Consider the following 62,135-nt stretch of genomic DNA (forward strand, 5'->3'; position numbering starts at 1 on the left):
GTTTCTATCTGCCAAAAATGTATATAATTCTGTGAGCCCCTCTTGCAGAAGGCGGCTATTCCTTACATGCATTTGTTTGTATGTTTTGGATATAGTTTTATCAGATTTTGCAGCTAAGGCCATAAATAAAAGCGGATGTTTTTGCAAGCCTCCTCTTGAGTCTCACTCTTTAGCATCTCAGTGGCTCGGGGGAAAACTGCGGGAACCTTATATGTGCAAATAAAGGAAAGGGGAATTTCAGTTCCAAATATTACTGGCAGGAGGTGTCCAAGCTTGGCAAATTTAAGACCTGTGGACTTCAACTCCCAAAATTCCCCCAGCCAGCCATGTTTTTCTAAAGGGTTAGGGGTGCAAGGGTCTTGTAACTTGACAGCTTTAAGACTTGCGTGCTTCAAATGCCAGAGTTCCTGAGCCAACATTTTGATTGCTAAGCAAGAGCATTGTTAAGTGAGTTTCACCACATTTTACAAGTTGGCCATGCCTACCCAGTCACATGGCCGACAAGCCACTCCCACAAAGCAGGCCACACCTACAGAAGAGGTTCTAAAAAATTTTGAAACCCACCACTGGCCTGTCCCCTGGGCAGCTCCTCTCCCTGGTCACGGCCCAGAGAAGCGTCCATGCACGAAGTGCTGCCTTTTTGGCACTTGGTGACAAAAACATTTGCCATCACTGGACTAGACTGTTTTAAAAACTTTTAAAAATCTTTCCTTAACCAGCAATTCACCACTGGCACAACAGCCTAAAGCGAAAACCATTTTTGTTCCATTTAAGCCGAAGATGTGATCAGCCATCTGCTGGCAGGTTTAATTCCAATTCCATTTAAAGTTTCCATCAAAGAGGTTGAGAAGCATTGATTAAAAAGCTGGAAACTTTTCAGTATATAATCTCACTGCCTCTAAGCATTTATCCATTCAGCTTTGTACCCTCTCCATCAATTGGATTGAGACAAAAGACTTACTGCCTGACTAATAGTTCGGAGGGCTGGAATAAGGTGAAGCAATTCTTTGTCTTGAGGATCGCCCAGCCACTTAGGGACCACAATCACATTGGACATCTACGAGGAGACAAGGATATTCATTTGAGGCTAAGCGTCAATCAGAAGCACTTGAACATTGCAATGTTTGGGCAGACAGATGAGTGGTCCTTGGTGCTCTCTACTTGGGCCATGAAACATCTGCAAGAAAGCAATCAAACTCAATTAACATCATCAGCACTAGAAGGGGTTTGTAGAGTGGAGAAAGAGAAGGGGAGGAGGGGAAGGGGAGGAGGAGGAGGAGGAAGAGAGGAGGAAGAGGAGGAAGAGGAGGAAGAAGAAGAAGAAGAAGAAGAAGAGGAGGAGGAGAAGGATGAGGAGGAAGAAGAAGAAGAAGAAGAGAGGAGGAGGAGAAGAAGAAGAGGGGGATGGAAAAGAGGAGGGGTGAGGAGGAGGAGAAGAAGAGGAGGGGAAGAGGAGGAGGAGAGAGAAGAAGAGGAGGAGGAGGAAGAGGAAGAAAAAGAAGAAGAGGAGGGGGAGGAGGAGGAAGAGGAAGAAAAAGAAGAAGAAGAGGAGGAGGAGGAGAGGAGGAGGAGGAAGAGGAGGAGGAAGAGGAGGAAGAAGAAGAGGAGGAGGAGGAAGAGGAAGAGGAAGGAAAAGAAGAAGAAGAGGAGGAGGAGGAGAGGAGGAGGAAGAGGAGAAGGAGGAAGAGGAAGAAGAGGAGGAGGAGGAAGAGGTAGAAGTAGAATAGGAGGAGGAGGAGAGGGAAAGAGGAGGGGTGAGGAGGAGGGGAAGAGGAGGAGGAGGAGAGAAGAAGAAGAAGAAGAGGAGGAGGAGGAGGAGGAGAGGGGGAAGAGGAGGGGTGAGGAGGAGGGGAAGAGGAGGAGGAGAGAAGAAGAAGAAGTAGAATAGGAGGAGGAGGAGGAGGAGAGGGGGAGAATACGAGGGGGAGGGGGAAGAGGAGGGGTGCGTAGGAGGAGAAGAGGAGGAGGAGAGGAGGAGGGGTAAGATGAGAGGTGAGGAGGAGGGGAAGAGGAGGAGGGGAAGAGGAGGAGGAGAGAGAAGAAGAAGAAGAGGAGGAGGAGGAGGAGAGGAGGAGGAGGAGAAGAAGAGGGGGAGGGGGAGGGGGAAGAGGAGGGGTGAGGAGGAGGAGAAGAGGAGGAGGGGGAGGAGGAGGAGCTCTTTGATCTTAGTAGTTTTCTTGTGGATGTTTCAAGACCCAGCTAGTAGCATCTTCAGTATTAGAAGGTAGTGGGGTTTGCAGGGAGGGGGAGAAGAACTTGGTTGTTTTCTTGCAGACATTTCATTATCCATCAGCTCTTCATTCTATTAAAGAACAAGGAAAATCTGACTATATTCTGTGATCTAAATAAATTTTCCCCCAAATTTCCTTTTCTTGCCATTCCCCTTAGAAAATGAATGTGATTTTCACTAGTGCAATTGTCCCTGCTGACTGGTGCAATCTTTTGCCATTTTAAGGAGGAAAAACACAACATCTACAACATAAATGATACAGGTTCAGCTTTAAAAAAGAAACAAGACCTCACACCCTCAACTAAAAAAAATAAGAAAAGAAATGCAGAACTCCCTTTGTGCCCAGGATCACCAAATCCACACTTTCTACATTTTCATTCCTCTAAACCAGCATTTTTCAACTTTGGCAGTTTTGAGAGAACAGAATGACAAGAGTTGGAAGGGATCTTGAAGGTCTTCTAGTCCAACCCCCTGCTTAGGCAGGAAACCCTAACACCACTTCAGACAAATGGTTATCCAATATCTGATGGGTGATTTTGACTCCCAGAATTCCCAGCCTGCACTGGCATCGAAGTTGTACCCATCTTAAAGTTGCCATGGTTGAAAAACACTGCTCTAAATTATTGACAACTAGTCCTGACTTTTGAAATGTTGTCAACCACCAATTTGTAAGCACCTTATGGAGTCCAAGGGATCCATGTTCACCTTTAATCAGGACATATCAATCAATCAATCAATCAATCAATCAATCAGAGACTGGTTGATGGAGAAAACGTCTACCAGAAACCCTGCAGGGAACAATTCCAGGTCAAAATACTTTGTCCCAAGCTAGAGAAATCCATGGGATGGCTTGCTATGGAACAATATCCTCTCTTTTCCATGTTGGAGTACCACAGCTTGATCATTACCTGGTAGGGAAATGCTTGCACGCAAGTTGCAACAGCGACAGTCCTGTCTAGATCTCTTTCTACTACTGAGAGGTCCTTTACATAGGAACCATGCTTACAGAGACAGTCCTCTTGATATAGCTGGTGCCTTGGAAAAAAACAAGAAAGAAAGATAAATTCATTGGTGGCTCACCTTTCAATGAACAAGGTCATACATTCAACTTTGCAGCTACTCAGATTGTTGGCTAGGTAGGGACAAAAATAGCCAGGGAAATGATTAAAGTCTGGGAAACCTTGTCAGTCAACAATTGTTCTGATGTACCACCAGCTTATCAGATACTTAGGAGCTGAGGATAGGCAGCACCAGGGAACAGCAACCAATAACTTAATAGCCGGCCATCCACACCCCAATTAACAACTAAAAACCACAAGCCAGGCACACATAAATACTACATATGGAACAGCCCAATGCACATGTTGTGGAGAGAGAGGGTGGCGGGTAGAAGTTTCCTGAGGATGGGCTCCAGCACAAGTCCAAAAGCTCAGAAGAAGACTAAACCTCTGGTCACAGTTTGACTGACCCAGATTGGACCCCACAGTGTCTATTTGCCTTTATTTGTAAGGGAGATAAAGCTGAAGAGCATCCAAGAAAGTCCACCTTCTTCAGGTCTTATCTTGCCCCATAATTTGTTCCAAAGCGTTCATCACCTGATTAGCTTCCTCTGTGGTCCGAGGACCTTCAACATTTGATCAGCATAATCTTGCTTGGCGGTGGTGAACACAAAGATCTGAAAGGAAATAGCGAGAAGGATTTCAGACGGTTGTGGAGTATCCTGAGTAATTCTTTGACATCAGGTTGTTTTGATGATTGATTAGAAGTAGATGCTATGTGTCTTTCCTCAAGCTTTTTTCATCGCCTTTAAGGGTTAGCTGAAGAATTGGAGCCAAAATACTTTGGCAAGTGATCTAGAGAGGATTCCTAACTACTCTTTTGCCTTTATCAGAGATCTATAAAACAATTTTAAAGATTGTTTTATGCTAGGCTCTGATTTGGGGTGGGCAACAAAGTGCTTGTTGGAGCATTGCATCCTGGACCCATGAAATGTCATGTTGACTCTCATAATATTCAATTGACTGCCCAGCTTTCATCTGTCTGCTTCAAGGCGGGAGGAGAACTAACTGCATCCTGTAGGATGGGCAGATGTTGCTAACAGAATAGAATAGAATAAATAGAATAGGAATAGGAATAGGAGAGAAGAGAATAAGAATAGAAATTAGAATAGAATAGAATAGAATAGAATAGAATAGAATAGAATAGAATAGAATAGAAGAATAGAATAGAGGATAGGGTAGGATAGAATAGATGAAATAAGGATAGGATAGGATAGGATAGAAGAGAATATTAGAACAGAAAAGAGGATAGGATAGGAATTCAGTATAGAATAGAATAGGAATGGAGGATAGGATAAGAATACAGAATGGAATGGAATGGAATAGAATAGAATAGAACAGAATATAATTCTTTACTGGCCAAATGTAGTTGGACACACAAGGAATTTGTCTTTAGTGCATAAGCTCTCAGTGTACATAAACAAAATGCATTCATCAAGAATCATAAGATATAACAGTGATAGTCATAGGTTACTCATAAGCTATCAAATTGTATTGGAAACAAAAAATATAAATTGCAAAGATACAAGCAACATGGTTACAGTCATTAAGTGGGAAGAGATAGGTACTAGGAAGGATGAGAAGAATAATAGTAATACAGTCTTAGTAAATAATTTGACAGTGTTGTGGGAATTAGTTGTTTAGCAGAGTGATGGCATGCGGGGAAAAACTGTCCTTGTGTCTAGTTGTTCTGGTGTGCAGTGCCCTATAGGAAGACCTAATGTATGCCCTGTCCCTGGACAGTGTTTCCTTCATGAATCCTTAGCCACCTTCTACAGAAGTCCGGCATCATATTCAATTTGGCACAGATCAGATTTAATTGTGGTAGAGCGCTTACCTCATAGATTTTGGCCAGTTCTTCTAGAAATTCAGGGAGGTGTGGTCTCAGCTTTATCGACACCTCAAAGACACAAGAGTTAGGAAACTGAAATGAGAGGACAGTTAACTCTATGTCCCCCAACACAACCTAGAAAAACTCATCATGAGTTCAAAGGATTTCTAATTGCTGATGATTGAACTGAGCTTATGAAAATAGGATGGTTGACTACTTCCAAATTAAACATTCTAAATAAAGCAGTCATTTTATTGTCCCCAAAATGCCCAAGAATGTTGAGGCCTTAGAGATTTTGCTTTGGAGCACACTAACTCCTCTATCTTTTTTTAAATTAGAAGTTTATTTTTTTAAGATAAGCGTCAGAGTGAGCATAGTGTGACTATGTGAGACAACACAGGAGCAAATACAGCAAACAGAGGTTTGGATTTAAATAGCGGTTTTATCTACAAAGAATATATACATACACGTACTCGTCAGAAATCAAACAAACAGCAATCAGCAATTACAGCACAGAAGCACACACGGGGGGGGGGGAGAGAGAGAGATGTCGCAACAGGGCCTCTTCTTATTACAGGCTCTTAAAGTGATATCAGCCCAAACATCTTGTTGACTCATTCCCAGCTTTACATCGTTGTAGCAGCTGGTCAGCTGTTAAATCATTATCCTGACAATAAGCTCTCAAAAAAGGAATACATCTGTGTTGGTATAAGCCCTAAAATTAGGTCTAGAAGTCACAATCTCCGGGTTTCTAGTCCAGCACCTTGAAAACTACACCAGATAAGTGCTGGGAATTGACTACTAAAGACAGAAAGATAAATCCACATTGCTTTGAATAATATCAGATGGCAACTATGCACCTTTTCAGAAAGGTTCTCCAGCTGAGCCCTCATGTACTGTTAAAAACAGATCTCCCTCTCCATAGATACTAACCTGATAAAACCTATCCTGGAAAGGTATGGTGAATGTTGAGGCATCATTCCATGCAGCCGTCAAGGAAGACAATGCCAGGGTTCCTTCCTGCAGAAAATACCAGTGAAACAAGGCTGAAGATTCGAACTCGAACTGGGGTTTTGCATAAGAGTCTCACGTAAGCGAGATCTTCGGCGCAGGAGATCTTGGGGTTCGAGAACACCTCAAAAAGCAGGAGAACATCTTTGACTTGTGACAGCAAACTTCATGCCCGACAAACTGCTAGGTGTCAGGGTTCAGATGGATGCTCTAATTAAATCATGAGCCTAGAGCCAAGCTTCAAAAGAAATCTAGTTATTTATTAGGAGCAATATGTCGGCACAAGTGAAGCCAGCTCTGACTCCACGTAATTTATGGCCCAATCATGACCCTGTCCCCTCCCTCCCCAGGGTGTGTCATAAATCGCATTCTCCAACAGAGCACTTCCACAGGCTGTAGAGATCACCCCCCTCCGGCTGTTGCAGATAACCTGGGATACAGCCTTGAGAAAGGTATGCATGGAATGTGCTTCTGGTTGTGGCTGCTGTGCTGTTCCTTAATGTTCCCCCTCTCTTGCCTATGGCAACTCGAGAGCAGGCCAGGAGTGGGTTGCGAGTTGACACTAGGTCATTTCTTGCTAGCTACAAAACATCTCTTCACTCTCCAAAGGAAGGGGAAAAACTGACCTGCCAAATGTACTTGGAACTGAGGAGAAGAGCTATAAACCTGGAGTGAAATCAAGACATTCTACGTTATTTCCCACGGAATGCATGCAAAGCGAGATTTGTGGAGATCATCCTATTATGTAACCTTCAAAATAAAGGATTCTGGCTGTATTTTATTTAAAGCAAGTTGTCTCAAATCCTGCCTCTCAAAATACCTCATCTCAAGTCAGTTTTTAGGCTAGATTACATCCAACAAGAAAACCCTAAAATGAAAGTTGAAGGGAAGTAGGTAGGGGACTGGAGACTAAAACATATGAAGAACGGTTGCAGGAACTGGGTATGTCTAGTTTAATGAAAAGAAGGACTAGGGGAGACATGATAGCAGTCTTCTAAGATCTCAAGGGTTGCCACAGAGAAGAGGGAGTCATACTATTCTCCAAGGCACCTGAGGGTAGAACAAGAAGCAATGTGTGGAAACTAATCAAGGAGAGAAGCAACTTAGAACTGAGGAGAAATTTCCTGACCGTCAGAACAATTAATCATGGAACAGCTTTCCTTCAGAGGTTGTTAATTCCCCAACACTGGAAGTCTTTAAGAAGATGTTGGATAGCCCTTTGTCTGAAACGGTATAGGGTTTCCCGCCTAGGCAGGGGGTTGGACTAGAAGACCTCCAAGGTCCCTTCCAACTTTATTCTATGAACTATCTATCTATCTATCTATCTATCTATCTATCTATCTATCTATCTATCTATCTATCTATCTATCTATCTATCTATCATCTATTTACGGTATCCATCCATCCATCCATCCATCCACCCACCCACCCACCCACCCTATCTATCTATCTATCTATCTATCTATCTATCTATCTATCTATCTATCTATCTATCTATCTATCTATCATCGTCTGTCTGTCTGTCTGTCTGTCTGTCTGTCTATCTATCTATCTATCTATCTAGCTATCGATCTATCAATCTATCTATCATCTATCTATCTATCTAAATTAATCAATCAGTGGAACAACTTGCCTCCAGAAGTTGTGAATGCTCCAACACTGGAAGTCTTTAAGAAGATGTTGGATAGCCCTTTGTCTGAAACGGTATGGGGTTTCCTGCCTAGGCAGGGGGTTGGACTAGAAGACCTCCAAGGTCCCTTCCAACTCTGCTATTGTATAAGATTCCCCTCAACTATTGGAGAAATGACGGATGCTCCAGCTGGTTTAAAGAGCTTTACCACTTCCAAGACGAGCGTATTCTTTGGAGTCCGACGGATCTTTCTTGGTACTCTTCTCTGGCATTTCTGACTGACTCTTGGCTGGGTAAACCTGGGTCAATGAAGAGAGAGAACTTTTGTCCTCAACCAGAGTCTGTCGTTTTCTCTCAAGCTTCTCAGGTTGAGGTTCACCACCAGGGGTGGCATTCAAAAATTATAGCAACCGGTTCTCTGCCCAGTTGCTGGGTGGGCGTGGCCTAGTCGGCCTCCTGCACCACGGCAGAAGGGGGGCATTTTTGCCCTCCCCAGGCTCCTGAGACTCTCCTTGAGCCCTCTGGAAGCCAAAAACAGGCCTGTTTGAGAACTTCCAAAACTTCCAGGAGGCCGACTTTTCGCCCTCCCAGAGCCTCCGCATAGGCCCTGCATTTACCCGGCATCCAAAACATGCTGCGTGGAGACTCCTAGGAGGGGAGGGGCAAGATCGGTGGGGCCAGCCAATCCTTGCAACTCCTGGTTTTGGCGAACCAGTTTAAAAATTAGCACCCGGTTCGCCCAAAAGTGGCTGAATCCTGCCCCTGTTCACCACCATTGTTTATAACAAGCTGTAGTTAAAATACAGTGGTCAGTCCCAATGAGTAAGTGACCAGCATTTCACAAAGAGCATTCTCCGTCTCTTCTCTGGAAATGGAAGGAACTCCCATTAGGAGGTTATGCATCAGTAGTGGGATTCAGCCAGTTCGTACCTATCCAGGAGAACCGGTTCTTAACTTTCTAAGAGGTTCAGAGAACCGGTTGTTGGAAGAAATCTTCTGGTTTTTTCCCCGCTTTACAGGGCTAATCCTGTAAGGAAGGCAGGAAGGAAACATTCTGGTGTTGTTTCTAGCTTAATCTTTATTGCCCTCCTTACAGAAACTGCCTCTCCGGTTAACCCTTGTGGCATTGGAACAGCTAAGGCAAAGTGCCCATCGACCTGAGTAATGTTGAATTGGCCACGCCCACACAGGAACATGACCACTAAGCCCCACCTACCCACCTGGTCATTAGGACAGAGAACCGGTTGTTAAATTATTTGAATCCCACCACTGTTATGCATGCAAAAAAGCATCACCCCCTAGGTGACATCTCCCTACATCCTCCGTTATTTCAACCTCCAGAGATGAGAACAAGGGAGGTGGAGGAGGCTGATGATGTCACTTACATGTTCAGCACTCCAGTTGATGCTCCTGGCAAGGGATCGCCTAAATACATGGCCCCTACTTGAGGCTTCTCTGTTGTTAATTTTGGAGTTTCTGCAAGGAAGAGAGACTGCGGTAAGCTTTTGAATTAGATCGATACATACAGGTTCTAATCCCAGTAAGGTTATGGCTAGCTGATGAGAGCTAAATAGCTTGAAATAGATCTATACTAGTCTCCCTTTATTTATTTATCAGCACAAATATTCCTTGCTCCTGGAAGCACCAAGCCTGAAGATGACGAATGAGACTTCGTCGAAACGTCGCCAAGACATCTCCAATTTTACGCGGGAGAAAACCCGAATAACTAGAGACCTATATATATATATATATATATATATATATATATATATATATATATATGTGTGTGTGTGTGTGTGTGTGTGTGTGTGTGTGTGTGTGTGTGTGTATGTATGTGTATATATATGTATGTATGTATGTATGTATGTATGTATGTATGTATACTATATACTTATACACCTGTTTTAAATGGGTTTCTTGAAGCGGGATTGAATGACAGAAAAACTGTCCCTACGGGCTCAGGAGAGGTGGAGGCTGCTTAAGGATGAACCGTCCATTACGACAGCACAGGTGGCCAGATTCTGCACAGTAGCGTTCGTGGCAAACACAGAAAAAAAACGGGAGCCACAAAACCTGGGTGGGCGTGGCCAACTCAACATCGCTCCCACCCAGTCACATGACATACACCCCAGCCACACCTATCCAGGTTTTGTGACTCCTGGTGTTTTCTATGGGAAATGTCTCATCTCTCTCTCTCTCTCTCTCTCTCTCTCTCTCTCTCTCTCTCTCTCTCGCCCCCTTCTCTTTCTTTCCTTCCCTCCATCATTTTCTCATTTCTCTCTCTCTTTCTCCTTTTCTCTCTCTCTCTCACCTGGGCCAGGATCATGGCAGCAGCAACGGCAATGCTGACTCCTCCTCCTGCTGCCGCCACTGTGTGGCGGACAGTGCGGAAAAAACGCTAGGGGCACTTCAGCCTCTTGGCTCTGTAGAGAGGCTCGAACCTTCTCGGTCACGTGACTGGGTCAGGCCAGTGTCTCATGGCGGAGAGTAGGCCGTGGGAACCGGGTTGGCAGGGAGCTGCAGGAGAGGGGTCAAAGAGCCACATGCGGCTCTGGAGCCGCAAGTTCTTACCACCCGTGCTAGCAACTTCCTATCCAGGGAATAATTTCAATTATAAGCCCTCCCTTGTGGTTCTGAGTGCTCTGGTTTATTGCATTGGGTTTGCTTTCCAGAACTTACCTGTGATTCCCGAGCAGGAGAAATAGCTTTCAAAGGGCACACAGCCTGCGGTGATATTTTGGGGTTCCCAAGAAGAAGAAGGAAACATCTCAAGAAGTTGTTTCAATGAATCCTGAAAGGAGGACGACAGACACGGGCTGGAGACCTTACTTGCCTTAAGCAAGCCCTAGAGAGGAAGTGGGGTGCATGGCTGTTCTTCTCCAGCTGCTTACTAGTAACCCCAGTTAATTCCAGCTGGGGAAGTCATTCTCCACCCAATGCTAATGGTTTACCTGTCTGAGATCTCACAGGCATTAAAAACACAGTGTCAGGCTTAAGTTTGCATGCCCACTTCTTTATATCCAAGACCTCCTGGTGCAAAACAACATTTTCACCTGGCAAATCCAGAGAATTTGGAAACCATTAAGCCTGGAACATGGGGATATGGTGGCTCAGTGGTTTCCCTCGCACATATGTGCTAGTCGTTCCCGACTCTAGAGGGCCGTGCTCATCTTTGCTTCAAAGCCGAAGAGCCAGCGCTGTCCGAGGATGGTCATGTGGCCGGCATGACTCAACGTTGAAGGCGCACAGAACGCTGTTACCTTCCCACCAAAGGTGGTTCCTATTTTTCTACTTGCATTTTTTTACCTGCTTTCGAACTGCTAGGTTGGCAGAAGCTGGGACAAGTCACGGGAGCTCACTCCCTTACGGGGCACCAGGGATTCGAACTGCTGAACTGCCAACCTTTCTGATCGACAAACTCAGCATCTTAGCCACTGCGTCCCAGTTATTACTTTATTAATAATCTAATATTAATTACTATTCATATTAAATTAATAAAGTAGTTATTATTAAATACTATTAATTACTTTAATAGCTGGTATTAATTTTGTTCTTGAGAGGGATCAAGAGAAAGCACATTCTAGATTCATTACATGTAGATTATTCAGACAAGCACAATGAAAGCCAACCCTGGCTTGTTCGTTTTTTCCTCTTTCTGTCCAATGTTAGTCTTCAGAGGAGACCAGTGTGGTAGCTGTTACTCCGCACTTAAGATTGCTTGTTGACAAAAACAGAAGAACACTGCAATTTTGAGGACAAATTCATTTCAAACTTTCTCAAAAAGATATTTCGACTCACTTTTTCAGTGCAGCCCAGACAAACCCAGGTTAGAGTGTGGAGGTAAGAAGATGAAGTAAATTATACAGGAAGAACCTTTTCCCTTTAAAGGGACCAGCAGTGCTTTGAAGAAGCCCTGATAAATTTGTTTTTAATGTCTCATTCAATGTACAGAAATTGCAATGTGTGGCTGTGAAAGTTGGACCATAAGGAAGGCTGAGTGCCAAAGAATGGAGGCCTTTGAGCTCTGGTGCTGGAGAAGACTCCTGTGAGTCCCTTGGGCTGCAAGGCCATTCAACCGGTCAGTCCTAGAGGACATCAACCCTGACTGCTCTTTAGAAGGCCAGATCCTGAAAAGGAAACTCAACATACTTTGGCCACCTAATGAGAAGGAAGGACTCCCTGGAGAAGAGCCTCATGCTGGGAACGATGGAGGGCAGAAGAAGAAGGGGACGACAGAGGAGGTGACTGGATGGAGTCACCAAAGCAGTCAGCATGAGCTTAATTGTACTGCAGAGGACAGGAAGACCAGGAGGAATGTTGTCCATGGGTCAGACATGACTTTGCAACTAACAAGATCATATTAGGAGGCCGTTTTGGGGGTATTTTTGCTTCAAATGTGGTAAATACATTTTTTTGCTAAAGAATATTCTAAGTAGGGATTTCTTCCTTGTTTCATTTCTATATTCTTCACCCTGTACGTGCCGGAGTTTGCTAGGGAAGGACATTGTGAATTTTCCCTTACTTAGGATTGCAAACAATCCAGTAGCACTTAGACTTATATACCGCTTCACAGTGCTTTACAGCTCTTTCTAAAGCAGCTTACAGAGTCAGCCTCTTGCCCCCAATCATCTGGGTCTTCATTTTACTCACCTCGGAAGAATGGAAGGCTGAGGTCAACCTTGAGCCTGGTGAGATTCGAAGTGCCAAATTGCAGGCAGCCAGCAGGCAGAAGTAGCCTGCAGTACTGCCCTCTCACCACTGCGCCACCGTGGTACCAGTGAGTCATAACAAATTTCGCAAAGGCAAAGCAGTTTCCCCTCTTTGTCCTGTTGGGACTTTTGTGTCTTTAATAGATGGATTCCTGCTATTTGATCTACGGAGGTTTTACCATCCCTCACCACCGGGGGAAGACGGGAACATTCTCTATTTTGAAATGTTTGTTATCCCTTTATTTCTATACAGAACTCAAGGCATGGGACATACCTAACATACTTTTCCCCTCCTATTTATCTCACAGTGCTGTGTGGGGACTTGGGTGGAGAGGAAACGGCCCAGTCGCCCAACTGTTTTTCATGCCTACATCTCAGTCTCCTAGTTTTTAGGCCAGCATTCCGCCAAACTGGCTCTCAAACTTTCTCACCCATACCCGAGGTTTTTGCTAGAAACCAAAAAATGATCCATTCTAGGGCGAACTGTTGTGGATGGCCGCCTCTTACGCAGGTTATCAAGCCAATATTTAAGATCATCCCAAATGTTTTAGGGGTGTGGTTGTAGAAAATCTGTTGCAGAAAAATGACTTCCCTTATTTCAACCAAAGACGAGTGGAAATTCTGTTAATGGTTAACAATCCAACATTTGCTGCCCAGCTTCTAATTTAGAGTTGAATTTGGAGTTTTTGAGAAAACAATGTCCATGGAAGCAAAAGGGCAAGAAACAGCTGACCAGAAGACTCAAGAAATCCCCTAAAATGGTAAATAGATACGCATGCTAATAATTTCAGAGGGATAATGGTTGAGCAGACAAAAAAAAAAAACACCATTCACTTTTAATAAATAACTTTTAATCTATAGAATTAGATGACAGGTTCTTTCAGCTTTATAAAATGAAACATTTTCATTAGAAATGTGACCAAACCTTCATAAATGAAAAAGATTATTTGCTTGCAGTGATTCCTGGAACTTGGGGTTTCGTTTTTGAGATGACCACATTGGTTTAGGTTTAAAAAAAAGAAGAAAGAAAGAAAATAGCAGAAATTGTAGGTTTTGGTTTTGGTCTGTCCAGGCAGGAGGCGGCCAAGACCCGAAGACAGTAATTCAGCATTGGGTACAAAAGTGTTTCTTACTCCAAGCCAGTATTATCAGCTTATCCAGACAAAGGGCAAGATCTTAAAAATATTCCTCTTGGCATCTGCAAGTTGTTCACCCTTCCAATTTATGACTCCCACCCTGCCTCAAATTTACTTCTAGACCATCTAGGGGCTTGCAAACCAGTGTTTGGAAACTACACACTTCCACGATGATGGAAAACAGCTCCTCAAAGGCCAACATTTGAAATCTAAATTGCTGGAATCTGGTGGAACAGATGAACGGACTGTCTTGTGGAGATTTCAATCTTGGCAGTATACTTCCTGTGATTTTCACACTTTTGGCTGCTGTGCAACAAACCAGGCGCGCTACTGAAGCTAAAACTTTATATAGAATCAGTAGGGTAAACAGCAAGAGTTAGGGCTGGCTCCACCATAATAGCAGCTGTAAAATGGCAAGGTTTTAGCTGTGTGCCACATGGCTGGCTAAATGCCACTTCAGCTGGCATACTTCCTTTGTATTCAAGTGGTACGGAGCACTAGGAGATGATATGGAGGCCAGTATTTTTGTACGCAAAGCAGATACTGTCCTATCCTTTTGACATAAGGTAAAGATTCCCCTTGCACATGTGCTAGTCGTTCCTGACTCTAGGGGGCAGTGCTCATCTCTGTTTCAAAGCTGAAGAGCCAGCGCTGTCCGAAGACGTCTCCGAGGTCATGTGGCCGGCATGACTCAATGCCGAAGGCGCACAGAACGCTGTTCCTTTCCCACCAAAGGTGGTCCCTTTGACCTCTGGTGCTGGAGAAGACTCCTGCGAGTCCCTTGGACTGCAAGGCCATCCAACCGGTCAGACCTAGAGGAAATCAACCCTGACTGCTCTTTAGAAGGCCAGATCCTGAAGAGGAAACTCAAATGCTTTGGCCACCTAATGAGAAGGAAGAAGGACTCCCTGGAGAAGAGCCTCACGCTGGGAGGGGACGACAGAGAAGGAGGTGGCTGGATGGAGTCACCGAAGCAGTCGGTGTGAGCTTAAATAGACTCCGGAGGATGGTAGAGGACAGGAAGGCCTGGAGGAACGTTGTCCATGGGGTCGCTATGGGTTGGACATGACTGTTGTTGTCCCAAGTTCAGAGCTGCAGCTGCAGTTCAACTGGTGGCGATCCGAGACTGGTTTCTGAATTGTGAACAAGAGCGTTGAAAGAGTTCGGCGTCACGCTGATCATGCTGTCATTTTGGGGAGTTTCACCCCTCAAGAAATCATCTTCCTCTTCACCTTTGCCCTGCGCAAAAACACACAACAAATGAAAAAGGAAATGGCAATACGCTGGCTTAAAACAGTATCTGCCAACTTTGGCCATTTGAAGATATAGCACAGCCTTTATTGTCATTGTACAAAATGAATACAACGAATACAAGATGTGTGTTTAGCTTCGCAGAATTCCCCAGAAAGAGAGCGCTGGCTGAGGAATTCTGGGCTTTGAAGTCCACACGTCTCCAAGTGGCCAGAAGTTGAACACGCTGCTTTAAAGAAAGAAAACCATAAGCCCTTTCCAATTCGTTTTTCATCACTGCTCTTTCCCTGGATTTGTGGGATGGTTGCTGAACGACCTCCTCAGGAGGACCAAGGACGCTGAAGATCCTGGAGTTCACAACATCTGGGAGCTGCAGGTTCCCCACTGCTGATCTAAGCTGATCTCCTTCAACAAAAAGCCACCCCCACCCCCCCAATGTGAGGGAATCAGCCAACTTCCCAGCCCAAGGGAGATGCAAACTTCCTTCGCAAGGAAACAGGCTGATGGAGCTTGAATGGAACTGCTCACCTCATTGATGGGTTCTGGCGTCTCCTTGAGGTCCTCAGCACTCTGCTCTTCCCAAAACTGATACAAAGGATTGACTGTGTTCTTTGATCTGCGGAAGAGGGGATAAGAGGAAGGGCAGGAGAGGGAAAGACAAATATGAGATGTTGCTTAACAGGAATTCTAGAGAGTTGAAAGTACTATTGCCCATCCATCCATCCAATCCATCCATCCATCATCCATCCATCATCCATCCATCATCTATCCATCCATCATCTATCCATCCATCCATCCATCCATCCATCCATCCATCCATCCAATCCATCCATCATCCATCCAATCCATCATCCATCCATCCCATCCATCATCCATCCATCCATCCATCCATCCATTCCATCCATCCATCCATCCATCCATCCATCCATCCATCCATCCATCCATCCATCCATCCTGAACAATGGTTAGAATGCAGTATTGCAGGCTAACTCTGCTGACTGCCAGGAGTTTGATCTTGACCGGCTCAAGTTTGACTCAGCCTTCCATTCTTCTGAGGTGGGTAAAATGAAAACCCAGATTGTTGGGGACAATATGCTGACTCTGTAAACCGCTTAGAGAGGGCCGTAAAAGCACTGTAAAGCAGTATATAAGTGCTAATGCCATATTATCCAATGTGGCAGGAGATAAAATACAGGGACGAAATAAAAAAACCGGAGTTGAAAAGAACAGAAAAAAAAAATCACATTTCAGGTGAGGGTTAAAAAGGTGAGGGTACCTTTTGAGAATGTAAGGATCGAACGGGAAAAAACTGTCAAGGGGGTTTGTGACCATCTCCACCGACTCCCCCCCACAGCTGCTTCGGACAACTGGCAATATTTGCCTCCGGTTCCTCTCAATGATGGTGTCACAGAAAGCCACTTGGTACTTCCTGGAAGGGGAAGAGGAAGAGGAAAGGAGAAAAAGAGAAGTTATTTTGAAAGGTATTTTCACAAACGGCCATCCATCTGATTCATCTACCGTATTTTTTGGACTACAAGACGCACCAGAATATAAGACGCACCAAGATTTTGAAGAGGTAAAATTTAAAAGAAAAAAAAAAAAGATTTTGCCCTCCCCGGCCCCCAGGAACAACCTCTGCACACCCCGTTTTTTGTGAAAAATGGGGTAAACAGAGAGTTTGAGAGGCCTGCAAAGTGCTTCTATTGGGGGGGGGTGTTTGGGGAGGCAAAAATGGGCCCGTTTTGTGACAAGGAGTCTGTTTCTGGTTTCTGCTAAGGCTGGGTCAGAACAACTACTATTTTCCCTTTCCTTAGCTTTCCTCCTTTTGCTGAGGAGGCAAAGACAAATCCTGAAAAGTTTGGGAAAAGATCCCCAGGGTGTCAGTGAAATTAAGAGTAGAGTTTCTGCCAAGTTTTTCTTCTCAAACAAGTATCTACTCCTTCCACCAGGTTCAGAGAAGTAAAATATGAGGTTTCTATCTTTGACTGGCTAGACTAGAAAGGTGGAGATGGAGTAGGGCCAAGATCTGGATCTTCAACAGGCTAATAAACATTTCTAGATGCATCAAATCCTTTCTCCCTGTTTGAGCGACAGCAAGAGCTACAGATGAGATGGCTTTACATTTTTGCATTCAAGAAATGCCTTAGACCAAGGATGTCCAATCCTGGCAACTTTTAAGATTTCTGGACTTCAATTCCCAGAATCCTCATGGCTGGCTGAGGAATTCTGGGAGTTGGAGTCCACAGATCTTAAAGTTGCCAAGGCTGGACATCCTTGCCTGAGACTGATTTCAAACGTATAAGAAAGAAGGAAAAATGCACCCCCCCACTATCGCCCCATTTCTATATGCATTCAATAAAATGGACAGAGTCCTTCTACAACACGCTCCAAATTTTAGAGATATTGTTGACACAAATAAATACATGGTTAGAACAAATGGTGGGAGACCAAATCTTGTTTAAACTGGAAATTTTTCTCCTAGGTATAATTCCAGAGGGGTATAAGAAAGATACACTTTATTTAATTATTCATGTACTAACTGCGGCACACATAACTTATGCACAATATTGGGGAAAAAATACACACCACCAGAGCTAGATATAATCAGAAAAGTGTTGGCTTGTGCAGAAGCAGATAGGCTCACTCTTGAACTTAAAAATAAAGGGGAATCAGAATATTTTGAAGTCTGGAACAGATTTTATGACTGGTATAAGACAAGGTGACAAGACTGGAACAAACCGTATATACTGTGATTGGACAGAAGGATTGATAATCTATCAAGTAGGCGAATTGTCAATAGTTGTGATTAGTTGTGTATAATATTAATGTATAGTCACTCCGAGTTCGCGGTACTGCATTGTTTTAAATGTAAAAATAATAAAAATATATTGGAAAAAACACCCCAAATAAATACACTTAATGAATAAACAAACTTTGCAAGAGAGAAAACGATTGTACCTGGTGAGGGCAGCAAAGAGACTCACAATGGTTGGCAGGCACACCTTTAGGGGGTTTAACTGGCACAGAATGATGCGCTCAAAGTTTAATCTTTGTAAGTAGGCCAAACCTTGAAAACAGAAGACCACAGGAATATACTACGCTCAGTCTTGGCTACATTTCACAAAATTCAATTCTAACAGAAACACATTTAAATTGCTCTGATGTTGTGGAGGCTTCCAAAAGACACTATTCTCCGGGAAACTTGGCTTAGCACAGGGGTGTCAAACTGAAGGCCTGTGGGCTAGATCCGGCCCACAAGGTGCTTAGATCTGGCCCGCGGGCCAGCCTCAGAGACAGCGAAGGGCCAACCCACAATGCCTCTGCCAGTGGAAACGGAGCTCAGGGAGGCAGGGTGAGCTCCGCTTTCACTGGCAGAGGGTTGCAGGAGGTTGTCGCGGCTGAAAACGGAGCCTCGGTGACTGATGTCGAGCTGGCCCTGGGGGAGTGAAGGGAGTGAGGTCAAGCACAACCCTGATGCGGCCCTCAATGAAATAAGAGTTTGACACCCCTGACTTAGTAGATTCTTAGTAGATCAATGAGAAAAATGCATAAAGGTAGTTCTCAATTTACAACCCTCATTTTTAGTGATTTTTTTTGAAGTTACAAAATCACTGGAAAAAGTTTGAAAACAGCACTGGAAAAAGTAGGCAGTTTGTGGGAATGTAATGATTCTAGGCTGATTCCTCTCTTGACTCCACCCCACAGGTCCAGCCTGTCCTTTGCCTCCTGCATCCAAGGCTAGAAACGGACACGTTCCGCCCACCTCTTCTTCTGCTTGTCTGGGGAACATCGTCTGCTCACCTTTCTTGAGATTTCCATCCAGGATCTGCTTGTGGCGAAAGATGACTATGTAGAATACAGCCTGGCAGGCGGCGTAGAACGGACCGTGGAGCGCAACGTCGCAAAATGCTCGGGACCCCGTGCCCTGATTGTCGATGTAGGTGTGCAGCCAGCTGACCAGGAGATCTAAGCAGGTTTTCACCGTCCTGAAAATGATTTTTAAATCACAAAAACAAAACCTGGCTAAGTAACCAGAAGTGGGCTGACATCTTTGGGATGGAGCCCTACTAGGCAGGTTAATCCATCCAAGAATCACTCTTGTGACTTACTGGATTCTTCGGAGCATAAGACGCACCTCCCCCCCCCCCCCCGGCCCTAAAAATGGATGAAAATTTAGGTGCGTCTTATAGACTGAATATGGGCGTTTTGGGGCTCCCAAACATTCCACATGTCGCATTTTTGCCCTCCCCAGCCCCCAGAAGCACTCTGCAGTGCTCCCCATGGCCTGTTTTTTCCCCAAAAACGGGTCTGTTTTTGGGCTCCCAAGCCCTCCGCGTGTCACATTTTCGCCCTCCCAGGATCCCAAAAGCATTCTGCAGCCCAAAATCGGGCATGGTTTTGGCAAAAATGGGCCCGTTTAGGGTGAAACAGGCTGTGCAAAGCAGTGCAGAGTGTTTTTGGAGGCCTGAGAGGGCGAAAACGCGAAGGTCAAAAACTGTTTTTTTCTTGTTTTTCTCCTGTAAATTTAGGTGTGTCTTGTAGTCCAAAAAATATGAGTACTTACACAATGGGGATAAACTTGGCCCGTGCCAAAAAGCTGCCAATGTAGTTCCCGGTGGTTTGCCGGATTACAGCAGGAACGTTGGGATTCTGTAGCTTTTTCCAGAGATGCTCCACAAAAGCCTCTGCAATTACCTGGAGGACATACAGAGCTATTAAGGCTGGGGCAGTGGCCACAAGTATCAGTCGGTCAGTCAGGGGAAAAGATTAACTATAAATAATTGGGAGTCGGAATCCCAGGTTTATTTTATTTATTTGTTAAATTTATTTGGCCCCTGTCTCGCTGTGGGAATTCTCCAGGTGGCTTACAACAATAAAAAGGAATCAAAATGAAAAGGTGTTCAGAAGTAAATTAATAGAACAATAAACCATTTCAAAGGAACAGATCGGGGATTAAATACATCTATAGTTCCCAATGTACTTCTTCTTTTTTTTTTCCACTTCCAAACATTTTTAAAATTAGGTTATAGAGTATTATAAAATGCAAAATACAAAAGTAAATAAAAGAGCAGTGAGAGGGAAGGGGGAGAGAGAAGTGGGGAAAGGTAGGGAAAAAAGTATTGACTTCCGACTAACTTCCGGATACCATGTTTTCCCAAAAATAAGAAAGGGTCTTATTTTCTTTTAACCCCCTGAAAGAAGCGCTTGCCCTTATTTTCGGGGAGGTCTTATTATTATTATTATTTTTGAGAATTTTTTTTATTGTTTTAGTTAAACAAAAAGAAAAAAAAAAGAAAAAAAAATCATCTTTCATTACATCTTGCTGAAAGCGTATCGATTGGTTACAAATACATTCCGTGCGTTTCTTTCACTGTCTTTACATATACTTCATTCAAAACATGTTGTACATTTTAATTCAAGAAATAAAAGTTATATATTTTACTATCCCTGTACCATAATTCTCATTTGGTTACCATTGTTTAAACATGTTTTTATCTAGAATCATTTATATTAGAAGACACAACCACCTACTGGCGTTCATTTGCAATTTCAATAGATCTCCAATACCATTACACCTTTATGACATGTTCTAAAATTAATTCGGTTAAGTAAGATATCTAAGCATTCCCCCCCCCCCCGCCCAGTAACACACCTGTATGTATCATTAAATATTGTCCATTAACATTTCATTGTTATTATTGTAGTTAACTAAAGGTTATTATTTTTGAGGTGCAGGAGGTGACTAAAGGTTATTTTTGAGGTGCAGGAGGTGGCAAGTGTGGTCACCTCATGACTGCCGCTGTGTTGCAATATTTTCGGGGGAGGGCTTATTTTAGTGCATGCGCTCAAATGCCCGATTGGGCTTATTATTATTCAAGGAGATCTTATTTTCAGGGAAACAGGGTAGTTCCTAATGTACTTCTTGTCCAATTAAACCAAAATCAACTGTATTCTCTCAGGGATTTTGGGTGAGGGCAATAGCAGAAGGTAACTTGGTAAGTTTTAGCCAGTTTAACATTTCCTTGGAGATGGAGATAGGAAGATCTAGTTAAGGTGCGGGAGGAGACATAAGAAGGAAGGGAATTAAAGTTGACTACTTACCAATCTGAAACTAGAGAGGTAGAACATGATGAACTGCACATGACATGATCCGTGGGTGGTTAAAATCAGCTTATCAAAGATAGCCACAAGGTCTCGGTATAAGTCTTTGGTGTTGCCAACATCAATTTTCCCTAGGAATAAAAAACATTCATGTTGCGAGAATTAAATTCTAAGAAAAATGAGGAGCTTTTAAAAAAGGCTGTGGCTTCGTGCAGCTCCCGGAGGCTGAATGTTCTATCATTAATACATCTATTAGGCACATCCTCTGAAAATCATGAACGGGGAAAGATTGACTGTCCTTAATTAGAAGAACTTGAATGGGATTAAGAGGAGCAAAAACCGTGGAGTTAAAGGATGACATGTTTTCCATTTACATGCCCAAATTATGAATTATGGCAATAACACTACAAACATCATCCAGGAATTCCTTTCAAGTGGGCGCCTACATTAAGCCCAAATGCTCAGCTCAGCACTGCCAAATAACCCTGGGAAACTGCCCCAGGTTTATTACCATTAACGTAGCATACATCTTTAATGTAGGAAAACATCACGATCATCAAGATGTCGAGGCGTTCTGCAATGGGATGAGCCATGAGTTCACTCTTCTCCATATTCTCCCCATCTTCATCCTGTTAAAAAAATCAAAACCCGGCTAAATATAGGTAGTCCTCAAACTTAACAGCAGTTCACTCACTTTCTGAGAGTGGGAATAATCAACCAACGGAACAGAAGTTGCCTTCAGAAGTTGTGGGAGGTTTCATCTCTGGAAGCTTTCAAGAAGAGGCTGGACTGCCATCTGTCAGAAACGGTGTAGGGTCTCCTGCTTGGGCGGGGGGGGGGGAGAGGGGGTTGGACTAGATGACCTTCAAGGTCTCTTCCAACTCCTATGTTCTGCTATTCTATTCTGTTCTACTCTGTTCTGTTCTATTCTATTCTTCATTCCATTATTCTATTCTATTCTATTCTAACCTTATTCCGTTCCATTCTATTTTCTACTCTAATATTCTATTCTACTCTAATTATTCTATTCTATATTTTATTCTTATTCTATGTTATGTTCTATGTTCTATCTGAAGAGGCCCAGTGCTATTGTATCTTCTTTTAAATAGCAAAAAATCACGTATACTTCCAGAAAGCTACATCAATTTTAGGTTCCACCACAAAACTGCGGACGACAAAATCGCGGTCGACGAAAGCGCGCATTTGACGTCATCACAGCACGACGAAAACATCGCGCTGTGATCGAAAAATGTAAAAATAAAGCGAAAACCTTACCCTAACCCCCCCAAACCTAACGCTAAACCTAACGCTAAACCTAACCCTTAACCTAACCCTAAATCTAACCCTAAACCTAACCCTTAATCTAACGCTAAACATAACCCTAACGCTCTAAACCTAACCCTAACCCTTAACCTAACCCTAACCCTAACCCTTACCTTTATGTGAATCGGCTTGCTTTAATTTTATTTTTATTTCAATTTTTAATTTTTTTCGTCGCGCTGTGATGACGTCAAATGCGCGCTTTCGTCGATCGCGCTTTTGTGGACCGCGGTTTTGACGGGTCACGCAAGTTTAACAGCAAGTATAGTTTGAAATGCAACACCACAAACAGTGTATATCGTCTGTACTGTTTGCTACAAGGAGACAAATTGCTGGGAGGCAGATTCCCCATCACCATCTTGTTTTCCTCCCCAAAACCTAGGTGCGTCTTATACTTCGCAGCATCTTATATTCCAAAAATATGGTAGTTACAATTTGAGTAAGAGAACTTCAAAGCAACAATGGGAATCAACAATGAGATTAAAAACTGGCTACATTTCCTGATAAGAAACTATTCTTAAAGAGCTAAAAAAGCTCTTTGGCCTGTAAGATTTAGAATAATCTTAATACCGTTTAATGAGCAAATTTACCATATTGAAGAGTCCCTTCTCACCGTTTCCCTCTTCTTCTTCTTCGGCAGCTTCAATATCTTTTCTTGGGGCGCTTACCTGTTGAATTAAAATGGGATGGGCTTGAGTATTTCTGAAGTTATAGTTAAGGTATAGAAGTGTATAACAAGTGAGAGGTCCTTGGTACCCTCTGAACTTTGTTGTTTTCTTGCAGACTTTTCATTACCCAAATTAGGTAACATCATCAGTGCTAGAGAAGAGTGTTCCAGGAATCAAGAGCAAACCTCACTCCTTGCAACACTGATTATGTTACCTAGTTTGGTTCATCAGACGTCTGCAAGAAAACAAACAAGCTCAGAGAACACCAAGGACTCCTCATTTCAACCCAGAGTGACAAATATTCTCCTTTATCAATGTATATAGCAAGTATATTCCTTATCTCATTGCCCAACAGCTCAGTAAATACAAACATAGCAGCATCATTTACTGAAGGAATATGAAGTTTGCAAAGTTAAACCAGTTTTCACAAGGGGAACTATGGAGACCCTTTATAAAAACCCCAATTTGCAACATTTTGTACTTACATCAATTTTTAGCAGCTTCTCAACAACCAGCTCCAAAATGTCATGCCTCAACGCTGGGATATATACGCTTATTCGCAGCAAATTATGGAGATAACATTGCTGAAATGGAAGAATTTCCCATGAAAACACTGTCAAGGAATTTTAGAAATCACATCTAGAAAACTAAGAGAAACAAATCTTAGGACCTTGGGTTTTTATATCCTAGTTTAGAATCATCACATATTTAAATACAGCATTCCTTAAAATCCAGTTTTTATCATACTGCTCAAACACAATATATCATCAGAGGTATTTTATCTGAGAAAGCAACTGGGATTCATTTAACGTTTCTTAAGTTGCAATTTGTTAATTTCACACATGCTAAGCCATAAGTTATGCTGTGGCCAAACCAAACACATTGGGCTTAGCAAAGATAAGCAAAACTAATAATTAAATATCCAAAGGAGAAGACGGCGTCAGGAGGAAGGGATGGACCACCAGTCTGTTTCTGAGCCATCGAGATTTTCCACCAACAGATTTTTTTGCCTTTTAATTAAACGAGCAGCAGAGACCAAAAGCACGAAAGAATCTTCATTTCCAGAAAATCGGGTACTTACTAAGGTTCTTTCTGACTTGTTAATAAAGGGAAATTTTTCAGCCAGCACTGGCATGAGAAATTGCGGTGTCCTACAACACAGAAAATATAAGCCATAGATAAGCAAAACCATCCTTTTATTTAGTTTGTTGTGTGGACTACAAACAAGGTTTAAAGAGCGTAGAAGAGCAAAACACAGATGCAGCAATCTTGGGAAAGTGCTTCCAGAAGTGATCACACCGCAATCAATTCATAGTCTAGAAACAGATAGTTTCTAGACTATGAGATCAGATAGATAAGACTGTTCCTGTCTGTCCTATGCATGTTTGAGGATTCTGATTGTGTTTACCGGTTTCTCCTTCTCTATGGAACGTCATTTTCCCCCAATGTATGATTTGCTTTTCAAAAAAAAACAACACCCTGGAAACGTGGTTTTGTCAGTGGGCTTAGGGATCACGAATGCAGGAGGGGCCAGTTAAGTGGTTGATCTGATTGTGTTGCTGCTGCCATGGATGGGGTTGTGAGTTTTTATTGTTGCGAATGTTTAATTAGCTGCCCAGAGTCCCCTGTGTGAGAATTGGGTGAGCGTATAAATTTGCTTAATAATAAATAAGAAAAAAAATAAAACGTTTGCTTTGAAGATGCAGCACAGAGTGGCAATATCCGGGTGACCAGGACTTAACGCTGGAGAGGGTGAGGCCACATCATGGATATGTAGAGGATTGCGTTTGTGGTGAGAAGTCAGGGGTTTGTTCTTTTAATAATAATAATAATATGTTTATAGGGAGGGATATTCATGTGATACATGAAGAGCCTCATGCTGGGAAAGATTGAGGGCAAAAGAAGAAGGAGGGGATGATAGAGAAGGAGGTGGCTGGATGGAGTGATTGAAGCAGTCAGCGTGAGATTAAATGGACTCCGAAGGATGATAGAGGACAGGAAGACCTGGAGGAACATTTTCCATGGGGTTGCTATAGGTCAGACATGACTTCATAGCTTCCATTTCCCCGAAAATAAGACCTCCCCGGATAATAAGCCCAATCGAGCTTTTGAGCGCATGTGCTAAAACAATCCTTCCCCCCAAAATAAGCCCTCCCTGAAAATATTGCGACACAGCAACCGTGAAATGACCATGCTTGCTGCATCCTGCACCTCAAAAATAATAAGACCTCTCCAAAAATAAGGCCAAGTGCTTATTTTGGGGGTGGGGTGTGTGAGAAAATAAGACCCTGTCTTATTTTCGAGGAAACACGGTAACAAGAACAAAATTCACGTGTTTCCTACCTTAGCACATGGCCGGGCATTGCTGATACTTTCTAGAATCCTGTCTGGATGGGGCAATGTAATGTCAAGTGTGAAAGACTAGGCCCAACTGTGAAGCTTCAATTAAACTGATTTCATTGTTGAAAAGCCTATGTGCAGGAATCCTCTCAACTAACACGTTGACACCTTGTTAGAATTAGATGAATTAAACAGCACTCAAGCCGTGACACGTCAAAACCGCGCCCGATTAAACCGCGTTGCTGACGTCATCAACAGGGTGACAACAGCCAGCGCGGAGAAAGAAGGGCGCTTTAAATAGCGCTTTGAAAGCAAGCCAATTCAACTTAAGGTAAGGGTTAGGTTTAGGATTAGGTTTAGGGGGGTTAGGTTTAGGGGTTAATTTTAGGTTTGGGGTTTACAGCGTGGTTCTGTCTCCGCGCTATTGTCGCCCTGTTGACGTCAGTGATGCGGTTTAGTCGGGCGCGGTTTTGTGGTGGAACCCACTCAAGCAGCGTTGGATTAAGTTCTTGTGACTATGTAGGATTTCTAGGCTGATTCCCCTTTTCACTCCACCCCCAGGTTCTACCACTCCTATCTGCGGGCAACCAAAAAGCAGCTTTTGTTACACACTGTCTTCCCCCGGCCCAGAAAGATATTTAACTTACAAAGGGACATATTTCACAATGGTCTGCAATGCTCTGTGGCAGGTGGTGAAGCTCTCGACAACATCTGCAGAGAGAAAAGCAACCTATTAACCCAGAAAGTTCATGGACACAACTAGATTTCTACTTCAGCCGTGGTCAAGACCTTCTGTTCTGGCCTAGGCTTCCCAAGAGCATGAAGCAAACTCCTTGTCCTGACAAAATCCGCTTTTATTAACTGACTGTCAATTCTGCTCATTCACCTCCAGCAGTCTTTCAAGGGAGGATTTACAGTCCCAGACCTCATCTGGCTTGGAGAGCTGCCAGGCCGAGATCTGCACAACTTGGCAAGGAGTCTCGGAGAATCACGAACCAATGAAGCGAACGAATGGTCTCCTGCAAACTCCACTCCCCTTTCGCTCCTCCTTTATTTCCTCTAGGAGGGGGCCGCTCATTGTCCACCTGTGGCCTTACTCCCAAGTCAACCCCTGTTCTTTGGCTGTTTCCTTCGTCTGGCAGTTGCCCATGTGCACACTGGGAACAGGCTCCAGCTGCTCGTCTGCCTCACTGATGTCTGACTCTAAAGGCAGCCGATAGCAAAAACAGAAGTACTCACTTTCATCGTCATCTGAATCGGAGATGTCCACATCATTCTCCCGGATGGTTATTCGGGCTGGGTAGAAACAGAGGGGCTTATAGTTATCTTGTTGATCATAAACAACAACAAAAAAAGCCTTGCAGAGCATTTTACAATGAATGAATGAATGAATAAATGAATCAATCAGAAACACAGCTTTTCTTAACAGCTTTACAGTCGTCTTCCACAGAGCCTTGGAGGCTTTGAACCCAAGCTCCATTTCCTTGCCTTGAATTCCTATTATTAATTCCAAAATAAACAAATGAGAAACCACAACTGCTATTATTACTCTGGGCAAAAAGGCAATTTTATATCTTAATCAAAAAATGAATTAGTACGTTTTTTGGCAAGACAAATTATTACTATTATTATCATTATTATTGGCTAGCTCTGATGATGTCAGAGAGCAGCAAGGACCCTTCAAGACAGATTTTATTATTATTATTTGTAATACTGAAGAATTATTTTTCCCTCCTCCAAAGTAGATTCATTCTATTTGAGGTGATGTATACAGAGAATCTTTCTGTTTCCTGTTTCTTCTTTTTTAAGTGGAGTAGTTGTGTTCTTAGGGGTGATGGTTGATTTTTTTTTGGGGGGGGGGCCTATTAAAATATTTTCTATTTCTTAAAAGAAAGGGAGGAGAGAATGAAAGTAAGACGGGGGGAAAGAAGAAAAAGGTAAGGAGAGGATGGAAGAGAGAGGAAGAGAAGGAGAGAGGGTAGGAAGGGGAAGAGGAAGAGTAGGAGAAAGGTAAGGGAAGAAGGAAGGGGAAGGAGAGGAGGAAGGGAGAGAAAGAGAAGGAGAGAGGGTAGGAAGGGGAAGAGGAAGAGTAGGAGAAAGGTAAGGGAAGAAGGAAGGGGAAGGAGAGGAGGAAGGGAGAGAAAGAGAAGGAGAGAGGGTAGGAAGGGGAAGAGGAAGAGTAGGAGAAAGGTAAGGGAAGAAGGAAGGGGAAGGAGAGGAGGAAGGAAGAAAGTAGAGAAGGGAGGGAGGGAGAAATAAAAGGAAAATAAGGTGGAAGGGATGGTAAATAAAGCAACCCAAACTGTATAATATAACCTATTAAATGAAATAATAAATGTATAAGAACGACAAATGTAAAGAAGAAAAATAATTATGTGAATGCATGCTTAAAATGGTATGTAAGAGAACAAAAAATATTTAAAAAAAATTCTGGGAAAAAATATTTTCTATTTCTTTCAGTAAAACTGGGGAAAAAAAATACTTACGGGGTACAAAATGCGAAACGATCATTTGCAGGCATGGCCTGAGATAGATTGTCTGAGCAGACACTAAATTACTCAGGAAAGCGAGATATTCCTCCACCACAGACTGGCTTCTTCTCAACCATGGCACTTTCTGCGTTTTTAGAGACAACAGGATCAGAAGTTGAAGCATCTGTTGTGCCTCCCCCTTCCCCCCCCAAAATCCAAAGGAAAAAGCGCACCCAGTGCAACCAGAGAATTCTTACCAATAGGATGGTAATTAGTTGTTCAAACTCCTTGGTCAAAAATGTAACAGAAGACCGGAATTCAGAGAGCCAGTTAATAATCTGGTCATCCTAAAAATAGAAGCCATCATATGTTAATTACTGAATCATATTGGCTTTTAGGTTTTAGCTGGGCGGGGGGGGGGGGGAGGTTAGTTTGTTTTTAAGATAAAGACCAATAGCCTGCCACATTTTGCTCACACATTGCTTGTCATAACTTAAGTGTGTCAGCTAGATAGATCAGTTTTAATTTTAAAACAGCAGAAGAGTTAAAGTTTTGTGGGGTCCTTGGTATTCTCTGAGCTTCGTTGTTTTGATTACCCAACTGTTGTGGCCCAGCAGGAGCCGTAGGAGCTGCAAACAGACTCCGACAGCGAGGGGCCTTATGAGTTGGCTCTGGAAGAGGTGGAGGACCCTGGATAGGGTTCCGACTCCGAGCAGGGCGCAGAGAGGCTGGTTGGCCACCAAGAGGCGCCTGAGGCATGGAGCAGCGGTGAGAGCCGAAGGGAGTGTGCTCATGACGTCAGGCCTTGGAGCAGTGTTGAGGAGACAAGGGAGGTGGTCCTGGATGCCCGGCAACGCCGGGCAGATCCAGGGAAAAAGCAGCTACGCAGTTACAAAAGATAATTGGACCCAGCTGGTTGTAATTAGGCTCCTCTCAAGATTGTATTTAAGGAGGGACTCGGGGAGGAGTCTGCTTTGCAGGATTCAACTTCATTCTTAACGCTGGAGAAGCTGTTATCTGTCTCTGTCGAAGTCTGAGTTGCTGCCAAGGTTCTTATGTGTTTGTTTATGCTTGGGCTTTCAGCCACCAAGATTTCCTGCTAATAAAGTGCTGTAGAATTCCAGTTAAGCCTTGTCTCGGCATTTGTTACTGGACGGAGGAAGGGGTCAGAACATCCAACTAGGTAATATCATCAGTGCTAGGAGGGAGGGAGGTTTGCTCTGTCTCCCTTCTAGCACGGAGGTTCTAATAAAATGTCTACAAGAAAACAACCAAGCTCAGAGAGCATCAAGGACCTCGCAGTTCAAGTTATTTATTCCATTCTTTCTTAAATCTAAGGAGGCATTCCAGAGTATTTGAACATTATAGATATCTTACTTTTATGTCTGGATCCAACAGCTGATGTTTCAGCAGATCAAACTCAGTGGTCTTGCCCTGAAAGAGAAAACTTGCAACCTGCATAAAGAACTCCACGAGGAGTGGTGCGGTGGCCTAGAAGCGGAGCTCTTGCCTCACAATCAGAAGGCTGTGAGTTCGATCCTAGGGAGAGGCAGATATTTCTCTCTCTGGGCACAATTAGAATATATAAAACTCCACATTGGCAACAGGAAGGGCATCCCGCCATTAAAACACTCTGCTAGTTGCCATCAAGTTGCCCAGACTCCACCCCTCAAGGGATTATGGTGCCGTTAAATGATGATGATTCTAAAGAATTCCACAAAACCTTTTCCCCAGATATAGTAATAATTCCCTCATCAGTGGAGAAAAACAAAGATGAAACAATTCCTCGAGGATGAATTACTAATGTTAAAAAGAGAAAAATGTTATGAACACATTCCATACATTTGATGGTTTTTTTTCCTTGCAAACTCCACCCTACAGCATTTACCTGTTGGTATTTCAGTAGGATCTCTGCCAAGGTACCGCCGAATCTGACCGTCTTCCTTGGCGGCGATCTCAGAAATTCATCCTCAGCCAACATGTCTGAAAATCCTAAAAAAAATTAAAAATAAATCGCAATGTAAGATTGGCATCTGACCATGAAAGTGAAAATCATTTGATTTTGATGAATCCACCAGGATAACCAACCAGTGTTATTTATTCTGGGGAGGATGGGAGTTGTAGTAGAACCAGGGCCTCGAGTTCTGGCAGGACAACCTACCCCCCTGCAGCCCAAATGCAGCCAGGTGCTGGGGAGGATGGGAGTTGTAGTAGAACCAGGGCCTCGAGTTCTGGAAGGACAACCTACCCTCCTGCAGCCCAAATGCAGCCTGGTGCTGGGGATGATGGGAGTTGTAGTAGAACCAGGGCCTCGAGTTCTGGCAGGACAACCTACCCTCCTGCAGCCCAAATGCAGCCTGGTGCTGGGGAGGATGGGAGTTGTAGTAGAACCAGGGCCTCGAGTTCTGGCAGGACAACTTACCCTCCTGCAGCCCAAATGCAGGCTGGTGCTGGGGAGGATGGGAGTTGTAGTAGAACCAGGGCCTCGAGTTCTGGCAGGACAACCTACCCTCCTGCAGCCCAAATGCAGGCTGGTGCTGGGGAGGATGGGAGTTGTAGTAGAACCAGGGCCTCGAGTTCTGGCAGGACAACTTACCCTCCTGCAGCCCAAATGCAGGCTGGTGCTGGGGAGGATGGGAGTTGTAGTAGAACCAGGGCCTCGAGTTCTGGCAGGACAACCTACCCTCCTGCAGCCCAAATGCAGCCTGGTGCTGGGGAGGATGGGAGTTGTAGTAGAACCAGGGCCTCGAGTTCTGGCAGGACAACTTACCCTCCTGCAGCCCAAATGCAGGCTGGTGCTGGGGAGGATGGGAGTTGTAGTAGAACCAGGGCCTCGAGTTCTGGCAGGACAACCTACCCTCCTGCAGCCCAAATGCAGCCTGGTGCTGGGGAGGATGGGAGTTGTAGTAGAACCAGGGCCTCGAGTTCTGGCAGGACAACTTACCCTCCTGCAGCCCAAATGCAGGCTGGTGCTGGGGAGGATGGGAGTTGTAGTAGAACCAGGGCCTCGAGTTCTGGCAGGACAACCTACCCTCCTGCAGCCCAAATGCAGCCTGGTGCTGGGGAGGATGGGAGTTGTAGTAGAACCAGGGCCTCGAGTTCTGGCAGGACAACCTACCCTCCTGCAGCCCAAATGCAGGCTGGTGCTGGGGAGGATGGGAGTTGTAGTAGAACCAGGGCCTCGAGTTCTGGCAGGACAACCTACCCTCCTGCAGCCCAAATGCAGCCTGGTGCTGGGGAGGATGGGAGTTGTAGTAGAACCAGGGCCTCGAGTTCTGGCAGGACAACTTACCCTCCTGCAGCCCAAATGCAGGCTGGTGCTGGGGAGGATGGGAGTTGTAGTAGAACCAGGGCCTCGAGTTCTGGCAGGACAACCTACCCTCCTGCAGCCCAAATGCAGCCTGGTGCTGGGGAGGATGGGAGTTGTAGTAGAACCAGGGCCTCGAGTTCTGGCAGGACAACCTACCCTCCTGCAGCCCAAATGCAGCCTGGTGCTGGGGAGGATGGGAGTTGTAGTAGAACCAGGGCCTCGAGTTCTGGCAGGACAACCTACCCTCCTGCAGCCCAAATGCAGGCTGGTGCTGGGGAGGATGGGAGTTGTAGTAGAACCAGGGCCTCGAGTTCTGGCAGGACAACTTACCCTCCTGCAGCCCAAATGCAGGCTGGTGCTGGGGAGGATGGGAGTTGTAGTAGAACCAGGGCCTCGAGTTCTGGCAGGACAACCTACCCTCCTGCAGCCCAAATGCAGCCTGGTGCTGGGGAGGATGGGAGTTGTAGTAGAACCAGGGCCTCGAGTTCTGGCAGGACAACCTACCCTCCTGCAGCCCAAATGCAGCCTGGTGCTGGGGAGGATGGGAGTTGTAGTAGAACCAGGGCCTCGAGTTCTGGCAGGACAACCTACCCTCCTGCAGCCCAAATGCAGCCTGGTGCTGGGGAGGATGGGAGTTGTAGTAGAACCAGGGCCTCGAGTTCTGGCAGGACAACTTACCCTCCTGCAGCCCAAATGCAGGCTGGTGCTGGGGAGGATGGGAGTTGTAGTAGAACCAGGGCCTCGAGTTCTGGCAGGACAACCTACCCTCCTGCAGCCCAAATGCAGCCTGGTGCTGGGGAGGATGGGAGTTGTAGTAGAACCAGGGCCTCGAGTTCTGGCAGGACAACTTACCCTCCTGCAGCCCAAATGCAGGCTGGTGCTGGGGAGGATGGGAGTTGTAGTAGAACCAGGGCCTCGAGTTCTGGCAGGACAACCTACCCTCCTGCAGCCCAAATGCAGCCTGGTGCTGGGGAGGATGGGAGTTGTAGTAGAACCAGGGCCTCGAGTTCTGGCAGGACAACTTACCCTCCTGCAGCCCAAATGCAGGCTGGTGCTGGGGAGGATGGGAGTTGTAGTAGAACCAGGGCCTCGAGTTCTGGCAGGACAACCTACCCTCCTGCAGCCCAAATGCAGCCTGGTGCTGGGGAGGATGGGAGTTGTAGTAGAACCAGGGCCTCGAGTTCTGGCAGGACAACTTACCCTCCTGCAGCCCAAATGCAGGCTGGTGCTGGGGAGGATGGGAGTTGTAGTAGAACCAGGGCCTCGAGTTCTGGCAGGACAACCTACCCTCCTGCAGCCCAAATGCAGCCTGGTGCTGGGGAGGATGGGAGTTGTAGTAGAACCAGGGCCTCGAGTTCTGGCAGGACAACCTACCCTCCTGCAGCCCAAATGCAGGCTGGTGCTGGGGAGGATGGGAGTTGTAGTAGAACCAGGGCCTCGAGTTCTGGCAGGACAACCTACCCTCCTGCAGCCCAAATGCAGCCTGGTGCTGGGGAGGATGGGAGTTGTAGTAGAACCAGGGCCTCGAGTTCTGGCAGGACAACTTACCCTCCTGCAGCCCAAATGCAGGCTGGTGCTGGGGAGGATGGGAGTTGTAGTAGAACCAGGGCCTCGAGTTCTGGCAGGACAACCTACCCTCCTGCAGCCCAAATGCAGCCTGGTGCTGGGGAGGATGGGAGTTGTAGTAGAACCAGGGCCTCGAGTTCTGGCAGGACAACTTACCCTCCTGCAGCCCAAATGCAGGCTGGTGCTGGGGAGGATGGGAGTTGTAGTAGAACCAGGGCCTCGAGTTCTGGCAGGACAACCTACCCTCCTGCAGCCCAAATGCAGCCTGGTGCTGGGGAGGATGGGAGTTGTAGTAGAACCAGGGCCTCGAGTTCTGGCAGGACAACCTACCCTCCTGCAGCCCAAATGCAGCCTGGTGCTGGGGAGGATGGGAGTTGTAGTAGAACCAGGGCCTCGAGTTCTGGCAGGACAACCTACCCTCCTGCAGCCCAAATGCAGGCTGGTGCTGGGGAGGATGGGAGTTGTAGTAGAACCAGGGCCTCGAGTTCTGGCAGGACAACCTACCCTCCTGCAGCCCAAATGCAGGCTGGTGCTGGGGAGGATGGGAGTTGTAGTAGAACCAGGGCCTCGAGTTCTGGCAGGACAACCTACCCTCCTGCAGCCCAAATGCAGGCTGGTGCTGGGGAGGATGGGAGTTGTAGTAGAACCAGGGCCTCGAGTTCTGGCAGGACAACCTACCCTCCTGCAGCCCAAATGCAGCCTGGTGCTGGGGAGGATGGGAGTTGTAGTAGAACCAGGGCCTCGAGTTCTGGCAGGACAACTTACCCTCCTGCAGCCCAAATGCAGGCTGGTGCTGGGGAGGATGGGAGTTGTAGTAGAACCAGGGCCTCGAGTTCTGGCAGGACAACCTACCCTCCTGCAGCCCAAATGCAGCCTGGTGCTGGGGAGGATGGGAGTTGTAGTAGAACCAGGGCCTCGAGTTCTGGCAGGACAACCTACCCTCCTGCAGCCCAAATGCAGCCTGGTGCTGGGGAGGATGGGAGTTGTAGTAGAACCAGGGCCTCGAGTTCTGGCAGGACAACCTACCCTCCTGCAGCCCAAATGCAGCCTGGTGCTGGGGAGGATGGGAGTTGTAGTAGAACCAGGGCCTCGAGTTCTGGCAGGACAACCTACCCTCCTGCAGCCCAAATGCAGCCTGGTGCTGGGGAGGATGGGAGTTGTAGTAGAACCAGGGCCTCGAGTTCTGGCAGGACAACTTACCCTCCTGCAGCCCAAATGCAGGCTGGTGCTGGGGAGGATGGGAGTTGTAGTAGAACCAGGGCCTCGAGTTCTGGCAGGACAACCTACCCTCCTGCAGCCCAAATGCAGCCTGGTGCTGGGGAGGATGGGAGTTGTAGTAGAACCAGGGCCTCGAGTTCTGGCAGGACAACCTACCCTCCTGCAGCCCAAATGCAGCCTGGTGCTGGGGAGGATGGGAGTTGTAGTAGAACCAGGGCCTCGAGTTCTGGCAGGACAACTTACCCTCCTGCAGCCCAAATGCAGGCTGGTGCTGGGGAGGATGGGAGTTGTAGTAGAACCAGGGCCTCGAGTTCTGGCAGGACAACCTACCCTCCTGCAGCCCAAATGCAGCCTGGTGCTGGGGAGGATGGGAGTTGTAGTAGAACCAGGGCCTCGAGTTCTGGCAGGACAACCTACCCTCCTGCAGCCCAAATGCAGCCTGGTGCTGGGGAGGATGGGAGTTGTAGTAGAACCAGGGCCTCGAGTTCTGGCAGGACAACCTACCCTCCTGCAGCCCAAATGCAGGCTGGTGTTGGGGAGGATGGGAGTTGTAGTAGAACCAGGGCCTCGAGTTCTGGCAGGACAACCTACCCTCCTGCAGCCCAAATGCAGGCTGGTGCTGGGGAGGATGGGAGTTGTAGTAGAACCAGGGCCTCGAGTTCTGGCAGGACAACTTACCCTCCTGCAGCCCAAATGCAGGCTGGTGCTGGGGAGGATGGGAGTTGTAGTAGAACCAGGGCCTCGAGTTCTGGCAGGACAACTTACCCTCCTGCAGCCCAAATGCAGCCTGGTGCTGGGGAGGATGGGAGTTGTAGTAGAACCAGGGCCTCGAGTTCTGGCAGGACAACTTACCCTCCTGCAGCCCAAATGCAGCCTGGTGCTGGGGAGGATGGGAGTTGTAGTAGAACCAGGGCCTCGAGTTCTGGCAAGACCAGCTACCCTTCCAGCTTCGGCCTTGGATGGCCAACAAAACCCCATCGCGCAGAGCCAGATAGAAGACACGACTCCTCGTGTCTGGCCTACCTCACAGGGCTGTTGTGAAGTAGTAGGCGACACAAAAGGAGGGGGGAGCGAAAGACCCCCACCCATCCCCGAGTCCTCCCCCTCCTCCCCCGCCTTGTGGCCCGCACCTTCTCTCCCCGCTCGGCAGCCTCCGCCGGGCTCAGCCGCTCTCCGTCCTCCCCTCGCGAAACCTCCGCCAGCGCCGCCGCCTCTTGCCCCTCATACTACCCGGAGAGTAAGAGAATCTCCTGCGCACGCAGTCGCCACTACTTCCGCCCGACACCGGAAGCGAAAGGGCGCTTCCGCCCGGCTCCCGAAGGAGAAAAGAGGCAGCCGCCTCTTCCGGCTCGCGATCGAACACCGCGGGTTGGCTGGAATCTCCCGAGGCGCCTGCGCAGAAAAGAAAAGGGGCGGGGCTGCCCGGAGGGGTTTTATTGTAGGATGGGAATAAAACGAGCGTGAGAATATTCATAAAACGTTCTTATATAGGAAAATGTCAATAAAATTAAAAAGAATTCTTAATGTTTCCGCTATCAATTTTTTTCTTTTAGAAATAAATGCAATAGATTGCAAATAGTTAAAAGATAGAATACAACAGAATATAGAATAGAATAATTTATTGGCCAAGTGTTATTGGACACACAAGGAATTTGTCTTTGGTGCAGATGCTCTAAGTGTACTTAAAAGAAAGTTTTCCATGATGTTGCATTTTTTAAAAACTTTCTTCTGGTTACTTTTAGACCACTTAAAAAAAAAGGAAAGAGATATTTACAAATCAATGCAATATATGGCAAATAGTCAAACGTTTCCCCTGCAAAATTAAAAAAACAATGAGAACTGGAAAGACAGTTGTGTGACCCTGTAAGAAGATTAAAATCCTCCGGCTGGATGGTTCATAGTTGCCAATTTTAAGTTTCCAAGGGGGATCCACCTTCAACCCCCTTCAATTTGGATCAAACCCCCTTCAATTTGGATCCAATATCTCAGGGTGACTCAAACCTAAACGTAAAGGTTCCCCTCGCACATATGTGCTAGTCGTTCCTGACTCTAGGAGTGGTGCTCATCTTGGTTTCAAAGCCGAACAGCCAGTCCAAACATGTCTCTGTGGTCATGTGGCTGGCATGACTAAACGCCAAAGGCTGTTACCTTCCCCCAAAAGCTGGTCCCTAATTTTCTACTTGCATTTTTACATGCTTTTGAACTGCTAGGTTGGCAGAAGCTGGGACAAGTCATGGGAGCTCACTCCATTACGCAGCTCTAGGGACTTGAACCGCCGATCTTTCTGATCGACATCTTAGCCACTGAGCCATCACATCCCTATATACTCGTGACTCTGTTTACTTTAACCTTAATAAAAGTTAAGTTCAGAAGCCCGCATGCTGGTTCCACCTGTTATGTAAGAGACACGTCAACCTTGTCCAGACCCCATAAATTAACTTCCAGTTCAGTAACTGAGCACAAGTCCTTTTATGATGCTGTTTGACTGTCTCTGGGAGACATAACCGGTGTTTAACAGGATGTAAAAAACTGTTTCAGAGTGGGTAATCATTTTAGTTTTGGTCATTTTGTGGTAACAGTGTTTTTGAAGATTCTGGTTTCTCATGATCCTGGGGACGAGCGCTTCCACCCGTTTCAGAGCGGGTAAGCGTATCTAGGCCATTTTGTGGTAACAGTGATTTTGAAGATCCTGGTTTCCCACGATCTTGGGAAGAAGTGATGTCAATTGTTTCAGAGCGGGTAATAATGTTTAGGACTCTCTGTGGAATCAGTGATTTTGAATATTTTTGTTTCCCACGATCTTGGGAAGGAGTGCTTTCAACTGTTTCAGAGCGGCGGATCAGTTTTAGGACTTTTCTTGATAAGAGTGACTTGGAAGACACTTGTATTCCACGATCTTGGGTAGGAGGGCTTTCAGGCAAGCCTGGAAAAGAAAACAAATTCCACCGGTTACTTCTACTACCCTCCTTGCAAAGTTGCCTTTCGTAAACTAGTTTTGAAAGGAACGAAGTTGGAAAGGCTTGGACGAGGATCCCAAGATTGAACACAGGAGGGATCTGCCACAAACTGCTCCCTCTTCGACATTAATGAAATGTTATCATAAACCATTGTCATTTTTGATTAATAGCTCAAGGCAGCAAACATACCGAATGTTCCTTCCTCCTGCTATTTTCTCTCTAACAACCACCCTGTGAGGTGGGTTGGGCTGAGAGAGAGGGAAAGCCACCAGCTGGTTTTAGCGGAACTAGAGCTCACTGTCTCCTGGTGATTGGTCCAAAGTCTCTAGCTCGCTTTAGTGGAACTAGAACTCCCTGTCTCCTGGTGATTGCCCCAAAGTCACACCAGCTGGCATTCATGGCTTAAGGTGAAACTAGAACTCACAATCTCCTGGTGATTGGCCAGTCACCCAGCTGGCTTTAGTGGAACTAGAACTCCCTGTCTCCTGGTGATTGGCCCAAAATCACACCAGCTGGCATTCATGGCTTAAGGTGAAACTAGAACTCACTGTCTCCTGATGATTGGTCCAAAGTCTCCAGCTGGCTTTAGTGGAACTAGAACTCCCTGCCTCCTGGTGATTGGTCCAAAGTCACTCTAGCTGGCTTTAGTGGAACTAGAACTCCCTGCCTCCTGGTGATTGGCCCAAAGTCACTCCAGCTGGCTTTAGTGGAACCAGAACTCCATGCCTCCTGGTGATTGGCTCAAAGTCATCCAGCTAGCTTTAGTGGAACTAGAACTCACTGACTTCTGGTGATTGGCCCAAAGTCACACCAGCTGGCATTCATGGCTTAAGGTGATACTATAACTCCCTGTCTCCTGATGATTGGTCCAAAGTCTCCAGCTGGCTTTAGTGGAACTAGAACTCCCTGTCTCCTGGTGATTGGCCCAAAGTCACCCAGCTGGCATTCATGGCTTAAGGTGAAACTAGAACTCACAATCTCCTGGTGATTGGCCAGTCACCCAGCTGGCTTTAGTGGAACTAGAACTCCCTGTCTCCTGGTGATTGGCCCAAAATCACACCAGCTGGCATTCATGGCTTAAGGTGAAACTAGAACTCACTGTCTCCTGATGATTGGTCCAAAGTCTCCAGCTGGCTTTAGTGGAACTAGAACTCCCTGTCTCCTGGTGATTGGTCCAAAGTCACCCAGCTGGCTTTAGTGGAACTAGAACTCCCTGCCTCCTGGTGATTGGTCCAAAGTCACTCTAGCTGGCTTTAGTGGAACTAGAACTCCCTGCCTCCTGGTGATTGGCCCAAAGTCACTCCAGCTGGCTTTAGTGGAACCAGAACTCCATGCCTCCTGGTGATTGGCTCAAAGTCATCCAGCTAGCTTTAGTGGAACTAGAACTCACTGACTTCTGGTGATTGGCCCAAAGTCACACCAGCTGGCATTCATGGCTTAAGGTGATACTATAACTCCCTGTCTCCTGATGATTGGTCCAAAGTCTCCAGCTGGCTTTAGTGGAACTAGAACTCCCTGTCTCCTGGTGATTGGCCCAAAGTCACCCAGCTGGCATTCATGGCTTAAGGTGAAACTAGAACTCACAATCTCCTGGTGATTGGCCAGTCACCCAGCTGGCTTTAGTGGAACTAGAACTCCCTGTCTCCTGGTGATTGGCCCAAAATCACACCAGCTGGCATTCATGGCTTAAGGTGAAACTAGAACTCACTGTCTCCTGATGATTGGTCCAAAGTCTCCAGCTGGCTTTAGTGGAACTAGAACTCCCTGTCTCCTGGTGATTGGTCCAAAGTCACCCAGCTGGCTTTAGTGGAACTAGAACTCCCTGCCTCCTGGTGATTGGTCCAAAGTCACTCTAGCTGGCTTTAGTGGAACTAGAACTCCCTGCCTCCTGGTGATTGGCCCAAAGTCACTCCAGCTGGCTTTAGTGGAACCAGAACTCCATGCCTCCTGGTGATTGGCTCAAAGTCATCCAGCTAGCTTTAGTGGAACTAGAACTCACTGACTTCTGGTGATTGGCCCAAAGTCACACCAGCTGGCATTCATGGCTTAAGGTGATACTATAACTCCCTGTCTCCTGATGATTGGTCCAAAGTCTCCAGCTGGCTTTAGTGGAACTAGAACTCCCTGTCTCCTGGTGATTGGCCCAAAGTCACCCAGCTGGTACTCATGGCTTAAGGTGAAACTAGAACTCATAGTCTCCTGGTGATTGGCCAGTCCGTCAGTTGGCTTCAGTGGAACTGGAGCTCCCTGTCTCCTGGTGATTGGTCCAAAGTCTCCAGCTGGCTTTAGTAGAACTAGAACTCCCTGCCTCCTGGCTTCCAGCCTGGAGTCTTATAACCTACTCCACTACACTGGCTCATCTGCCTCGAAGACCTGCTTTGATTTGATGGCCGGGGGTGGGGGGAAAGCCAGCCAGCCAAGCCAGGCAGTCCCTTATGACCTACCCTGCACGACTGTTGCGCTGGAGGAGGAGTCGACGGGCGGGGAAGTGGAACTGGCTCCAGCCGTGTCGGATATGTCGTCCCGGAGCTGCTTCTCCGTCTCGTTGGGGCGGTTGACGCTGCTGGCGGCGAAGTGGGCGCGGGGGCGTCCGCCTTGGGACGGGACGGAGGCGGCGGAGGAGGAGAGCGAGAAGTGGGCGCTGAAGGCGCGGGCCAGGAGAGCCAAGCGCCGGGCGCGCCAGCTCTCCAGGCTCCAGGCGTCGCCGCTCCGCCAGCCCAGCCCCACGTCGTCCCGCAGCTCCTCCCGCGGCACCTCCTGGTTGCCCACGTGCCAGAAGACCCACCAGGGCAGGCTGAAGAAGACGCCCACGCCGCCCAGGTAGATCAGCAGGTCCGACACCTCCGTCTCCAGCAAGCTGCCCATCAGCAGCCCCGCCAAGCCCAGCGCGTCGAAGAGCAGCGCCAGCCCCAGGGCGCCCCGGCAGCGGCTCCACTTGCGCCGCTCAGACTCCGGCGCCATCCCCGCTCGCTCTGCGGGCGCCGGGAGGGAGACCCCCCCCCCCCCAAACACACACACACCCCTATGCGGGGGGGGCTGGCGTCACGACCCCTCTGAACGTCCCAAAGGTGCTTCCCCCACCCCGGACTTTTCCCACCCTCCCTTTGAAGACATTTGGCTTAGAATAGAAATAGGAATGGAATAAGAATAGAATGGAAATGGAATAAAAATAGAATGGAATTAGAATAAAAAAAGAATGGAAAATAGAATAAGAATAGAATAGAAAATAGAATAGAATAGGAATGGAATAAAAATAGAATGGAAAATAGAATAGAAACAGGGATGGAATAAAAATAGAATGGAAAATAGAATAGGAATGGAACAAAATAGAATAGAAATAGAATAGAAATAGGAATGGAATAAGAATAGAATGGAAATGGAATAAAAATAGAATGGAATTAGAATAAAAAAAATGGAAAATAGAATAAGAATAGAATAGAAAATAGAATAGGAATGGAATAAAAATAGAATGGAATTAGAATAAAAAAAGAATGGAAAATAGAATAAGAATAGAATAGAAAATAGAATAGAATAGGAATGGAATAAAAATAGAATGGAAAATAGAATAGAATAGAAACAGGGATGGAATAAAAATAGAATGGAAAATAGAATTGAAATAGGGATGGAATAAAAAAAAATAAGAATAGAAAATAGAATAGGAATGGAATAAGAATAGAATAGAAAATAGAATAGAAAACAGAATAGGAATGGAACAAAATAGAATAGAAATAGGAATGGAATAAAAAAAGAATGGAAAATAGAATAAGAATAGAATAGAAAATAGAATAGAATAGCAATAAAAATAGAATGGAAAATAGAATAGAATAGAAACAGGGATGGAATAAAAATAGAATGGAAAATAGAATTGAAATAGGGATGGAATAAAAATAGAATAAGAATAGAAAATAGAATAAGAATAGAATAGAAAATAGAATAGAAAACAGAATAGGAATGGAACAAAATAGAATAGAAATAGAATAGAATAGAAATAGGAATGGAATAAAATAGAATGGAAAATAGAATAGAAATAAGGACGGAATAAAAATAGAATAGAAATGGAATAAAAATAGAATGGAATTAGAATAAAAAAAGAATGGAAAATAGAATAAGAATAGAATAGAAAATAGAATAGAATAGGAATGGAATAAAATAGAATGGAAAATAGAATAGAATAGAAACAGGGATGGAATAAAAATAGAATGGAAAATAGAATAGGAATGGAACAAAATAGAATAGAAATAGGAATGGAATAAGAATAGAATGGAAATGGAATAAAAATAGAATGGAATTAGAATAAAAAAATGGAAAATAGAATAAGAATAGAATAGAAAATAGAATAGGAATGGAATAAAAATAGAATGGAATTAGAATAAAAAAAGAATGGAAAATAGAATAAGAATAGAATAGAAAATAGAATAGAATAGGAATGGAATAAAAATAGAATGGAAAATAGAATAGAATAGAAACAGGGATGGAATAAAAATAGAATGGAAAATAGAATTGAAATAGGGATGGAATAAAAAAAAATAAGAATAGAAAATAGAATAGGAATGGAATAAGAATAGAATAGAAAATAGAATAGAAAACAGAATAGGAATGGAACAAAATAGAATAGAAATAGGAATGGAATAAAAAAAGAATGGAAAATAGAATAAGAATAGAATAGAATAGAAAATAGAATAGAATAGCAATAAAAATAGAATGGAAAATAGAATAGAATAGAAACAGGGATGGAATAAAAATAGAATGGAAAATAGAATTGAAATAGGGATGGAATAAAAATAGAATAAGAATAGAAAATAGAATAAGAATAGAATAGAAAATAGAATAGAAAACAGAATAGGAATGGAACAAAATAGAATAGAAATAGGAATGGAATAAAATAGAATGGAAAATAGAATAGAAATAAGGACGGAATAAAAATAGAATAGAAATGGAATAAAAATAGAATGGAATTAGAATAAAAAAAGAATGGAAAATAGAATAAGAATAGAATAGAAAATAGAATAGAATAGGAATGGAATAAAAATAGAATGGAAAATAGAATAGAATAGAAACAGGGATGGAATAAAAATAGAATGGAAAATAGAATAGGAATGGAACAAAATAGAATAGAAATAGGAATGGAATAAGAATAGAATGGAAATGGAATAAAAATAGAATGGAATTAGAATAAAAAAATGGAAAATAGAATAAGAATAGAATAGAAAATAGAATAGGAATGGAATAAAAATAGAATGGAATTAGAATAAAAAAAGAATGGAAAATAGAATAAGAATAGAATAGAAAATAGAATAGAATAGGAATGGAATAAAAATAGAATGGAAAATAGAATAGAATAGAAACAGGGATGGAATAAAAATAGAATGGAAAATAGAATAGGAATGGAACAAAATAGAATAGAAATAGAATAGAATAGAAATGGAATAAAAATAGAATAGAAATGGAATAAAAATAGAATGGAATTAGAATAAAAAAAATGGAAAATAGAATAAGAATAGAATAGAAAATAGAATAGAATAGGAATAAAAATAGAATAGAAAATAGAATAAGAATAGAAATAGAATAGAAAGTAGAATAAGAATAGAATAGAAAATAGACTAGGAATTGAATAAGAATAGAAAATATAATAGGAACGGAGTAAGAATGGAATAGAGTGTAGTAGAATAGAATAACAGATTCGGAAGGGACCTTGGAGGTTTTCTAGTCCAACCCCGCCTCAGGTAGGAGACACCCCTAGTGTTTGTGTTTGTGTGTATTTTCCAGCATAACTCTGGAATGCCTGGGCCGTTTAGGTGAGAGCGGCAATTGTGTGTGATGTCAGTTCCTTTGCAGCTTCCTCTGGAAAGACAGCTGTGACATTTGCCTTCCAGTGGACCAATGTGGAAGCGCCTGGTGGATTTGGAGCAAAATGCCAGGATTGTAGACAGGGCAGGAAAGAGGAGCTCATTTTGGGGGGGGGGGAGGGAGAGGGCAGGGATGATGGGCATGGGAGTAGGGGGAAGAAAGGCCCCCTCAATGGCTCCCTGTCAGACAAACACTTCAACCTCTATAAATACCCAAGCCACGCCGGGTTATCGGCTAGTATTATTACATACAAAATTAGATTGTCACATTTATATCTTAAGCCCAGATGGAAAAGACAAGCTCTTTAGAAAATCCAGCTTTGGAGAACAGAATAAAACAGGACATCGCTTTATTCCCGCAATGGAAAACAAAATCACAGGACGTTTTACAAGTGAACCAGCATTGAATTAAACGTCTTCTCTGCCAAGCTTCCTTTGATCTTGCTACGAAAATAGCCCATGTTCTTCCTCCGCTCAAAGGGACGGCGGCACTTTCACTTTTCTCAGGTCCCGTTTGGGAATTTGGGGTTTCTTGTCTGATTTAGGAGTTTTGGGCCTTTTGGGAGCCACAGTTGGTTTTGCCAAAGGTTGCTGGGAATCCTTGCTCTGCGTCTTTCCCAAAATCTCCTGCGCGGCTGTCTTGGCTTTTCGACCAGGCCTTTGTGGGGTTGATTTCTCTAAGATGGAGGCCTCCACGGGTGTTTCCGGCTGTGAAACAGGGATCTCTGCCTTCCTTTTGCTGCGCAGCTTCGGAGAGCCCGTCTCCAGCTTGGCTCCCTATTTGCCAAAAGAGAAAACCAAGAAAAGATACAGTCAGAGAAAAGCTGGCCCGGGGAATTCTGGGAGTTGAAGTCCACAGTTGCAAAGTTTGAGAGACGTTGCAACAAAAATGAGAAGCTTTCATGCCTTTTACCTGTGGAGGAAATCAGGTTTTTTTTTTTGGGGGGGGGGCGGGCGGGCACTTAAGGTGAAATAAATTACCTGATCTTTTTTCTCAGGCGGCTGAGTTTCGATAGGAACCAGTTGTGGAATGTCTTCCTCTTCCTCCTCTTCTTTTTTTGATTTCAGGGGAGAGGGTTCCATCCTGTCTGTTTTAGGCACTTCGGCTTCTGGAGCCTCACTCGTGTCGACGCTTGGGCCCTTCTGATCCATAGTCTTGGGTTTAGCCTTGCTTTTCTTTTTCTTTCTTTGCACAGTCTTAAAAACAAAAGAGAAGCTGACTCCTTAATAATGGCTCAACTTGTTTTAAAAGTGCGCATCGTGCTAAACATTCTGAGCTATGCTTCCCCAAAAAGCACAAGGCAGAATTCTGGTCCCGACAAAACCCCTTTTTATTATACGAATGCGAATTCGTCTCCTTCACATTCAGCCAAGGCCTGGCAAACAGTCTTTCAAAGGACTATTTAGGACCACAGATCTTATCTATCTTGGAAAGCTGCCATGTGAATATTTTCCAAATGAGGCGCTGTGCAAGGAAAGACTTGGGCAGTGTCTCTTGAGATTCACAGACAGATCTTCACACTCCTGGAACGAATCTAACTGTAGGGTTTTTACAGTGAATCATCTGAATGGTCCTTAGAACTGAGGTTACACGTGTAAGTAAAAACTGCAGCAATCTGCAGAAAATATTTGCCTGTCAGCTATTCTTTGCTTGCAGTGTGTTCCCAGGCATGATCAAGGACACAGGATAACTGGTATAACCTGGAACATTTTATTCACTCATTTGATAACACTTGATTCATTCAGCTGCAACATTCTCACATTCTCACGAACACCAATGATGTACTAATAATTGACTAACCAATTATTGTGCCTTGGAGACTTGTTAGCCAATAATGATATAACACATAAAGTAGATAGAATTAAAGAAGCTGCAAACACTATAAGAATGATGTTTCATGATTAATAATTTTGCTGTTGATTCTACAGGGCGGGGCATAACCTTTTCCTAGGGGGTCACAGCAAGATCGACAGCAGTTTACAACTTCCGCGACACCTCATTTTAAAGCCCATAAAAAACTGAATTGAATGAGCTATTAAATGTTAAATTTGCTTTAAGAATGGCTGGAAAATTCGATTCGGAAGAACAAAGGATCATTGACAGAATAAAATGCATTGCCTTTCGAGAGGCTCGCGATGCTGGAGCCAGATCTCAATTCGCCAGATCTCAATCCGGCAGAGAACATTGGGGCCATAATTAAGGATGAAGTGGAAGCTCTGATGATTCAGGAGCAAGGTCAAAATCGATATTCGGTTGAAACTTTGAGAATGAATTTGGAAACTGTGTTGAAAAATCTGGAAAATCGAACGGAACTGTTTGAAGATTTGTTGTGTTCTTATCCACCTCGTTTGAATGCTGTTCGAAGGGCTAATGGTGGTCATACTGACTATTAAATCGTGTCAATAAACTCAGTTTTTGATGGGCTTTCGAATGGTGTATGAATTATTTGTGTTGTTATTACAAGTGTTGCTGTGACCCCCTAGGAAAAGGTTATGCCCCGCCCTGTACTATCCATGGGATGCTTCATGCTGTTGATTCTGCTATCTATGGAATGCTTTGTTCAATAAACTTTTGTTGGTTTAGCTATCCATGGGTGGATTACATTCTTTCGTCTTCAGCCTCGGGACTCTAATCACTACATCTAACGACTGAACAATTGCTGCTAAACAACGACCAAACAATGACAGGACTGGATTCCCACTAAAACGCGTATCTAAATAGAGATTTTGGGCATACAACTTATGGGGAACACCTAGTCCGTCTGCTGGCTGTTGACACTCAGAATCTCACCTTTTGGTTTTCAGTGTCTTCCTTTTTCTGAACACCAGCCTCACCTTGGCAAGCAGAGTGAAAAACAGGAAGTGCAATCGATTTGCTGGTTTTGAGGTGAAGGATTTTCACGCTTTTCCAGATCTGGAGCAACATAAGGAGGGGGAATAGAGACATCTGTAATGTCGTACGGCGAGCAAATGAAAAGAGAGAAGCCAAAAAAAACAAAAAACAAATCCCATCAAATTGCTTTTGGAAATTTTGAAACGGAATCCTGTGGCAGTCGTTAAGCGAATCAATATATTCCTCGGGGTGGTTTTTCTGGAAACTGGCAAAAAACCCCAAAAATTGTGATCAAAGGACCACTGCAACCCGCTGTAAAGGTGAGTTGATCATTTGGCACCCGAAATGCAGTCATATGGCCATGGGTGCGTGTTTGTGTGTGTGTGTGTGCAGTTGGCGGAACTCAACTGTAAGTAGCTTTTGGGGGAGGGGTCTGTTGTAACTGAATAGTTTCTAAGTGATTGGTCGTAAGTCAACAACTACCTGTACAGAGTCTGTCTGAAACGTACTGTATTTTTCATAGTATAAGATGTACTCCCCCCCCCCGGAGAGGCTGAAAATTTGGGTGCGTCTTATACTCTGAACGTAGCTTTTTCTCAGCCCTAATGAGGCGCTAACGAGTGACTATCTTTTTTCCCCCATTGCTTCTCTCTCCCGATGATCAGCTGTGCTTTAGAAGCTGCTTTTTTAAAAATCTCCAACTAAAAAAGCACACATACGCTCAAAACCAGCAAACTAATTTGCTTAAGCTGGCCAGGCTAAGGAAGCTGGACGCTAGCCAGATGAATACTTGGTAGGCAGAATTTCCCTCCCCCCCTATTTTCCCTCCCCCAAAACCAAGTGCGTCTTATACTTCGGTGCCTCTTATACTCCGAAAAATATGGTACTAGTTCACTGTCAGATGCAAAGGATCAGGACCGTGCATTACACTGCAGCTCAAAAGATTGTTTAAGCCAATGCACAAGAATCTAGTCAACTCAAGTTCAACACTAAATTGGGACCAGATAAGGGTCAACAGAATTCAAGAGGGGATGGACTTGGACCATTGGTGGGAACGTAACGATTCTAGGCTGATGATTCGTTTAACTCCATCCCCCAGCTCTGCTCCTACATCAACAAACACCCTTACCTGTGGAGCCTTGGTAGCTATTGCTCTGGCAGCTGCTATAACATTTTCAGTGATCTCTGATGCATCCATGCTGCTGTGCCCAATGCGAACCATGCTGAAAGAAATCCAGAAATTTTTTTCCTATTGGATGACAGTAGCATCATCTTGGGGTATTCTCGGAATCACATAGCAAGGGGCATGAAGTCTGTATTCTATGGATGACCTACAAGCTGCCCATCCTTCACAAAAAGCTTAACCTCACCATTGCTTCATAATGTAAAGGTTCCCCTTGCACATATGTGCTAGTCATTCCCGACTCTAGGGGACGGTGCTCATCTCTGTTTCAAAGCCGAAGAGCCAGCGCTGTCCGAAGAAGTCTCCGTGGTCATGTGGCCGGCCTGACTCAACGCTGAAGGCGCATGGAACGCTGTTACCTTCCCACCAAAGGTGGTCCTTACTTTTCTACTTGCATTTTTACGTGCTTTCAGACTACTAGGTTGGCAGAAGCTGGGACAATTAACGGGAACTCACTCCGTTACGCGGTGCTAGGGATTCGAACCGCCGACCTTTCTGATCGACAAGCTCAGCAACTTAGCCATTGAGCCACCGCATCCCTATCGTCACATCATAAGATTCCCCATTGTCCCCCCTCTCCCCTTTTTAGTAGTCCTTTTGGCTTGCCTGACATTCCCCTCTAAACTGCTCAGAACATCTGGATTAGAATAAAAAATATACCGTATTTATCGGCGTATAACACGCAGTTTTAAAACTAAAATTGCAAGCTTAAACCCTGCCTGCGTGTTATACGCCGATACTGCGTGTTATACGCCTGCTCCAGCTGATTCACCGGCGCCCATGATCACTGTTCCGCGCCTGCGCGGCCGCGCACATAAAAAGAAATCCCCGCGCAGAGGTTTCTAACTGCCGCGCAGAGATTTCTACCAAAGCAAACGTGGGGAAGTCCTTTGCAGGCGGCTAGAACTGGCCGCCCGCAAAGGACCTCCCCAGACTTGTTTTGATGAGCCGCCCGTCCTCTTGCTTCTTCTCCTTCACCAGCAAAGCTCCCGCTGGCTTCCCGGCCCATGGCTTTGGCGTCTCTCCCTCCACGCGGAGCACCTGAGCTGGCTCCCGCGTTATCCCTCCCCCTTCCTCCTCTGCCGTGCTTGAAGCAGAGGAGGAAGGGGGAGGGATAACGCGGGAGCCAGCTCAGGTGCTCCGCGTGGAGGGAGAGACGCCAAAGCCATGGGCCGGGAAGCCAGCGGGAGCTTTGCTGGTGAAGGAGAAGAAGCAAGAGGACGGGCGGCTTTGAAATGCAACCCCTGCCTTGGTCCCGCCGGCCGCGGATTTGATTCGGCGTAAGTGTGGGCCGAACACATGCTGAGCCGACTTTGCGCAGTGAAGCGGAGTAATTCAACCCCCCCCAAAGAACGTGTGTGTGTGTGTGAGAGAGAGAGAGAGAGAGAGAGAATTGGATCAAAATTGGTGCCCAAAGGAGTGGAGGGAGGGAGGGAAGGAAGGAAGGAAGCCCTCCCCCTGTGAAAAAAACTGAAGATGGAGCAGTGAATGAATAAACCATAAAAGCAACAAACAGTTAATGCGTAAGTAAGCTGAGGAGGAAGTTCTCAACTAAGGAAGAAATATTAGAAAGAAATATAAAAAGCTCAATATGCCAAAACACTTATTTTAGTCTTCATTTAATTACTTGTATTGTAAAAAATTTTTACTCAAATTTTTGTGTTAAAATGGGGGGTGCGTGTTATACGCCGGTGCGTGTTATACGCCGATAAATACGGTAACCGATTCCCCATGGATTTTACTCTGCTGGCCATTGCCAACTACGCAGACTGGTGCTCATCTTCGTTTCAAGCGCTGAACCAACAGTGTTTGAAAACATTTCCGTGGTCGCGTGGCCAGCATGACGTCACGGAGCGCTGCTCCCAACGAAGTGGTACCCAAAGAGCTGTGGTGGCGCAGTGGTTAGAATGAAGTATTGCAGGCTAATTCTGCCGGCTGCCAGCAATTCGATTCTCACCAGGCTCAAGGTTGACTCAGCCTTCCAAAGTTGGTAAAATGACCCAGATTGTCGGGGGAAATAGGCTGACTCTGTAAACCGCTTAGAGAGGGCTGGAAAGGACAGTGAAGCGGTATGTAAGTCTTAAGGGCTATTGCTACCCATTTATCTACTTGCCATTTCCATGCTTTCGAACTGCTGGAGCAAGGAAGTCACCCCATCAGGTGGCGCTAGGTTTCAAATCTGGTCTGCCGGCTTTCCAGCCCAATATCTTAACCGCTGAGCCACTGTGCCCCCCACCCACCCTCAGGCAGCACTAGAGAGCTGCAAATCAGGATACTTACAAGCAACTGCCCTTGTTAGTGACGGGGACAATTGTTCCGTGGATGCGTTTGTTGATTTCCTTAGCAAGGTCCTTGGCTTTCAAGTTCACACAGAGAGGCACCCTGGTATTGGAGAGAGAGGGTAAAAATAAAGGTAAAGGTTCCCCTCGCACATATGTGCTAGTGGTCCCTGAATCTAGGGGGTGGTGCTCATCTCCGGTTCAAAGCCGAAGAGCCAGGGCTGTCCGAAGTCGTCTCCATGGTCATGTGCACGACATGACTAAATGCTGAAGGTGCCTGGAATGCTGTTTTCTTCCCACCAAAGGTGGTTCCTATTTTTCTACTTGCATTTTGTACCTGCTTTCGAACGGCTAGGTTGGCAGAAGCTGGGCCGAGTAACGGGAGCTCACTCCGTTACGCGGCGCTAGGGATTCGAACCGACCTTTCTGATCGACAAGCTCAGCACCTTAGCCACTGAGCCCATCTTAGAGAGAGGGCAGGAAGTGAGTTTTCCACTGCTTTAAATTCAGCGGCTACATAATGGAGCCAAACCAAATCACCCCAGTTGGGGGATGATGGGGAATGTTAACTCAACGCAACTCAAGGTCCCCAAGGCCAACAGAAAGGAAAACGGAGCGAAAGAACATAAAATTAGGCAAGAGCTCCATTCCTTTCTGAAGGAATGATCTTCCTGAAGGCCCTCGGGAGTCTGGTTATGCCTCCTTGGGGGTCCTAAGGAATCGAGCCATATTTAGGCAGTCCTCGACTTATAACAGTTCATTCAGTGACCATTCGAAGTTGCAATGGCATTGGGAAAAATGTGACTTATTGACCATTTTTTCACTTAGGACCATTGCAAGCCTCCCCACCGTCACGTGATTTTAACACATTAATGGAGTTGGAAGAGACTTTGTCGGTCATCTCGTCCAACCCCCAGCTCAGGCAGGAGAATAGAATATTAGAGTAGAAAATAGAATGGAATGGAGTAAGGTTAGAATAGAATAGAATAAAGGTATGAAGACTAGAATAGAACAGAACAGAATAACAGAACATAGGAGTTGGAAGAGACCTTGAAGCAGTGGTGGGTTTCAATTTTTTTAGAACCTCTTCTGTAGGTGTGGCCTGCTTTGTAGGAGTGGCTTGCCGGCCAAGTGACTGTGTGGGAGTGGCTCACCGGCCATATGACCGGGTGGGAGTGGCCAACTTGTAAAATGTGGTGAAACTCACTTAACAACACTCTTGCTTAGCAACCAAAATGTTGGCTCACAAACTCTGGCATTTGAAGCACGCAAGCCTTAAAGCTGTCAAGTTACAAGACCCTTGCACCCCTAACCCTTTAGGAAAAAAACCCCCAGGGGTGTTCAAACTTGACAGCTTTAAGACTTGTGGGCTTCAACTCCCAGAATTCCTCCTCTTGCTTTTCATCTTGATGATGTGCGGACGGGCGGACAGGGGGGGGGAGGGAGTTGGAACCGATTCTAAACGGCATGGTAGATTTGTGGAACCTCTTCTATAGAAGAGGTTAGAACTGGAAGGAACCCACCCCTGCCTTGAAGGTCATCTAGTCCAATCCTCTCTCCCACCCAAGCAGGAGACCCTACACCATTTCTGACAGAGGGCAGTCCAGTCTTTCTTCAAAGCCTCCAGGGATGAAGCCCCCACAACTTCCGAAGGCAACTTCTGTTCCACTGGTTGATTGTTCTCACTGTCAGAAAATGTCTCCTTATTTCCAGGTTGAATCTCTCCTTGATCACTTTCCATCCATTATGTATATTTATTCATTATTTATTTATTATTTATAGCCTTCAGGTGCATTGGAAAACAACTTGACCCATTCCTCTCTGTGCCCCTCGTATATTGGAACACTGCTATCCTGTCTCATTTGCATTCATATCATTTACATTCATATGCTTGACAACTGATTCACATTTATGACGGTTGCAGTGTCCCGGGGGGTCCTCCTCTTAAGACCTTCTGACAAGCAAAGACAATGGGGAAACCAGATTCATTTAACATCCATGTTAACAATTTAAGGACTGCAATGATTGAGTAAACGAACGTGGCGAGAAAAGGCGTAAAATGACGCAAAAACCCACTTAACAAATTTCTCGCTTAACAACAGAAATGTTGAGATCAATTGCGGCCGTAGATTGAGGACTACCTGTATTGATGTCGGACAGACTTGCTGTCTCTATCGGGGGGGGGGGGGCTTGGCAATTTTTAATTTTAATTACGTTCTATTTGATTTTTTTGATACGTTTTAAATACGTAGCTACCCGCGTTTCATGCTAAAGCTGCCTAGAGTCATTTTGTTTTTCTGAGTTGGGTGCCTAAGACACAACTGGATAAATAAAATCGAGGCGAGGGAGGCTTACTTTTTACGCTGATAGAAATGTTTTCCCATCTGTGAAGGCAGCAATCTTCGAACACGATCATCGGACAAGAAGAGGGCAAACCGGTTCAGCAGCCGGCGTTTCGCTTCGAAGGGCTTGTATTCAGTTTTGAATGTTTTGTAAGAGATGACCTGCGGAAAACAAGAAGGGGACAAAGAACACTGAGAGCCGCCCCGTGTTGGGGCCCGACAGCTGCCGGCAGAGTTGAGATGATAAGGTTGGGGGGGGGGGAACTTGGGCCAGTTCTGGGGCCTGGGGAAGGCTCTGATGGATGCTGAGGACCAGACGCAAAGATAGAGCTGACATTTCCCAGCCATCGGAGGCAGCTGCCTTTGGAGGGTGAGATAAGTGGGGAGGGAGAACAGCTGGGGCCTGCTCCAGATGCACGTATGCACAGAGCAGTTAGGAGAGGAGAACAACTGAGGACAAGGAATCGACTCGGGAATCAAAGCACACGTGGATGCTGAATGGCCCCTTTCTGGCTGGGGAATAAATAGAAGGCAAGGGGAGTGGTGGTCGTAGGAGACAACAGTTGGTATTTCTGAAGATTTTGGCTCACTGCGTTTGGTGCACGCAGACTGCTTGCCAGAACTTAATTTGCATCTTTTTTATCACATGGAACTGATAAAGTCTGTACTGCGGTTAACTCCTTGAGGGACTGTTGCCTGGACTTTTCAGTGGGTGAATGCCATTCATTCACAAGAAGAAAATCAAGAAGGGTTTTTCATGACAAGGAGTCTGTTTCTTGTTTCTGCTAAGACTGGGTCAGAACACCCTGTTCCTAGAACTTCCTGGTTACCCAACATGCATTTCACTTAACTGCATAAATGAATGGATGCAAGTCCCTGCTTATTTAATGTTTTAATGCACCTGTGTTTTTATGATCTATGCCCACCACCCAGACTTGCTTGACACTCAAGATCGGTAGCATATAAAAGAACAACCAAATTCCTGCTGCGTTCATATTTTTGGATGCTGAGAAGGCCTTTGATCGAGTTAACTGGCAATTTCTGTTGACGATATTGCAAAAAATGCAGATAGGAGTTTTTTTACAATTAAAGCAATATACCAACAGCAAACAGCACAAATCATAGTCAATGGAAGTTTAACAGACTCTTTTCAAATTGGAAAAGGTACAAGACAGGGCTGTCCTTTGTCCCCACTATTGTTTATTATAACTCTGGAAGTATTGTTGAATAAAATACGGGGCTTTTATGGTCTAAAAGGGATCAAGATTAGGCAGCAAGAATACAGAGTGTGTATTCCATTTGCGGATGATTTGGTCATAATATTGGAACAACCGCAGGAATCCAGTATGGTTTTAATGAATACGATTAATCAATATGGTCAAGTATCTGGTTTTAAAATAAATTTAGGGAAAACAAAAATATTAGCTATAAATATGAATAAGATCGGTAGCATATAAATGTAAAAAAATAAGTCAAGGATTACTTGTATAAAGCAAGCTTAAAAAACCAAACAAATCACATCGACCAATGCAACTCTGTCCCAAAAGTTTCTTTTTCCCAAGATGCAACTCGACTTTCTGGTTTTTCTTCGAAGACGCTATGCTTCTCCTCCAAGAAACTTCTCCAGCTCTGACAGCATGGTGGGGAAGGGAAGGATTTATATTCCTTGCAGACAGCTGGTCATCTGCACTCTTTGAGAGTCGTTGAGGCTACCTGGAGTGTCCTCAGAGTCACTTTGGAACTGCTGTATTCAGACCGTAGATAGATTTAGATTAGATTTAGATTTATTTTATTTGTATGCCGCCCTTCTCCGGGAGGGACTCAGGGCGGCGAACAACTCGAAGGGGGAAAGGGAACATAGAACATAATACAAGTAATTAAAATAGCCAAGAATCACACAGCCACACAGGTCAAGAGGGGAGGGGAACTCATCAACCCCAGGCCTGCCGGCACAGCCAGGTTTTGACGGCTTTCCAGAAGGCCCAGAGAGAGGTGAGGGTCCGAATCTCTGCGGGGAGTTCGTTCCAAAGGGCCGGAGCTGCCACAGAGAAGGCCCTCCCCCGGGTAATAGCTGAGGTCGTCAGCAGTTCAAAGAAGTTTCCACACTCATTTGCACCACACTCTGGTGACCCTGAGGACACAGATAAACCTCCAAGTACTTCAACTACCCTCTAAAAGGATGCAAATGACCAGCTGTCTGCAAGGGGTATAAATCCTTCCATTTCCCACCATTCAGTCAGAGCTGAAGAAGCTTCTGGGATGAGAAGCGAAACGTCTTCAAAAGAAAAAAAAAATCTAAAAAAGTCGGCTGAGCTCCATGAAAATGTATAACATAATAAACTGAATCTTTAAGAATGTCTCTAAACTAGTTGTGTATGTAATCCAGAATTCAAAGCTTCCTCAAGTTTCCAAGTCAATTCAACATTCTTAATATTATAAATAGATAAAGAATAGTATAAAAGTGTGATACTCATTATTGAGATTAAGGTTAACTTCTTTTCCAGCTAGTTAACACAGACAAGAAGAAATATTTCAGTAAAGCATTAAAGTAATTCTTAATGTCCACATTGGTGTGTGTGTGTGGTTTTTTTTGGAGGGGGGATTACTTTTAGGATATCTCAGAGTGGTCCATTCCTTGATGAATTTGGAGTGAGGGGGTAGATTCACCACAGAACTTTTATTCTGCTACTTAACAGAGATTTGAAGCACTGAAAAACTTAATGATATTTTTATGTCATTCTTCTAACACAGGCTTTTACGCTATACCCTAGCCTTCTTTTGAAACTTTTGCCAGATGACACTAAGGATTGTTGAATTAATCACTCAATTTTCTGAATCCTAGCTTGTGTATTGAAGGAGCCCAGTTGTCTCTTTAAAAAAAAAGGACATTTGGGACAACCATGACCTGGGTGACGGAGAATCTCTACAGACTTTTAGCTATACAATTTGGGATGGACATCCTTTGCATGGTGTAGGAATGGATTTCCAGATGCGGTGTGTGTTTGTGTGTGGATGCAGACTACAGGAACCAGGAGCATCACTCAGGTGACCCTGAGGACACAGACAAATCTCCAAATGGCCTCAATAATTCTCTAAAAGTAAGGTGGCAGGCTGAACCAAGGTAGGCCTCAAGTCTGAACCAAACTAGGGTTTCATGATATTAAGCTTTAACTGTTCACATAGAAATTGCAAGGTTTGCTTTTAGGACATAGTGCGGGTAGACACGGGTTAGAAGGAAGTCTGTACATGAAATATGCTGAGGCAAAACATTTATTTCAGCTCATTTGCTGGCTCAGCTGTTGTTAATCTCTTTGGTAGACATATATTGTCAGTTCCTCAAAATACGAGCTATGCTGCTCCGTTAGCTGACCCAAGTATACTTGCTGTAACTTCCTGTAACTCAAGGGCAAATCTTGAGGGGTGTTTCCAAAACTAACAGATGGCTTTAGCTGAAAGTGATAAACTATATAAGGAAGTTCCTGAATTTCATTCAATGTTCAGGCCATTTATTCTTTGCTATGAACCTGCGCAAATAAACTATTCCTTCTCTGAAGAGCTGGCTTGCGTGTCCCGTCTTTTCTACAACCAAAAGATGCAAATGACCAACTGTCTGCAAGGAGTATAAATCCTTTCCTTCCCCACCTTCCAGCCAGAGCTGAAGAAGCTTCTGGGACGAGAAGCGAAACGTCTTCAAAGAAAAACCAGAAAAGTCCTCTTGAAAAAAACACACCTTTGGGATAACCGTGACCTGGATGACGGAGAATCTCCACAGGCGTTGCAACGGTGGCTTACTCAGCAAGCCATAATGACATGTTTAAAGAAACTCTTGTGGGACACAGTCTTTGGAAGAGGCCATTGTTTTGCTCCTTTTCCAAAATAGACAGAGCAGATGTAGGAGAAGGCCTAGTAGCTTTCCCCAAAAGGTGACTTACCTCAGTGATGGATGTGATTCCATGTTGGTCCAGCCGCTTCCTGTACAAGTTCTCAGTTTGTTCCGCTGTTAAGCCAGGCTCATCTTTGGTGAAGAGGCAAACCTCAGAGGTATCCGGCAGAATGCTATGCGGCAGGTTTCTAGAACACCAAACAGACCAAACAGGCTTCAGCAGAGCAACAGCTGTGGGGTCGCTAAGAAGATGCAATTACAGGCAGTCCTCCACTTACAGCCGTTAGTTTAGTGACCATTTGAAATTACGAAGGCATTGAAAAAAAGCGACTCATGACCATTTCGCACACTTACGACTGTTGCAGCATTCCCCGTGGTAGGGTAAAGGTTTCCCCTCACACATATGTGCTAGTCGTTCCTGATTCTAGGGGGCAGCGCTCATCTCTGTTCTAATGCCGAAGAGCCAGCGCTGTCCGAAGACGTCTCTCTGGTGGCCGGCATGACTAAATGCCGAAGATGCACAGAATGCTGTTCCCTTCCCACCAAAGGTGGCTCCTATTTTTCTACTTGTATTTTTTAAAATGTGCTTTCGAACTGCTAGGTTGGCAGAAGCTGGGACAAGTCACGGGAGCTCACTCCTTTATGCGGGTGCTAGGGATTCGAACCGCTGAACTGCCGACCTTTCTGATCGACAAGCTCAGCGTCTTAGCCACTGAGCCACCGCATCCGTTTCCCCATGGTCACGGGATTCAAATTCAAACGCTTGGCAATTGACTCATTTATGATAGTTGCAAAGTCATACAATCAACGTTTTGCGACCTTTTGACAAGCAAAGTCGACCAGGAATCCAGATTCACTTAACAACTGCAAGTGATTTAATTAGCTACGAGGGCAAGAAAGGTTGTAAAATGGGGCAAAACTCACTTAACTGTCTCACTTAGCAATATGAATGTTGGGCCCAATTGTGGTCATAAGATGATGGCTACCTATATTGTCGATCTTTATTCAACAACATGGCTGTCCAATCTTGGCAACTTTTAAGAGCTGTGGACTTCAACTCCCAGAATTCTTCAGCCGGTTATGATGAATTCTGGGAGATGAAGTTCACAGGTCTTAAAAGTTGTCAAAGCTGGGACACTCCTGCTCTACATATAAGAACTCTGTTTTTGAACCAGACTTATTTCTTGCTGCATCTTCGTTTCTAATCTTCCTAGTGTAGGAAGTTATCACCCAGCCCTCTCCCAGAAAAAAATGAAATATCCTAGGAAATATTGAAAAGGCAGAATATTTCTCTGGATGTGAAAAGGAAGAAACACGTTTTAAAAGACAGAATAGCTTCCTGCAGCTTCCTGCCCATCCCCCTTTGTCAATGAGCCATTAAAGCCTGAGCTAGCCCACTTTACATAATAAAGAGTTCTCCACTTCAGCTCCAGAGTGATGGGATTAAGGCATGATAATATTGGCCCTTTACCCACATGGCATTTGAGAGCTCAACCAAACCTGGATTCAAAACGCAGCCTAGAGAGTTGCCCCTGCATGGGCCCATAGGAGTCTGATAACCAATCAGAATACAAGCTCAAGATCAAAAGCCAGAGAGGGCATAAAACTAGGGACTCAGCTTCTCTTCCGCCCTTCCCTTCTCCATCAACATTGAAGCATGTGATCACCTTTTCTGTCCATTCCACCATTAAAACCATCTTTCCAAGCAGCCTCCATGTCTCCAGTGTCTTTTTCCCCACTTGAGAGCCGAACCCAGAAGGACATTTCTTCCAACACTAGTTATGCCCAATTGGGGAGAGCATTTCACTGCGGTGGGAAAGCAGAACTAAAACGAGAGGTAGCAGCCTTACATTTTGATTACTTGCTCCTTGGGTGGGATTTTCCAGACGGTGATCATCAGGAAGACATTCTGGTCTACGCCCAACAGCACTTTTTCTCCGGACTTCTCTTTGTTCGCGTTATATGCAAGTAATGCTTGAGTGGCTTTTTTGATCTAGAACAAAAAAATTGTTATCACTCATAGAATCTCCAATACAGACGGGTTGTGTTCCTGATAAAGCAGACGTAAAGTGAGATTTGCACATTAAGTGTGAAACCTACTGGGTCAGGCTTGACAGCCTCTTAGAGCCCCTTTACTTCTATATTAAAAGCCACATAGACAGAGTTGGAACTTGCAAAAGAAACAGGAAGCCAGTGCCTAACCACAAGATGTCTCTATGTCAAAAGCCTATGTCAAAAGTCCAAGGTTCAATTAAAGTTTGTTAATGATATGTACTCCATAAACAAAACAAAAGACTCCATCTCCTTATAAGGCTTTCTCCTCAAGGTAACCACTAAGAAATGATTGAGGTCCAGCCCCCCTTTGATTGGGTGTATGTTGTGCTTCTTCTTAATTTTGTTGTGTCTTACTGTTTTAATTCTTTTTTTAATGTTTTTCATTTCTGTAAGCCGCCTGGAGTCCTTCGGGATTGGGCGGCCTAGAAATTCAATAAATGAAATGAAATGAAGTATTTCCGTGTTGCAATGCTTTTGAGAATGTATAATAATGCGTGCTTCGATAATGAAGATTGCTCAGAACTTGCAATGCTAAGCCATGGGCTAGCTTTCTGAACCTGGCTGCCAAATAAACTTTTCCTGTATCCTGAGAAGTCTAAAGCCTGTCATTTTCTGCAACATTAAATCAGCCAAACGGGTTGGCAAAGGCAGAGCAATGTAATGGCTCCCCTCGCACATAGGTCCTAGTCGTTCCCGACTCCCGCGTGCCGTGGGAGCCCAACGCCTAGGAACCCCACCGCCCGTGGAAAGGCAGCGCCCGGGTGTAAATTGGGGAGGGGGTCCCTTCCCTCAACCCCCCGCCTCACCTGGCTGTGGTCCAAAGGCAGCGCCGCCGCTTCCCCCTTCGCCTCCATGCTTCTCCTTCCACGTGGGGCAACCTTCCTCTCCGCGCGTCGCCGCGCCGTGACGCCATCAGAAGGCGCCTCCCTCCTCCCCCTCATCTTGCGAGAGGAGCGCCGTAGAGGTACGGCGAAGGGAGGAAGCGAAGCGCTGGCGGACTTCCGATCTTGGAACCATAGATATGAAACCAGAAACGGTAAGAGAAGCCGATAGGATCAGGGCTTCCGAGTTGGCTTGGGCACACAAGCCCGAACTTTAGAAGTAAGAAAACAAAGAAAACGCAAAAATAAATAAATCTGGATTTTTTTGGGGGGGGGGACACCCTATATGAAAGTCTCTCCCAAAGGGGGTGTCCTAGAGCAGTGGTCTCCAATCTTGACCACTTTAAGACTTGTGGACTTCAACTCCCAGAGTTCCTCAGCAAAGCTGGCTGAGGAATTCTGGGAGTTGAAGTCCACAAGTCTTAAAGTGGCCAAGGTTGGAGACCACTGTTCTAAGAGTATTGCACTTCCATTCCCAACCAGGATGGGTCAAGTTTAACCTTGATAGTCTTTGTTTCTCAAACTTAGCAACTTTTGTGGACAAGTCCCAGAATTCCCCAGGCAGCATGCAGGTGACCAGCTTGGCTTATCAAGGGAAAGCAGGAACTGTATTCAATTGCACTCCATTTTTGACTCTGTGTATCTCCTCCAAATGTCACAACCCCCCAAATTTGCTGGTGCCCCCCCCCCCGCAAGAGATTGCAATGCAATGTTTATTTAGCATATGGCACAATACATTCTGTATAGAGACACTTGTCGACCAGAAAAGTCAGCGGTTCAAATCCCGAGCGCCGCGTAATGGAGTGAGCTCCCATCACTTGTCCCAGCTTCTTCGGCTTTGAAATGGAGATGAGCAGCGCCCCCTAGAGTTGGAACACCTAGCACATATGTGTGAGGGGAAACCTTTACCTTTACAAGACATTCTGAGGGTATCTTTTCACTAGCTTCTCCTCCAAGTGCCAAGCAGTTGTGACCCTGCTTAGCTTTTTCAAAACCAGCCAAGGTCATCGATGCTTCTCAACTGTGACTCTGGCAATGAAAGGGATTGAGAAGGCATCTTTTGCAGGAAAGCACACCTGGAGAAGGGAGAGGGACCCGCAAGAATCAAGGGCTCTTAAGGTTAGAAATGACTCTTGAGGCAGGAAATAATCTGCGTAATTCAATGGCGATGCCAAACCAGAAATGTTGCTGAGAAAATTTACAAAGACTTACTGAGATTTCGGAGCAGCCAGAGATGAAGGCAGCAGGCTGGAGAACAGGAGGCAATTGCGTTTTAGTTTCCCTTGAGCACAAAGCCAGCTGATCCTCTTTATAAAGAACCTGATCTTTTTTGTTCCAGTTAGACCAGGGCGTCAGCAACCCGTGGCTCTGGAGCTGCACGTGGCTCTTTCATCCGCCTGCTGCGGCTCCCTGTCGCCTGTCGGCTCCAAAACTGATAGGGCTTTCGGTTAGGACAGATAGAGGAAAAAGGACGCCGCACTAGGAGACTCTATGGTGGGGGAACCGGACTTCCAGTTGGCTCCAGAATTGAACGGTGACTTCCCGTTAGGACTTTTGTGGCTCTTTTGAGTGTTTAAGGTTGCCAACCCCCGAGTTAAACCAATTTTGAAATATATTCAAGATGGCAGCTAGCCTGGCCCAGCCTTTTTTTTTTGATCAGGCATCCTCTATGTGTGTTAGGAGTGCGTGCTTACAGAATTCTCAATGAACTATTGTTTTGCTGGAATTGGGGGGGTGGCAAGGCTGTTAGCTTGATACCAGTATACTGTCCCATTTTCTTCTGCATGCTGTAAACATCAGGCTCTTTTAAAGTTCTGGAATTCTGCACAGAAAACTTTGCTCAAGTGTGTGGAAGATTATGCCCAAATACAGTTAGTAATCCAACATCGGAGGGACACGGCGGCTCAGTGGCTAAAGATGCTGAGCTTTCCGATCAGAAAGGTTGGCAGTTCGAATCCCTAGTGCGGCGTAATGGAGTGAGCTTCCGTTACTTGTCCCAGCTTCTGCCAACCTAGCAGTTCGAAAGCATGTTAAAAATGCAAGAAGAAAAATAGGTGCCACCTTTGGTGGGAAGATAACAGCGTTCCATGCCCCTTCGGTGGTTAGTCATGCTAATATGATCATGGAGATGTCTTCGGACAGCACTGGCTCTTTGGCTTTGAAACGGAGATGAGCACCGCCCCCTAGAGTCGGGAACGACTAGCACATATCTGCGAGGGGAACCTTTACCTTTAATCCAACACGCCAAAAAGTGCCAGATAGTAGAATGCTGTCTAAACTCTCCTACCCTTTAAAAACACACACAAACAAAAAAAAACTGTTTCCCCTAGCTTGCTAAAAACAGTGAGCCAAAGACAATTTTGTTGAAAAAGGTACCATAACTTGAAAGCTTTCGTATTACTGCCAAAAAATAAAAATAAAAAATAAAAGCCCAGATATTTGCAGACATAATAAAATTTATTTAAATTTTCATGCATTATGATAGCTACAACTGTAGTCATGGGTTTGAAGGACAGTTCAACTTTGCTTTTGTCCATACAATGTAGCCTTTACGTGAAATGGACACGTTACAAAGGGGGGGAAAAGGGGGGGAAGAGGCAACATTTTAAATTTAGAGCTGTGTAAAATGAAACAGTTCGTGCGACTGGCTTTCTTTTCTTTTCTTAAAGAAACGGGGCATGTCCCCCTTGGAACATACCAACCCATTTGGGGAAAGCGTTTTTGAACCAATTTCGTTGCATTGAAGTACAATGACAATAAAGATTATACTTATTGAACTTTCAAATTGGAAAACCAGCCTCCTGTGCTCTTTTTTTAAAAGAAACAACTGGGCTTTCTAGTTTTTCTCTGAAGACGTTTCGCTTCTCATCCAAGAAGCTTCTTCAGCTCTGAGTGGACGGTGCGGAATTGAAAGGTCCAGTCAGAGCTGAGGAAGCTCCTTGGATGAGAAGCGAAACGTCTTCAGAGAAAAACTAGAAAGCCCAGCTGCCTCTTGGGGGAGAAAAAAAAGCACCTTTGGGACAACCATGACCTGGATGACGGAGAATCTCCACAGAGAATCAGCCTTCTGTAATGAATTCTAGAATAGGAAATGCAGTTAAAAATGATTTTTTAAGCACCATGGTTACTCCCCTGCAGCTTATACTCCTAGCAATGGTAGGGATGCTGCCTGCTACTCATTGCCAAAGATACAAACTTAGTATCCTAGTCTTGCCGACTACCCAAATTCAGTGTTTCTCAAACTTGGCCAGTTGGAAGGTGTGTGGATTTCAACTCCCAGAATTGAATGCTGGCTGGGGAATATTCCAGGTGTTGACGTCTATAAATCTTCAAGGCTGCCAAGTTTGAGAAACACAACGTCTCAATTCATGCCTTAGCTTTGCTTCCTTGCAAGGTTTTTATTTCCTCAACCAAGCACCCACAAGCGGTGTTGGGGGCTGTTGCTTTCAGAAAACTCAAAGAGAACTGGGACCTGGATCGATCTCCAGGTAACCATCTGGGGAAGGTGTCGCTCGCTCGCCTTGCCTGATATGCAAAAGTTTGTAGACTCTGGCTTGAGCCTACTCGGATTTAAAAGAGCCAGCTCTGACGACAAGGCGACAATTACACAACATCCGGTTGCTGATTGAAGACCTCTCTTACCCGAACGTCTTCATTTCGAATCACACACACCCCCCCCCCCGCCGTCAAGAAGGGAAAAAAGGAAAACTTCAAAGATTCTCCAGGCTCCCAAGTTAAAAGGTAGCAGAGGAAGCTTTAAAAACCCTAAACCGGCGCCCGAGTTCAGTGTTCGTACCGAACGCGACACGCCAGAATTATTGCAAGAGTTGTGATATAACAGTCCTACTTGTTGTAGTCACTAGCCTGTACTGCTAGGAAAATAATAATAATAATGAAAATGATGAGGATATTCTCCAGGGGCAGAGTTGGAAGATCTTACTTTACACCGTGGGCCTGCACATTTGCGTTCAATTGAGTTTGAGATAGAACATATTTTTGGACTATAAGACGCACCAGTGTATAAG

The 62,135-nt window shown here is 45.0% G+C and overlaps 3 protein-coding genes across 3 annotated transcripts; all 3 read right to left on the reverse strand.

Annotated features, from left to right (window-relative positions):
* Positions 1 to 14,685: 14,685 nt before the first annotated feature.
* RRN3 (RRN3 homolog, RNA polymerase I transcription factor) lies at positions 14,686 to 35,136 on the reverse strand. The gene is made up of 18 exons (XM_032231276.1): positions 34,982 to 35,136; positions 29,646 to 29,749; positions 29,135 to 29,191; positions 28,015 to 28,104; positions 27,773 to 27,902; positions 26,526 to 26,582; positions 25,934 to 25,997; positions 24,028 to 24,097; positions 23,432 to 23,530; positions 22,869 to 22,946; positions 21,470 to 21,587; positions 20,959 to 21,089; positions 19,421 to 19,551; positions 18,658 to 18,842; positions 17,815 to 17,923; positions 16,133 to 16,285; positions 15,385 to 15,472; positions 14,686 to 14,844 (listed from the first exon to the last, which is right to left on the reverse strand). The coding sequence occupies exons 2-18, from the start codon at positions 29,736 to 29,738 to the stop codon at positions 14,692 to 14,694; spliced, it is 1,806 nt and encodes a 601-aa protein (XP_032087167.1). The 5' UTR covers positions 29,739 to 29,749; positions 34,982 to 35,136; the 3' UTR covers positions 14,686 to 14,691.
* Positions 35,137 to 36,100: 964 nt separating this feature from the next.
* Positions 36,101 to 39,959, reverse strand: TMEM238 (transmembrane protein 238). Its single transcript, XM_032230915.1, has 2 exons — positions 39,253 to 39,959; positions 36,101 to 36,774 (listed from the first exon to the last, which is right to left on the reverse strand). The coding sequence occupies exons 1-2, from the start codon at positions 39,767 to 39,769 to the stop codon at positions 36,404 to 36,406; spliced, it is 888 nt and encodes a 295-aa protein (XP_032086806.1). The 5' UTR covers positions 39,770 to 39,959; the 3' UTR covers positions 36,101 to 36,403.
* A 3,028-nt stretch (positions 39,960 to 42,987) lies between these two features.
* Positions 42,988 to 58,149, reverse strand: RSL1D1 (ribosomal L1 domain containing 1). The gene is made up of 9 exons (XM_032231353.1): positions 58,036 to 58,149; positions 57,025 to 57,167; positions 55,224 to 55,362; positions 51,305 to 51,453; positions 48,951 to 49,052; positions 46,617 to 46,710; positions 45,446 to 45,568; positions 43,636 to 43,851; positions 42,988 to 43,431 (listed from the first exon to the last, which is right to left on the reverse strand). The coding sequence occupies exons 1-9, from the start codon at positions 58,081 to 58,083 to the stop codon at positions 43,129 to 43,131; spliced, it is 1,317 nt and encodes a 438-aa protein (XP_032087244.1). The 5' UTR covers positions 58,084 to 58,149; the 3' UTR covers positions 42,988 to 43,128.
* Positions 58,150 to 62,135: the final 3,986 nt, after the last annotated feature.

Source organism: Thamnophis elegans, chromosome 14, assembly GCF_009769535.1.
Source record: "Thamnophis elegans isolate rThaEle1 chromosome 14, rThaEle1.pri, whole genome shotgun sequence".
NCBI lineage: Eukaryota > Metazoa > Chordata > Lepidosauria > Squamata > Colubridae > Thamnophis > Thamnophis elegans.

Bases quoted from the DNA above. Each gene is read 5' to 3' on its own strand.
- RRN3 (XM_032231276.1), bottom strand. From the start codon at position 29,738: ATGTTGGCTGAGGATGAATTTCTGAGATCGCCGCCAAGGAAGACGGTC. The intron at 17,924-18,657 runs GTGAGCAGACGA...TCTGTTTTCAAG, and splicing joins GGATGGAAATCTCAAGAAAG to GTTTGGCCTACTTACAAAGA. The intron at 15,473-16,132 runs GTACCCTCACCT...CCTCTTCCGCAG, and splicing joins GATCCTTACATTCTCAAAAG to ATCAAAGAACACAGTCAATC.
- TMEM238 (XM_032230915.1), bottom strand. From the start codon at position 39,769: ATGGCGCCGGAGTCTGAGCGGCGCAAGTGGAGCCGCTGCCGGGGCGCC. The intron at 36,775-39,252 runs GTAGGTCATAAG...TTTCTTTTCCAG, and splicing joins CAGCGCAACAGTCGTGCAGG to GCTTGCCTGAAAGCCCTCCT.
- RSL1D1 (XM_032231353.1), bottom strand. From the start codon at position 58,083: ATGGAGGCGAAGGGGGAAGCGGCGGCGCTGCCTTTGGACCACAGCCAG. The intron at 55,363-57,024 runs GTAAGGCTGCTA...TTGGTGTTCTAG, and splicing joins AAGGAGCAAGTAATCAAAAT to AAACCTGCCGCATAGCATTC. The intron at 51,454-55,223 runs GTAAGTCACCTT...TGTTTTCCGCAG, and splicing joins GAATCACATCCATCACTGAG to GTCATCTCTTACAAAACATT.